The 72,089-nt window shown below is 26.5% G+C and overlaps 3 protein-coding genes across 5 annotated transcripts; 2 read left to right on the top strand and 1 right to left on the bottom strand.

Annotated features, from left to right (window-relative positions):
* The first annotated feature begins 19,156 nt into the window (after positions 1 to 19,156).
* LOC122539016 (calcium and integrin-binding protein 1-like) lies at positions 19,157 to 46,488 on the top strand. The gene is made up of 5 exons (XM_043673580.1): positions 19,157 to 19,316; positions 19,609 to 19,711; positions 20,625 to 20,772; positions 36,439 to 36,563; positions 46,161 to 46,488. The coding sequence occupies exons 1-5, from the start codon at positions 19,222 to 19,224 to the stop codon at positions 46,269 to 46,271; spliced, it is 582 nt and encodes a 193-aa protein (XP_043529515.1). The 5' UTR covers positions 19,157 to 19,221; the 3' UTR covers positions 46,272 to 46,488.
* Positions 20,983 to 23,092, top strand: LOC122539015 (piggyBac transposable element-derived protein 4-like). Of its 3 annotated transcripts, none has more exons than XM_043673576.1 (2): positions 20,983 to 21,123; positions 21,226 to 23,092. In XM_043673576.1, the coding sequence occupies exon 2, from the start codon at positions 21,266 to 21,268 to the stop codon at positions 23,000 to 23,002; it is 1,737 nt and encodes a 578-aa protein (XP_043529511.1). In that variant the 5' UTR covers positions 20,983 to 21,123; positions 21,226 to 21,265; the 3' UTR covers positions 23,003 to 23,092. The 3 variants fall into 3 exon arrangements, with proteins under 3 accessions (XP_043529511.1, XP_043529512.1, XP_043529513.1); XM_043673577.1 differs by having other exon boundaries at positions 21,190 to 23,092; XM_043673578.1 differs by having other exon boundaries at positions 20,983 to 22,826; positions 22,903 to 23,001.
* Positions 46,489 to 48,805: 2,317 nt separating the features above from the next.
* On the bottom strand, positions 48,806 to 63,135 carry LOC122539013. Its single transcript, XM_043673575.1, has 3 exons — positions 62,962 to 63,135; positions 56,211 to 56,375; positions 48,806 to 49,072 (listed from the first exon to the last, which is right to left on the bottom strand). Exons 1-3 carry the CDS (start codon positions 63,133 to 63,135, stop codon positions 48,806 to 48,808), a joined length of 606 nt encoding a protein of 201 aa, XP_043529510.1.
* Between the last annotated feature and the right edge of the window lie 8,954 nt (positions 63,136 to 72,089).

Below are 72,089 nucleotides of genomic sequence, written 5' to 3'. Positions count from 1 at the left end.
GGATTACCCACGTGAGGGTCTAGTCGCCGGGATGTATCTGCGCTAGACCCCCAGGTGTGTAATCCCGGGTTAAGGGTACGTTACTCAATACATTCAATACAAATCAGGCTATAGTCAGTCTTCCTGTCATATTTCGGCTGTCATATTTCTGCGTGAAATAGTCAGTTAGTCAGTCAATTGCATACGAAGTCCGAGCCACGCGAATCTATCACAAAATATACAATCCACTTATCGCGATCTTTGATCATCCATCGGAATCATATTAATTTCACAATATTTTACCACACGATCGCTATCCGCCAAATATAAGCGCACGAATCAAATTCATGTTGCTTGATCCATTGAGCCGAAACATATATATATATATAAGTTATCATTTTATAAAGGTTGCTAATTTAAGAAAACTAGAATATGTAAGTAATTGTAAATATTATTTACGCAATGTAAAATGAGGTATGAGTACTTGCAATCTACTCGAGTACCTCAATGTTATTGATGATAAAAAAAAATGCATCAGAGTAAACTTGTTTAGTGTCAATGGGTATATAATCTGTGTTATTAATAATTTTTTTTAGGTGAACACATACAGGACATATAAACATTGACTTCGCTCTTTTAAGTGAAATCATAATTTTTGAAGCATGAAATCATAATTTTAAAAATGTATCGTATGAGAAACAAGGATAAACGTAACTGATATTCTTGTATTTATGTTGTCCTTGTCTGTTATAAAATTTTTAATTAAACTTTATTTTAAAATTAAAATATCTAATTTTATGATTTTTCGACACAAATAAGGTAATATTTTTTTATAAATATTAAAAATAATGGACCTATTAAAAAACATGTAAAAAGTTACCTACAAATGTTCATTTATCAAAACATTATCATGCATGTCACAATACCAAGCAAATTTTGCGTGATGCATTTTTTCAAAACTATTGAGGTATTCAGATGGCCTACTTCGTTCTGTACATTCTTTACTTTATGTATATTTATGTATATTTTTAAATTTTCAAATTCATTTGTTTGCCGTTAAAAATAATTCAATATGACATTTTGAACTTATAATTTCAAAAATTATAATAAAATTTAATACAGAAGTTTAATATTAAACAGTTTAATTTTGTATTCATATTAATATTACATATAAATGTTTCGTTATATAGGATGAATCTAGTAATTGAGCTGAATTATAATTATTCCTATTGAAGATAGAAAAATTGTAGAAGTAAATTTTGTATTGTTTAACAAAATCTATAATCAAGATAGTACAGTATAATACTATAGTACAATTATAGTACAATTAATTATAATTTATAAAATTATAGTACAATTTTATAGAGTATAAATTTATAGTACTATAAAGTAGTATAATTGTTACTAAAAAGTTGAATTTTACTAATAAAATGTATTTTTTTATAAAAGGGGAACTTTTCATAATTTGATTCCTTTGACATTTGATTTTCGTGATACAATATAAGTGTTCGCATATTTTCGTGATACAATATTTCATATAAAATTAGTATAACTTACTCATTATGTAAAACGTTTCTGCGATTTTAAATTTCACCAATCCTTATGCAAAAATATATATACCTAAATAAATAAAATATCTATTAACTAAAATAGTTGCTTTCCTATATTAAAAACAATTAGACTATTACAGCAGTAATCTCTCGAATACTGTGATATCTAAATAAGAGTCAATAATTAATGAGTCAATTAAGATGTAACTTAATGATAGCTTAATTTAATTAATAAGATAATTGTAGTAATAAATTGTGCTTTTACGCTAGAACGATTGACGACTAAAGTATAAAATTTGTAGCAGAAAAATTAAAGTGTAAGAAACAGGAAAAATCTACAATATAATAAAAAACACGAGTTTCTATTTTTACTAAAAATATTTAAAGTCTTTAAAAATACTGTTATAAATATATAAAATTTCTATGGAAAATTGTAAATTGGTCATTTTGATCACTTTGGTAATTCTAGTATTAATTTGTTGATTATTATCATAAAATTGATACATATTGAAACAGATAGACAGAAAAAAAGGTTTTTCTACGAAATTCTTGATATGTTCTTAATATAAATATATTTATTTAGTTCATCCAAAGAAAGAAGCTTACATTATAGAAGTTAGTTAGTCAGTAATGTCTTTTTAAAGTTCTAGAAAACTGAAACTGTCACTTGTGTAGCAAAGTTTACGCACATTACTTTTTTAGTAGGGACGAATTGCAATGTTTCTATTTGGATTATTTTTTTCTCTCCAGCGTATACTAGCGAGAAGTTTCGTTCATCTTATAAAATGACGCGTCTTGTTTTGTTTTTCTTAAAACATTCTAACTATTAAATTTTTGTTACTCTTAAAACAACCCACACATTTTTTAAAAAATTTACATTCAAATTTATTTTTGTCCAATTATTAAAAAAAGTGTGTTACTTTTAATAATTTTTTGATGTACATAGATATCTAATAGCTAATAATAATAACGTACAATAGTATTGAAATCAAATACTATTCTAAACGAAAAGCGCTTGAAAAATCAATAATATCAACAAGTAAATTAACTCATTTGATTGGTAGATTCTAATGAAATACCCTATGTACTGGGTTTTACAATTACAAATGATGTAAATCAGTGTAGCGAGTGGATAAGTAAAGAAACTTTTCTTCTCAAAAATGCTATAAATTCTTCAAAAATACTATAAAATTCTCGAAAATACTATAAATGCTTCATTCTTCAAATTCAATGAAAATTTAGTCATAAAAAATTTTTCAATGTTTTTGTATATTATGAGAGTTTACAGCATTTTGAAGAAGAATAATGTTTTTACTTTGTCATCTGTTACATAGTCTAAAAATATCTTAGAATAAATTGAGCAATGAGGTTATAAGCTTTAAAATAAGCCAAAGTTTATTATTATATGATTTCCTTTTATTTTCCTTTTAATTGGTGTTTTATAATCTAATTTTAGAAATGATCTATCTAACATCTATTTACATATGTATGTTGATTTGCGATTTGACAATGAGTAAGATTTTCGATGCAAGTTCTTCATTAAGTCTAACAATATATATTACATTATGTGTATATATAATACATTATAATAATTTTCCACATCAATTACTAAATCATATTACATTATAGCTATGTTTAGTTTGTTTATTATCTTATTTTTAGAAGGTAATTTGTAGAAAGTGATATTAAATAAGATATAAATGATTTTAGAAAATCATTCCATTTTTAAATGATTGCCTTTTCAAGATCCTTCTACCAATTATTCCTTACAGATAAATTCTAATGAACAAATAATTCACAACTGTTACATGCTTAAATGTTTTTACAATATATCTATAAATTAAATCAATATCATTTCGAATTGTAAAATCTAATTGTAAAATAATGATTTCAATTTGTAAAAGGTTATTATTAATAGCATTATTTGTAGAATAAAACATGCGACAATGTACATTTGAATAGATATATATGCAAGTAATAAATTTATTAAGACTACATGTCTTGAATTATGCGGGATTGTCTTAAATCTGAATTATTTACTCTGTCTCGAGTAAAATCGAAATTCTTTATTTTTATTACTGTATAATCAATGTAATTATTTATTTAATACTATAATTATTTTTCATACGGAAAGTATTACTTCCTACGTAGTTAATTTTTTATGTGAAGAAAAATTCTTAATTTTCTGAATTAGTGTCTTGAAATATATCTTTCCGCAATTTTTATATTTAATAAGCGCGTAGAGGATAGACTCAAGATATTTTAATATAACAATATTTTAAATAAAACATTTATATAATTTCAAAATAAAACATTTAATCACTTTAAATTTATAGATATGATCATTTTTAGATTAATACTTTGCATGAGAATTATTTCTATTAAACTTATAAAATCTATCGTATGCAAGAACTTTTATAGGTAAAGTAAATATTTGTAAATATTAGTTTCGAGGGAAAGAATAACTCTTGTTGTGGAATATAGTTTAGAAGTAGTAAATAATTACTAGGCGAATATAAGTGCTGTAATTGCACAGTTAGTAGTGTTACGAAATTATCTTTTAAGGGCTTGCACTATAGTATCAGTTTTAAAGTATTTAGAATTGAACTTTGGAACTCGAAGCTATATTCAATGCATTTAAATGAATATAAACATCTAAGCTCTACTAATAAATAGTGAAATTAATTGCACCCAATATATCTCATATGCTAGTGTCTAATTAAAACCAGAATAGATATTATACTTACTGAAATACGAAATTTTTGAATCGTTTTCTGTTAAATAATTTGTATTCTTATTATTTAGTTTCTTTTACAGCTTATAATTATTTTATTCTATAACTATTGCTATATGATGAATTATGCGTACTGAATGATGGAATTTACATTTTCGAAATGGAAGCTCAAAAAATAAATAAATTTATAAATAAAAAAATAAAATCTGTCTTTCAAAGTTCACTATTTTAACGTGAACGTATGGAAAGAATTTTTTTTTATAAATTTACATAAATGTTTAATTTTAATAAAGATTGAGTCTTTATATTTTGTAGCGATAGAGAAGTTTTATATGATACTAATAATAGAGGAAGAGAAGATTCACCAATATCGAGATATTAACAATTAATCAAAATCTTAAAATAGTTTCTAAAATATTTTACAAAGAAATTAGAGATATATTATGTAGCAAATAAAAGCCAATGAAACAAAATCTATCATCATTCATGCCACGACAAGAGAAAACTCCTAATGTCCAGTTAATGTAGGCAAAACACATAAAAATCAAAAAGAGAAAGATGGGTCTTAAATTATGTAAAATATACCGGATTATTGGCAAGAAACCTTAATTATCATTATATAACAAATTATCCTAAAACTAGTATGGATTTATGCAATACCGTTATGGGGAATTGCTAGTAATTCCTAGAAATTCTATAAAGATTCCAATCCAAAGCTTACTTATTAATGCTCTCTGGTACATTATGAATGTAGCCATTCACAGAGACCTGAAATTACCAATAATTAAAGAAGAAATCCGATACAGCATAAACCACAAACCATCCGTTCAACCACAAAAACAAACTCGAGATGTATTCTAATTAGTTAGTGTCGAACAAAAATTTAATGATTAGAAAACTGAACAGATTTAAACAATAGATGCTTAATTGTATATTATTTATAGCATATATTGTATACTAAACAAGCTTTCTAATCAACCGAGCTATAAACATATAAAAACTGGAGCATATCAGAAAAATCTTAACCAGAAAACAAATACAACATCAAACACATAACTCTAAAAACAATACTAATACATCAGCACTATATATATGTTAGCACTATTGTATATCAAATAACATTGGTAAAGTCATGAAGAAACACAAGATCAAAATCGTCATAACATATTTTATATAAAGTTTTAAGTTATAAGTATCTTTTATATACAGAAAAATTTATGAAAATTGATGAAATTGAATGGAGCAAGGAATATGACATCAAATTAATAATAGTAGGGCACTATATAACTATAGATCACAATTGAATAAAATTTGATATCTTAGTAAATATAATAACTTTTTCCAAAAATACATAGATCAACTAAAATTATAAAAAATCTAAAAAATATCAACAGAGACACAGGATATCAAGTTAACGCAATTTAAAATTCCTTCTTTTCATTTTTTAATTATTCAGTTAATCAATTGAAGTAGATAGTCAAGTAGATGATTTGGAACGAGTACCCAATTTTGAATACGTTTGGATAGTTATGCTGTCAAACAGTTGTTGGGAAGAATTTATTCCAAGAAGAACTTTAATCCAAAAACTTCGAACTGTTTAAAAAATCTGGTTTGTGAATGTCTTAAGACTCTTATTTGTATGTTGTGAAGCTGATTCTGAAGCTTAGAATTGAAAGTAATCGAAAATATTCTAGGATAATATTTTTTTAATTTTTTATTATGTTTTGATATGAAAAATATATAAGACTTGTAATTTATTTTGTTATTTAACACTAGATTTCTATTAAAGTTAAATAAATCATTTGTAATTTTTATAGTCTCTATATAATTATAAAAAAAGAAATTATAATATTATTGTATACTAAGGAATATCTGGAAATTAATAAAGGAATATTAATATCTAAATTAATTGTAAAAAACTTCCATTACATTTGCACAGAAAATTTACTCTTAATTATTTTATTTTCAACTGAAACCGAAAATGTAAGTTAGTGTGACTCAAAAAAATATTATTTATAAAGATATATTTTACTAATATTTTCGTTTTTTATTTAATTGGTTCTTTATATATCCATTACAAATACTAATCACATATTTTAAATTATTGACAAAAAATACAAACTTAAATTCCGTGCATTGAATCATCAGATTTTGATATAAAAATACTTTCTTAAATTGGCTCAGAAAGACAGATTCTCATTTGGACTTCATTAGACATTGAATTTCTGTCGGACATTGGCTCACAAGGGAACATATCGAACTCGTAACTAATCCAATGAAAGCTGCGGATAAAAGCAAGAACTATTAGTCCTCGGAGAAAATTATTTTCCTTTTTTCTAATTGATATTTGTCTGATAAATTAAAAATTTTCAAAATTTTCAAAATTGGGATTGTGAAACGAGCGACGAAAAAAAAAAATTAAAGATAATCCATAAATTAATGCTTCTAAATTGTCATGAAACATTAATAGATACTTATATAAAAAAAAATGAATGATTCAATTACTAGAAAAATACAAAGAACAAATAATTATCACGGTACAATTTGCTTGAATGAAGTCACATGCGAGTTTACAAAATAGAAGAAAAGAGAGTGAATTTGCAAGAAAGTGCACAAAGTTTTTAATTTTTGGAAACGTGTACTATTCACTAACGATCTTAAATTTAATATTTTTAATTCAGGTGAAATAATAATTACGTGAAATGGAATGAAATTTTTGACTGACAATCAAATCCTGGTCGACGATAAAATGAATAAAGCTTCAAGTTTTCTACCAACAATCTGAAATATAGTTCATACATAACTAGAAGGTGGTTGTTGTACAATTGTTTAAAAATTCTTCAAATATTTTCTCTATATTAATTAATTCTATTAATACAATACAATAATACGATATTAATACAATAAAACATGAATAAACATAAAGAGAAATAAGAGAAATAAGAGAATTATTATTATTTAATGATTTAACTAATTGTAATAACTAAACCTTAAAAAAATTTTTTCTCTGTATATTTACTTCTTTTAATATTTAAAGAAACATTAAAACGTATGTTTAAGTAGAGAAGACAATTGATTTTTTGAAATGTCATCCTAAGCTTGTACTAAAAGTAAGAACCTGTATCGATATTTTTAAATGAAGTAGTTTACAAATACTACGAGGAAAATTGAACATGGAAAAATAATCAATATAGTCTTGCACGAGGTCTCTTTCATCAAACGGTAAGGTATAAAACTATGTAATGTTCAAAATAGAACCAAGAGGAAGAAAGGAAAAGTGTAAAGAAATAATAGTAACCAAAGTGGAAGATAAAAAGTAACGGAAAAGGAGGAGTGTACATTAGACGTTAAAAATGAAATGAATCAAGAAAGATAATGTTAAGAAGATACGAAATTCGATTTAGAATTCATAAAGGGATCAAAGGTGAAATGAAATGGGATGCAAAGCTAGAATGCGAAATAGATAAATGGTGGAAGCATAATCGTGAGGTGAGAGAGAAGCGAGAGAAAAGGAAGGAGAGAGAAACAACGTAGGAAGGGAACAGGCGTTTACGTGCGCCAGACATCCGATGATGCATAGTTGCTGTTGACATGCTGGAACGTCAGGCTCACATGACCTCTCGAGCACAGCCATTATCCGCAAAGCGACCCCCAATTTAGGACAATAACCGCTTCGTAGAGTCGTGTAATAATTATTGGCCGGTTTTCGAGCTTATCCTTTTACCCCCTTCAATTATCATCGCTAGCATTTTGTTGCGTTTACTGTCTGATAATCGTTTGAAACAGCAGCGTGTATGGAAAATTAGCGCAATGAATAGTTCTGAGTTTTGCCGGTCATTCATGATATCAATTCTATAATACTTTGTACATATATGTATGTTCTACTTCCAACGAACAAACAAATCGAATATTCAGAAGAAAATTCAAAGTACTGATTCAAATAAAAAAGAGTCATTTAAAATTTTGTTGAAGTATATAATAGATTTTACAATATTAATTGTTAAATATGAATCTTATTTTTCGACACTTTAACAGATATTCATTACAATTAAAACGAAAGAACAAAAATATAGATGTATCATAAACTGATTGTTTTGATAAGTGAATGAGATTCTTTTGATTTCTGATTTGTTTTTGCAATTTTTCAACACAATACTTTTATATTTTGTGGTTTTATAGAGAAACACGATAAATTTTACACTTTCATTCGCTTTGTTTTCTCAAATAATCTTACAAAAATTGTGATTTCCTCAATTCTATTGTTATAGTATCTTTAATGTCACTGACGTGTTTCAATGATTTGTATTTATATTTTAAAAATTATGATGCAATTTGCTTTTTCATTCTATCCTGTATTCTGTCGACAGTAGTGATATTCTCGTCATGAGTATTTTGATAATCAGGTGATGATCACATGTCGATTATATGCTGCTTGTAATATGGCAATGAGATGCTTATTCACTGATAATTGATAATGTTCTTATCTTTCACGCAATAAATTAATTCCACAAATTATTAATGAGATTAGTTTATCAGTATCCATTTTTATATAGTGATAACAATAAAGCTGTCGTTGTTTGTCGTAAAATGACAAAGCTGTGTATAAAGTGTGAAATTCATACTTAATCGTTCTTTGTAAATTCTTCTTCAATGTTTTCCTTTCATCAGACAATATTTTATCATTATCTTTATTTTTAATATCCATTTCTTCAGTACTGAATACTTTATTTATATTATATTTTTATATTATATTATATTATATATTGTATTATTACATTTATTATTGTCAGAGTATCATTGATTTGGTACATACTGAAAGAAGATGAGTCTACATGTAGAAATGAGTTGAAAAGAAAAATTAAAATTTTTTTATTGAAGCTATAAATAAAATCGATTTTGGAAATTTCATGAAAAATATTGGTTTTTTCTGACTTATTTATATTATATTTATTAAATTTTATATTATTTTATTTATATTATATTTATTATATATTATATTTTTTCAATGCTAAATGTATATCTTGTTTTACAATATTACTGCTCTGCTATTCTCTTTTGTTTATATGCGCACTGATATGATGCTAATACAGTAGTGTCAATATGGTATGCTTACAAGTGTTGGGTTACAAACAACATTGCATAGATAATTGAGCTTTGTTAATCTTATAATCTGTTGTTAAATAGACGATAACCTTAAGCCGTTAATAACCGAAGAAATACGGTATAAATGGTATTGCTTTATGCAAACATCTATGACATTAACACAGATATAATCTTTGATAATTGAGTGATTTTCTTGAGTGCTTAAAATTATGAAATTTTTAAAGTTTCCTCCAAATTTTTTCCACAAAATTAAAAAGAGACTAGAAAAGTCAAATTAAATCACTTAAATGAATAAGATAGAAAAATTTACAAATTTAATCTTACTCAGTTGGATATTTTTTATTTTGTACTTATAATTTATGCTTGTTATTATCTAAAGTTTCAACAACAATAATTTTTACTCGTTGGTAGATAAAATTGTTATTCATAATGATTCATTGTTAGTCACACTAACATTATCAGTTTAACAGCAACTTAAAGCGAATATCATTATTATTAACTATTTTTATATTATATATTATATTATTTATATTATATATTAACTATATTTTAGTAGATGATTATTAACTATTTTTTAGTAGACGAAAATGTTCTCTATTCCACAACTAAACTCGTATACAAAATAACAGCATGATTCTTGCAACTGTAACAAATGTTTCAAAAATAGGAGATACAAAATAGTTGTAAGTAAAGTTGTAAAGGAGAAAATTTTTCTGCTTATGTTTTATTAAATGCAACGATGCAACCGGAAAATATAGATGTAACTTTTTTTAAGTAGAATCATACATTTTTTTATATATTAATTCATGAAGCTTGACATTTTCTATAAAAAAAGTGTTAACCTATGTATATATGTCAATAAATAATTATTTTAACTTCTACGAAAGATGAACAAACCGCAATGTTCTAATATTTACATTTGCCTTTCATGCATAAAATTAAAGTTAAACATTAAAGTATCTCATAAATTATTAATTTTTCAACATATATAAATCAATATCTTTTTACAAAAAATATCGAGATATATCGATTAATATACAAAAAAATACATGATTTCATTTAAATAGTTGTATCTGAATTTCCTAGATGCATTGTTGCGTTATAAAAGAATAAGTCCGAATATATAAAAAGAATAAGTCCGAAAGAAAGTAAATCTTATATCAATCAACTTTCTTCTCTAGAACTTTTTCGCATTTCTTATTGTTCTTGAGAATCATTGTGAAAATTATTCTGTAAATTTGTGCACATACAAATAATATTTGCAATGTTTTCATGAATAAACCTATGTATGATATAACAAATGTCATAAAATAGGGAATTAAATTATGAGATGAAATGGAATATTTACTGTAAAATAAAATTACTTAATTAAATTTGAAATTCGTAGGATTTAATTGAAAAGATAACACGAGAGCAATTAACAATAAAACGTAGGTTGTATGACGGAATGAAATATATGTGCATAAACTGTCTGAAAATTATATGAAACGCGAAACAACAGGATGACAGCCAACATGAACAGTGAAGTAGCAATATTATCTCATTTATTTTATTAAACAATGACATAAATAGAATACACAAAACAATATTAGAATAAACCAGAATGTACTTTGATAATATCGATGTTTTATAACTATTCCTTTTATGTCGGAGGATCGATTATTTTCTTATAGAGATGTAAAATTTTTAAGAAGAAAGTATGAAATATAAAATATCATTTTTACGTCTAAAAAAATAGTTTTTAAGAACAATCATAATGTATTATACATGAAACACGAAATATGAATTTAAAAAAATGTAAAAAACTGTAACAAAAATATCGTTTTGTAAATAATTGTATTAAAGTTGCTATTAAAATACATTAAAAAATCATTTTATTACTTGTGCAATAATCATTTCATCCCTTGTTCCTGATAATATTTTTTAAAAAATGTGATTTATCTATTGGAGTATGTGATTCTATTTCAAAAAAATCAAAAAGACCTATGAAAAGATTTATTTTTAAATACATAATGTTCATCGAGTAATTTTTTTAATTTTACAAATTATAAATACAAATTGTAATTACAAATTTATATAATTATATCAAAGAAATATTTGTTCCTTTTGCATTTTTTAAAAATAAGATTCAATTAATTATGTTTTATTGCAAATAAATTTTTATTTTCTCGATTATTTATCTTCTTTCTAAATTATTAGAATTCGATTGTTTAATTTTTTACATTTATACATTTTATTATGCATTACATGATTATACTTTGTTAATTACACCTATTGATTATATATTATTAATTATATGTTCATTATATTTATGAACAACAAAATTAAAAAAATTCTTATCTATTATAAAAATTCCCCAAACTGGCCAAAATGCTTTTAAATTAATACATTGCACCTAAAAATATTTTGAGTGATCATTATTAACAATATACATAAAGTATCAAATAGATTTAACTATGATTACTATGAGTAAATGCTCGGTAAGACAAACTACAATTTTGACTTTGATAAATTTAATAAGTAAGTACGTTTAGTAAATAAGTACAAACTCAATAAGTAGAAAATTAAATACAATATACAATATTTATACAGTATACAATATTTATACAGATAAATTCTTATGGGAGTATACAAATATACAATATAAATAATAATGACAGTATACAAATAATATTTCAACCAAAGTCTTATAGTTTAATTAACATGTTAAGTGCCGTGCATATTTTGTTTGCCTTTCCGTTTATACCATTCGATACAGTTTCGCGATAAACAAAACGCAAGATTACAGTACGATTATACTAGCTTCCTAAGTCAGAAAATTTAATAAAAATTGTTATGAAAAAAATATAATACTATCGACGCGGTCTAAATGGAAAGATTACTGTCACCAATGACCGACACGATATTTAACGTATTAAGATTCTCAACTTTCTAAGGGTCGTAATTACTTTCATAATATACTCCAGAAGATATATGTTTTGAGTATGAGTAAGAAATTGGGTAAAAATAAAAATGCTCGCTTTTTCTGATAAAAATAAACGTAATAAAACTTATTGATAAGTTCATCATTGCACTTTCAACATAAGGTTTATTAAAATGTTTATATAGGATCTTCCTTTGTTTATATAATAATTCGGTATTTGTACATCAAAAAACATTAATTTGAAATTATTATATTTCCCTTGTCCCTATCGATATACTTAACTAAAGTATCTTAAGAAATCTTTCTTTATATTCTTTTCTGTCACTAACATTCATTTTGATTCACGCCAAAGATGTGCGCAGTGCGAGTGCGATCGCCATAAATTATATTCAACCTGGCGTACTCCAGTGACGAAGATTTAAGGTTTAAAGAAGTAAGTTATGCATATTACTCCATAATAGTTGTACCGTTTTTCAATTTCAATCGTCCCTATTCAGCCGATAAGCTGATCTATATTGCCTTTGATTTTAACATTAAAAAAAAATGAAGTCACGAAATAACTTCATTTTTAATATTTCTCTTTGACGCGTGTCAAATTGAATTTGATTTATCGTATCGTATGTGTATGACATCTATTAGTATGCATTTAAAATACTATCGATACAAGAAAAAATATGAAAGAAAATTTTTATGCTTTATTTTTATTATACATATAAACGTCTGTATGTATCATGTAGTTTTAAGATTTAGTATTAACATTTTCTTTTTTCTGGCAATGTGAAATGCCATTCGAAATTTTAGAGTGTTTATAAAGACTTTATAAAAAGATTTTTTATACGGAATTTCGATAATTATGTAGAAAAGAGAACTCTTCGCCAATTTTATTGATGTAGAAATATGTTGTTAAATATGTTATTTCTCGGAAAATTTCCAAAAGAACGTGTCACTTCCGATTTGGCTGAAATTTTGGAGGTAACATCTAAAACTTTGCGAAAAGATTTGGAAATGGAAGTAAGTAATTATTCGAAACAGGCAGAGTGGGAACGATTTGAGATGCTGGCCGTCGTAAGGTTAAACTACTTTAATTCAAACACAACCCAATATGTGGTATTAGAAAAACAATATGTAGTGTTGAAAATAATCTCACATATACAATCCCGTTTATAAGTTTCCGAATACTTAAATTTTCGTTAAAAATTGCATATACTTGCTTTGTTATAGCTTTGTGAACAAAAAAATGACATCGTACAGCAATCGATCTGGGTTTATTTTAAAATACAAAGTCACTATTTTCAGAATATTTATTTGCTTTTCTTCAAAAGCATTTCTACATTAATAGGAAGTGAAAAGCGAAGATGTCTTCTTCTCAAAAATTTTTTCAAATTCAAAATAATTTTCCAAATTCAAATGCCTCTGCCGATACTAGAAAATTTTGTTCATAACTGAATCTGAAGAATGAACTTTCCTCTTTAAAACGATCCCTCAAAACCTGATGTACGAACTTCTTTCGTAGTTCTGTTGAACTTTAGATATACTAAAAACAGTAAATCCAAAATTTACTATGAGAAAGTTAGTAAAATTGATATTAATTGTAATATTTGTTATCATAGAAGATTTGTTATATATATAATAAATAAGATTCTTATTACTAAATATTATAAAATATTTAAATCTTGGATTTATCGATATATCCATTCCGTTTCGAAATTTAGATATTATAGATTTTATAATGTTTCATTACAGAAAGAATTTCGTTAATGAAGTATTCAATTGACGATTAAAATTGGAAGGAAATTAATTAATAATAACAATCTAATTGTTATATTTGTTAATAACAATTAACGATTAAAAGATATTTAATTGTTCATCACAATTAAAAATTAATTAAAATAATAATTTAATCATTACTTATGATTAACAATTAAAGTGAATATAATCATTAATTGTTATTAAAGATTATTAAAAAAATTTAATCGTTAATCGCTGATTAATTTTTTACCCAACTCCTGAGTTTCCGAAAATATTTAAATAAAACGCATCCCGTGCGGAATTCATGAATGGATGTCAACGATTTGGCGCTAGTTTGGGCCCCAAAAACATATGAAGTCGATGGAAAGGGAAACGAGGAAATCTTCTCCAATTTTCTATCGGCTCAGAAGTGGAGAAAAATCGTCTGACATCAGTAAAGGACAGTTCGCTTACCGGGAAGAAGTTGTTCGACCTCCGATCGATACAGATCGTCTCCTAAGCATTGTCCGACAGTCGGAGAATAACATTGCGTTGAAGTTGAAGGGACAGTCTCTTCATAATCAATGCGCATCACGCATCACGAAAAAATCATGTAAATACGAACTATATAAAAAAATACTATATAAAACGAGATCTTTTCTTTATTTTCGTGAATTTTACAGATTAGTAAATGTTAGTAAATATGAAATAGTTCCAAAAATTATAAATACCTAATTTTTATTTAACAAATTTCAATATTATTGAGATGATTTTGAATACATACGACAGATTTTTAAGAATTTGTTGATTTTGATAAATGTTCATGTTGGATGATTTAGATAACAGTAAATATCAATACACAAATACCCGTATTGATTCTAGTCAAGAAATTCAGAATCACCGAGTGTCTTTCCCTATTAAAAAAAACGATCACATCATTGAAGAATGCAATTGAAGAATTTATAAAAACTAAATAAGCTTGGATTCTCCAAAAAAGATTTTCTTGAATTCAATATCTTGTCATGGTAACATGAATGATTTTTGTATTTATAGTAGAAAAGAAAAATTTATTTATGACAAATGTGATTAAATGTTTGTATTAAATGTTCCGCACTTTTCCCTTCTCTTTTGATTTGACTATAATCATTTCATCAATTCTTTTTTTGTAAAGTACATTCACATCATATATTTTTTTACAGAATTTTATATTTCCTTACATAGTTTTATAAAATAATATAATTATAATATTGTGCTAACTAATCATAGAAAGTAAATGAATATTTTGGAAACTATGTGATGAAATGATATTTTCTTCAAATATGTATATCTTGTTCATTCACAGAGAGATATATCTCTGCTCATTTATATTCATTCATTGGTTATCCTATATCAGACTTTTAATGAAGGCTATAATTATTGAACGTTGCTAGAACCATATTCTGGGATATATGACCTTAGAAATGAAACAACTTATTTACAGTCAATGGATTAAATAACGATTCAGTCAATAGCAATCAAGGGATTAAATAACGATTTGTAAATATTAATTTTAACAGACATGTAACATAAGTGGTTATCCTATATTTTATTATAATTAAGCTATAGATTTTTATGCATTTATAGGAAATTTAAAAATATATACAAGAATATATAAAATATATACAAGAATATATAAAATATCCAAAAGTGCTTTTCATAATTTTTGGCATGTAAAATAATTTTCTACCCAGGTCCTATTTTTTTCAATTATATTTTCAGAAATACAAAATCCACTAAATTTCAATAGTTGCTTTTATAAAATCATGTAACTCTATTACTTATGAGATAGTTATTATAACAATTTATAATACATGTTTAAAAATATATACATATGTATATTTATCAATATATTTAAAAAATAGTCAATGTATAAAACTTTCATATTTAATTTGAAACTGATCATGCATTTATTTACTGCGATGCGTAAAGAGATAGCTTTGATGATTACTAACAATAAGATACACATGTAATTCAAAACTAGTTTCCTTAACACTTCTTTATTGTTAGAAGATAACTTCAACTTATCAACTTCATAAAGATAATATATTTCGTGTAACACCATCGTTAAATCGATAATCACAAAAAGGAATTAATAGCAATTTGATTGTACCTTACAAGTTTAACCGAATCGATAGCAGCCAATCCTCGAGCTGAAGTACATCATTCTCGACGAACGTACAAATCGCGCGATACGACCGTTTTCCAATCAGTAAGCTCACTCATTGACGGTCTAATTAAACCTCTTCCCATCTACCGAAATTCTCTGCATTCCAGGTGTAATCGGTTTAATCATTTACGTGCTGCAGTATACGCTGCTTAATTCTAAGCGAATCCTTGAAGCTCTATGTACCCGGTGTGTACGCTCGTTGAATATAAATCTTTTACCCTTATTTATTATTTCATGAATATGCATTCCTTTTAGGACAGGCTAATGGACTGCTACGATATAGAAAAGTATAAAACGGTAGATGAACAGACTGAACATTGATCAGGCATTTGAAAAATTGGCCACTCGACATCATCTATGAATTGCGATTTTCTAATTAAATGCCTGCTAAACATTGCAATGTTTTCGTTTGAAAATTCGAAATTTTAATTTCGAAACTTTAACGTGATTTCCTCAATTTATTTGTGCAGATTTACAGCATAAAGAACTATTAAAAAAAGAATATTAAATGTTTCTTCTTATATTTAATAACTGATAATGCAATAAAAATTACATCAGAAAGAGGATAGAAAAAAGAAGCTGTCGTTAAAAAGAGATCTAATACATAGTAGGGACAGTAGAAATATAAGAAAATTTATTTCAGCAGGAGATGTTTATTAATTATTATTAATATTATTAATAATTATTTTTATAGTTTAAATTTTCACAAAATATTCTTGTCTCTATAAAAATAGATATAAATCAAAACAATATTTTTATATTTTACAGAAAAAATACGCATCATTTTCATAAAAATCACATAATATCCACTAAAAATAATACTAATGTATGTTTTTTAATTTAGTAACTCAATTTATTAACATTCTGATTAAAGATCAGTTAACAGACAAAAAATATTAAATAAAAATTATAGTACATTGTAATACAAATATAGTAACTTAAATATAAATACAATGTAACTTAAATATGGTAACTTAAATATAAATGCAAAAGTAGTAAAAATTTATTTTGAGAATCAAAATTTTGCCTACGACGTTTCGAATCTAAAAATCATTGAAAATTGTTGGGGATATTAATTAAAGAGGTATATTCAAAAGAAAAATAATTTAATGCTATTGAGGAATTAAAAATAGAAAAGAAATGGAAATGTATAAAACAAAGAACAATAAAAAATTGGTATAAATCTTTATCTCTTTAAAAGAGTGTTAAAAGTTACAAAAAATAAAAGTAAAAGTATAATAATAATAATATAAACAAAATAAAAATAGAGTTATGTATTAATTTTTTAATAATGCGTAATAAAATATGATGCATATTAATTTTGTTGCGGTACATTTTTAAATACAATTGTTATTTCAGTAAGTATTAAAATTTAAACGATGACTGCGTAAGTAACTAATTCTATATATATGTGTAGATAGAAAAAGTTATTTCTCATAACACAGACTTACATAATTTTACACAATATTTTGTAGTTTTATTGTAAAGTGTATAAATACATAGATGACTATGATAAAGAAATCTGTACACTTGTGAAATAAAATTTTTTTTGATCTATTTTTTTAACATGATTATAACTTTTGAACAATATAAAACTTTTTGTAAACAAATTTGTTTTTTATATTTAAAATATTAAGAAATACATGTAGACTAAAGCTTAACTTCGAGATAATATACAAACATAACTGGACGGATCTATAATATCAAAGTAATAACATTAATCCCATGTACGCGCCTGTTCTAGATATGCATATTTTTAAAAAAATTAAGACTCAATGCATTTTTTAACTTTTACATAAAAATATGAAGATAGTTATGTACATTTATAATTGCTTCTTTAGTATAACAGACATTTTAACTTTGTCAACTAGTATGCGGGCTGTCAACTAGTATCCGATAAGAATTAAGGCTTGAATATCTCTGTTATATTTGGAGATATAAAAAAACTTTATTAACAATAGTTGTCCAGTATCCAAAGAAAATATTATAATATAGTAGTAATTTTTTGTAGCTAATGAGAATTCAAAATCACGTTCATTTTTTGAAATAAAATAAATTAATACAGCTCGATATTCTCTATAAAAAAAAAGTTATGCGTATATCGAAAAATTATTATTTTAAGAAATATTTTAACTTTTATTTTATAAAATCTATTGCATAAAAAACAAAAATAATACAAGAATACTGTTCCTGTATTTCCTCGTCTTTCAAATGATAAATTTTCAAATGATAAATTAAAATATATCTCCTGAATTAATAATTTTTTGACATTATATATTATATATATTTAGGAGGTATTGACTAATGAATTCAAAAATGAAGTGATTCCATTTAAAAAAGTGGCTTTGAAATTTTCGAAACTCTACTAGTTACAAAAAAAATTACTACTATCACATTATAGCTTTTTCTATACTGAAAAACTTTTGTGGCTAAAGTTTTTTTATATTTCCGAAAACAACGCAGATATTCAAGTGCTAATTTTTATCATTCTATATATAGTGTTAGTTAAACATAAATATAGGAATATTGCTTTGTATACATAAATATAGGAATATTCCTTCCTTATCTTCCATGTGCGAAACAATAAGCTACAAATTTGAAATGTCTTAATATCGGGTCACATTGAAATCATCGACACAGAATTCTCCAACACTTGTTTTCACCGACAATATTTCATCGACTCCAGATTTGCCCAACAGTGACTTTGCCCGACAACAGTTTTTATCGACAATGACATTAGACAATTGCACATCACCACAGACCTTGTCTCAATTTGCGTTCGGCTATGGTTTTTATTGCAACTAGTATAAAATATAGAATATTATATTGCATAAAGTTATCATTTTATTTGAAATTTTACTGATTGTGATACTTCCGAGAGAAGAGATAACATTTGAAAAAAGATAACACTTTATCGATGCATTGATAATAGATAGCAGTACAGTTACAGTTGACAGTATATTAACTCGCTCGAATTCGTTGATATTCGTATATTATTATGGGAAATTTTTCGTCAACTGACCATATTCTTGATGAAGAAACAGTAGTTGCTTACGCGGAATTAACATATTTAAGAAAAAGTGAAATACAGTAGTGAGTAATTTGTAAAAATATATAGGTTTTGTTATTACATAGTGCAGTAATTTAAAAGTTTTATTATTGTAAAAGACTTTTAATAATTTTTTATTTAAATGTTTTTGTCTCTTTAATGTCTATAATTGTGATTACATATAGAATTATATACTAAGAATCATACATTAAAGTTATATTAATGTTTCAATATCACAATTTACATTAGTAATATTATTTAAAAAAAGAGAATTTAAACAAACATTTGATATTTTCATTAAAGTTTGTGTCTAAAATTCCAAATTCACTTCTTCAGCATTATTAAGTTACTTAACAATGTAAATCCGGGGAAACTTCGTGAAAATATTCAACATCGTTTCACCACTGATGAAATTGACAGTTTATTACCACAGATACAAGTAAGTTAATTGTTACTTTCTATTTATTAATTTTCTATTAAATTATTTAAAAAAGAATTATATCGTTATATCTTCCTGATTCATTACTACATTTATGAATTTTGTTCTAACTCTTATTATGAACTTTCATTATTGATAAGATAAGAAATGCATTACTTTGAATTACGTCTCTTTAATTATCAAATTAATATCTAATTCTGTTCAAAACCAGTTTTTCGCCTGTTCTGAAAAATATACATTTTCGTCGTGTCACTTTTTTTGCAAGAGCGCGGTACGCATTAGGTCATCACAAATGAAATGAATTGTTCATAAAACTTTTAATTTTCAATCATTTTGCATTTTTCTTGATTGTAATATTAATCGAATTATGACATTCTTTATTAGCTTTAAATTGATTATTAATAAATATTATTCGACAGTGCTTTTAGTTATTAAATTCTGAATAATTAAGGATTTTAGTCACTAAACTTAATCATTAAATCGGACATTTTATATATAACAATTTAACGGAACATAAACTTTGCATAACAGTATAAAAAAATAAAAAAAAAAATGGAAAAAAGATTTGAAGGAAATATTTATCTTTTTAATAATGAAATATTTTATAAATAATAGATTTCTTTATTTGAAATATTTTGACATTATGTCGAAAAAAGTTGAAGTTACTATTTTATAATATACACGTGAGTGGAATTCTTAACCACGAGTAAATACTGCCTTAAATAATACAATCTTTTCTTTTTTATAATATTTTCTTTGTTATAATGAACATACATATACACTAATAATAGCAATAAATTAATATATATGATATGTAAACTAATAGTAGCAATAAATTAATATATATGATATGTAAACTAATAATAGCAATAAATTAATATATATGATATGTAAAAATATTAATTTATTCTAGTGCAGTCCATTTCGTGATTCAATATTTCGAGTATTTTCTTCACAAAAAGACAATCGTTTAAGTTTGGAAGACATATTGGACTTATGCTCTGCTTTCTCTAAACATTGTCCCCACAACGTTCGTGCTGCTTGGGCATTTTACATTTTTGGTAAGACACTATTTATAATTTAAAACTTACATTTAAATTTTTGGTAAAAGTTCAAATACAATAATTTTAAGATAACCGTCTACGCAAAATATTTAATATATTTTTAACATTAATTTTATATTATTTTATATACTTATATATAATAATTATATAATATAATATATATATATATATATATATATATATATATATAATTTTATATTATTATATACGTATTAACCCGAGATTACGCACGTGGAAATCTAGTGCAGGTACACTACTTTTCTAGTTTCGTCTAGCTTCATGATGAGTTGTTTGCATTCAGCGTTTCAGTTTTCCTCTTCGACCTTTTTCATAGGTTTACGCAGTACTGTAAGTTTATTCGTACATTTTATTTTGCTTTTATTTCAGTGATTCTTCATTTTTGCTTTATAGAAGTTGTAGAAAATGTACGTCTAATTCATGTTTAGACAGTGACAAGTTACGGAAATTGAATTTTGAGAAGCATACAAATATGCATAAACGTCAAGTACGTCAAGTTCTGCAAGATGTGTGCTCAGAAGATGAAATTATTGACGATGACAATTCGGATTCAGAATCTGATAACTGTGAAGATTCAGATCATAATACTGCATCTGCTATGTCTGATATGTCAGTATCAAGTGACGATGAGGATTATGTCAACTATTATATAGGAAGGGATAAAATAACTAAGTGGCGTATGGAGCCAAGAAAGGGGAGAGTAAGAATATGCAGATTAAACACGGTACCTGAATTATTAGGAGTAAACAAACATAAAGCAAAAAAGTGCAAAACGCCATTAGAATGTTTTTCAATATTCATCGATGATAATATAATTAGAATAATTACGGAATGCACAAATATAAAAATAGATTTATATTCGTCGAACAAGAAACATGCATATAGAACGGATGAAACGGAAATAAAAGCTCTAATAGGTCTTTTACTTTTAGCCGGTTCTATTCGATCAGGACATCAAAATATAAGAGATTTATGGGATACGAAAGCGTTGGGAGTTGACATATTTCGCACTACTATGAGTTACCACCGTTTTTCACTTTTACTGACTTGTCTTCGATTCGATGATGTAACAACAAGACATCATCGAAGGAAGTTAGACAAACTTGCAGCTATTAGAGATGTATTCGATATATTCCTTACTAATTGCCAAGAAAGTTATTTACTTTCAGAATATTGCACAATAGATGAGCAACTTGTGCCATTTCGTGGTAGATGTTCATTTAGACAATACATCCCGAATAAGCCTGCAAAATATGGAATCAAAATATTTACTCTAGCAGATGCAAATTCAAGGTACACATTTTCAATGGAGATATATGTAGGTATCCAGCCTGAAGGACGATACAAAGTTTCAAATAAAGTTTTGGATGTAGTGATGCGATTAGTGCAGCATATTGAAGGATCAGGAAGAAATGTAACTGGCGATAACTGGTTTTCAAGTATTCCTCTTGCAAAATGTCTACTAGACAAAAAACTGTCATATGTTGGTACAATACGGAAAAACAAAAAAGAGCTACCGAAAGAATTCGTTACAACAAAAAATCGAGAACCCAAATCATCCATTTTCGGTTTCCAGGACGAAGCAACAATAGTTTCATATATTCCAAAGAAAAATAGAAATGTATTACTTATTTCAACACTTCACGTAGAAGATAATTCAATTAGTATATCGAATGGAACAGAACAAAAACCACAAATCATATCATTCTACAATAACACAAAAGTGGGGGTTGATACTGTCGATGAACTTTGCGGAACATATTCAACATCAAGAAAAAGTAATCGTTGGCCTCTTGTAATATTTTTTAGAATATTAGATATTGCAGGTATCAATAGCCAAACTATTTACAATAATAATAAGCCTAGAGCAAATTTAAAAAGAAACAAATACTTGCAAAAGATAGGAATGGCACTAGTTTTAGAAAAATTGCGAAAACGATCATGTGATTTTCGCATCCCAAGAGAAATTCGAAGCAAAGCAGCTAAATATTCTGGAATTGATGATCCGGAGTCTTTTAAAACTTATGAAACTGGCCAGTCAGAAAAAAAATCAAGATGCACCATTTGTCCAAGAAGAAATGACATAAAAACGAAGTTCTATTGTTGCAGATGTTGCAAGAAAATGTGTCTAAAACACATGAAAAATATTTGTGAAACGTGCTTACAAAAGGATATGGAATATGAAACCGACGAATACTCAGATAATTAGGTTGTAAGTTTTTTCATCATCAACTACATTGTTCTATATTTTATATTGTGTATATTTATGTATATTCTATTACTATATTTGTTTGTGTTATTAGATTCAAATTATATTGGATTATATTTGTTTGTATTTATGTTTGCATATATATTCTATATTATACATATAATAAACAAAAATATACGTATTTATATATTTGTACTTATGCAACTTATGACTCACACAAGTAGAGAAAATTTCTTTTAAACACATATCGTTTCAATTTCAATAAAAAAATATGAAATATTCAAATTGTCGTATATTGTAACCAGTAAATATTACTTTTCACTGGAGGTTCATGAGCACCTCACGTGGGTACTTCAGATATTAGACCCCTACGTGTACCTGCACTAGACTCACGTGGATAATCCCAGGTTAAATAGCATTATTTATGTAAACAAAAAAATTTTATAATCGTATTAAGTAGTATTACAAGATATTTTAAATGTTTGTTTCAAAAATAACGTTCTTAATAAATAATGACATAATCAAAAGTAGTATTTTCAATTTGCTGTTTATTATGTAAACAAATACTGCTTATAAATTCCAAGAAAGAAAGAAAAATAATTCCCGTCACTTCTCTAAATGAAATTAGACATAAATATTCATATGTTAATTACAAAAAGATATTCATATATTTATTACAAATAAGACATAAATATTCATACATTTATTAAATAAGAGAATACTTGTGTATTTATTTATTTTCCAAAATTAAACAGTTATAAAATAAAGTGAATAAAAGGAGATGAAATAAAAAGTATCGATGTATAAAATAAAACAACGAGATGTAATAAAATAATTTTATATTTAAAATAATGAATAAATTAATTAAATCGCTACCAATAGAGAAAAGAATTTTTAATGTTATTATAGAAAAGAATTTATTTATATACTTATCTATATATGAATCTATTAAATATTTAAAATTAATTAATTAAGTTTAAATTAATTTAAAATAAAAGTAAATAAATAGAAAGAGCTAAAAGACGTTAATCTCTTACTACTTATTTACTATTGAATTTGATACATCTATCACATCTATCGCGAAATTACAATAATTTTTATCCAGGACTGCAATTTATGAAAAAGACCTATAGACCTATAGACCTATTAACTATAATCTCTGTAATCTCTCTACATATTTAAATTGATTATTGATTTTATAAATCAATTATTAAGCTCTTTTTCAACTGGTTATTATTATTACACTTTTTTATATATGCAATATATATGTGTTAAAAAAATTTTCAGAATTCCAGTTTGCGAAAATTAATCTTGATTTTACTTTTTATAATTAAATTCTAAAATTATAATAGAGATTCGGTCTAAAAATTTAATCATATTCTTTATTAAAATAACTAATAAAAAATAATTGTTTACATAATTTAATAAGAATGTTAAAAACTTAATATTGTTATTTTTTAAATAACGTTAAAACATGTTTTCAAGAATTATCAATATTGTGACTTTTTTTAATAACTTTTTTTAATTTCGATTTATGAACGTTTTCTGTTTTCAACATATGCAATAATTCAAGTACCGATTTAGATAATATCTCTAACAATTATTTATTAAAGCACTTAAAAATCTCTTTAATATTTATAACGCTACATGACTGAACAACTCTTTTTTGAATAGATGGCATAATAATTCCCATTCTGGAATCTGAGAAAAAAAATTACAGACCATTTCAATTATTTATTGTATGTATAAAATTTTATAGAAAATGATTAATAAAAGATTGAGATAATTCTTAATAATTAGAAAGTAGCAACATTCTTCATGTTCATCAAAATCACTCAACTGTGGATAATCTCCAATTTACACTGGAAACTAAGATGTTTTAATTTTTAATTACTGTCAGCTTGACATTGAAAAAGTATTTGATATAGCTATGGGAGAATAAAACTATCTGAATCTTAATAAAACTGGATGTCTGTGATAATATGCTTAATTCATAAAAAACTTCATTACAAAATTAATAATTTCTAATAAAACGTTAATACGAACGAACTCCTATAAAAATCATTATTGTCAAATTATTTCATTACAATTAATAGCTGTTGGCTACAGCATCAAAATTACAGTTCATACTGTAAGTGACTGTGAGTGAATGTTAATTAATATGTTTAATAACGTATATAATAACTATCACTTATGAATTCACTTTCTCTCCGATCAATATCACTTCTCATCTCAGACTAGCAATGAATATTCTACTGTTCGCTTCTGAACAAAAAACGCATCACGCAACACACTCGCAATTGTCCCACAATTGTCTCACTCACGCCTTCGCTCGACTTTCACGCATCTTCACACATACAACATAAAATCAAATCCACACTCTTCCCCCTTGGTTTTATTCATTATTCGATACATATAAAATTCTTTACAATATTCAGTAATGTGAGTCCATTCAACGCTTTCGTTAGACAATCAGCCAACATTTTTTCTTTTTGAAACATGCATCACTTTTATCGAATAATATTTTACATTCTCTTTAATGAAATGACATTTCCTATTCAACAACTTTGTTCTCGTTTTAAAATTACCGCCATTTGCTAATTTTACTGCATTTAAATTATCACATTTTAATTCTTTATATGTATCATCACACATACCTATTTCGGTCAATATCTCATTCATTCAAATCAATTCTTTCATCCCGTCTAACATCGAATCTAGCTCACTTTCGGTTGTTGACAAAGCAACTGTTTCCTGTTTTTTACATCTCCAATGTATCAGATCTCCGTTTCTGTATAAGAGTAGTTCGCTAAATGATTTTGTGTCTTTGGTACTGTCCCATCCGTCTCGCATTTTATTCCTTTATCGAACTCGTTTTTCCATATTGTATCCTATAATATTATATTAATTGTTCTTTTTAAATATCTTAAAATTCGTTTTAATGCACCCAAATGCATCATTTTTGAAGATTTGCTAAATTGCGACAAACAACTAAGTGCATATGCTATATCTGGTCTCGTAGCGACGCTCAAGTACATTAATCGTCCTAGCAGCTCCTGATAAATTTTTTTCATCACATATTTGGCCCTCTTCTTCTTCGTTAAATTTTTGATTAGTATCCATTGGAGCATTTACTTCATTACAGTCAGTCATTCCGTATAAACTTAATAGATCTTTTATATAACCTCCTTGACTGATGAATATTTTTCCACCCTTTTGTTCCAGTTCCATTCCAAGAACACGTTTAGCCTCGCCCAGTTATTTTAGTTCAATAAATTTCTTCAATTCTCTCATATATTTCTTTTCGAACGAGTCCGTGCTATTTATCACAACCATATCATCCACGTGTACTCCGCAATACAAAAAATGTTTCCCTTCATTAACATAAAACAAACATGGATCAACTGTGCAATCCAATTTTTAACCTTTTCACTGCGGCATACTTTCGGAGCGAACTATCAGTACGGACGGCGCGATATTCTATTGTTAAGCGTTGCGACTGATTGTCTACTACTAACCAAAACAGTGTCTGGAGATTTGATACTATTCTTAGAGGTTGAAAAAATACATAATTGCAAATAAGTTAAAAATATCCAGTATCTGATCTATTTTAAGTGGTTTTCTAAGCTATTTTTAATTTACTTAATTTGCACATTCCTTCAATAATAATTCGTGAAAAAAATGCAAAATTGATAGTGAAGAACAAATTTATTTTGACAATTTTAACACAATGAGAACAAAGATAATATAAACTAATAAAGATAGTAGAAACAATTTAATAATTAATTTATGTGTGATATATTCTGAAGCATGGATCAACGCATAAACCTTCGCATTCTTTGCATTGATATCTACTTTTCCGTCGGATTTTATGTTTAGTACATACCACACACTTTCGCGCTTGATTTTTTCTTTCCGCAACCGGATTAAAATATTTAATTGGAAATGCCTTTCAATAAGACGTAATAGATTATCAGTATTCCTTTTCCCTTGATATATATTTGAAGTTTGTAGATATTTTCCAAATATTTGTTGGATCAATTTTAAATGAAATTCCGTGAAAGGTAATTCTTTACTTGATACATATTTATACAAAACATATGAGTTCCAAATACTTACATCTAATAAATGAGAAAAAAATTTTTTGTACCACTTATAACTTTTTCTTATTGATTCAAGGGTACTAATGACCATATCAGTCTTATCGACAATTCCCATGAAACGATTATATTCTTGAACACATGTCGGTTTTTGTGTCGGCAATTTTGTTCGGTACCTTCTGTGTGTCTACCATATCAGTGTAATGCAAACTGGTCAATATCCAGATTTCTCTCTTATCCTGCCATTTTATGCATAGTAGAGATTCTGTGAAGACAATTCTGAACAACAATGAAGACTGCACAATGTGAAGACAATTGACTGAACAGTATTGAAACAAATGCCGGTAGACAGTTGCTATGTTACATAGGTCGATAAATACCATATTGAAGCAATTGGTAAAACAGTTTTACAGTAAGAAAACCGTAAAGGGCGTATATTTACAGCGTATATATTGATAGACGTGTGAGAGCGTATAGATACGCCTTTAGCAGTGAAAAGGTTTTAACAGAGTATCAGTTAAATACGCATTTCAGCAACAACTCGCTTGTTTTAATCCATAAATACTTCTTTATAATTTACACACTTGTCCAGAATTATTTCCAAAACCATCAGATACTTCCATGTAGATTTTTTCGTCCAACAGTCCGTGTAAGAAAGCCGTTTTTACATCATATACTTTTAGTTTCTGTTTATGCTCAGCACATAAACTGAATAATAACCTTACCGTCTCCATTCGATTCGCAGGCAAAAATGTCTCTTCATAATCGAAACCGGGCCTCTGAGCACATCCCAAAACCACCAGTCGTGCCTTGTATGTTTTTTTCAACCTAATAGGATCAATGTTTTAGAGAAAATCCATTTGCATCTTATTACCTTTTTTTCTCTTGAACGATTGACCAAATCTCAAACTTAATGATGCCATTTCGTTATTCATCGCCTTTTTCCAATGTGCCCATTCAAATGATCGTTTTGCATCCGTTACATTCCCAGGTATTTTTTCATCACTACATTTCATTGCTCTTTTTGCTTTAATTCTCGATGATCTTTTTACACCTCTTTCATTGTCCAGCCTTTCATCCTCTTGTTTTTGTATATTTTTTTACCTGTATTATTTCTTTTGTCATATTTTTGGTCTTCCTACTCGTGGTCGGTTCATCTACTTTTATGTTGTCTATGTTTCTTCTGTTCTATGTTGATTTCTTCTGTAACGTTTTCATCGCTTACTATTTTCATTACGCATCATCATAATTACTGTCTTCTCCTTCACTCATTCTTCCTTCTTCTCTCTCGCTTATTTCATTTCCTTCTCTGTCATTTATTTTTGTAACATTATATTCTTCATTTTCCTCTTCTTCCGGGTTTAATCCAATCACGATTAAATTATTTTGATTGGAATTTTCATTCTTTCCCTTTTTTTTACAATTTAATAGATCCGATCCATCTTTCTTCTCATTAAATCTCACATCAGTCATATACAATATTTTTTTGTTTCGGGTATATATATACGATATGTTTTATTTTCATTATATCCTACAAAAATGTCTCTTTTTGTTTTCGATTCAAATTTTTTCCTTGTTCCTCCTTTACTTAGTGCATATGCCATACATCCGAACCTTCTCATGTGTTGTCCGTTTGATACCAGACTTCATATGGAGTTTTTCTATATACCCGTGATTTTATTCTGTTTCGTGTATATACAGCAGTACTTACTACTCCACCCCAAAATCTCAAGTCTAATCTTGCATCTGTCAGCATTGTTCTCACAGTTTCGATAATTGTTCGATTGTATCTCTCGGCTACTCCGTTGCATTGTGGAGTCATTGGCGGACTCAATTCATGTACAATGTCTTTCTCTTCGACCCAGTTTTTTAATGTTTTTCCTAAAAATTCGCCACCATTATCAGATCTTATTCTTTTTAAATTTACTGCAGTTTGATTTTCCTTGATAGTGACCAATCTTTTAATTTCTTCCGCAGCTTCACTTTTTTCATTCAATAATCGTATAAATACCATTCTAGAAAAATCATTCATTACTGTTAAAATGTAATTTTTGTTACCATGTGTCGATGATTTAATCGGACCTATCAAATCGGTATGCTACAATTCCATAATTTATTTTGTTCTTATTCCTTTTAATCTTCGATGAGATTTTTTACATGCCTTCCCTTCTATGCATGATTCGCACTTATTTTTCCAATCGCCGGTTATCCCTAATACCAAGTTCTCTCTCTTCATTTGGTTGATTATTTCTTTATGTGCGTGACACATTCTCTTGTGTCATATGTATTCTTCTGTTGATGCTGCTGCAGCTCTCTCATTACCGTAGTCATTTTTATGTCGTCAGGCTCTTTATATACTAACGCTCCAAATTTATTAAAATTTACATCGTATCGATCTGTTATTTTTGCAACTGAAAGAAGATTTGAGTTTAAATCTGGTACACATAAAACATTTTTTAATCGTATATTACTTTTACTGGATTGTTTCACAATGACATCGCTAATACCTTTAGATATTAATATTTTACCATTTTTGTCCGCGAGACTGATTTACCTTTTCTCTTCAATCATATCATTACACATAAATTCATTCTGAGTCATATGACTAGTAGAGATCCAGAATCTAGTAGTCATAAATGATATCTCTCATTCTCACACTCACCCTTTCCTCTCTCATGATTCTTACTCGCATCATGCAGTCCCATTTTTGTTGAAATTTCGTTTACTTTCATTACTGCTTCATCACTGGTTCTCATTGAGATTTCAACATTTCTCTTCTTAAGTTTTGTCTCGTATATTTTCCTTGAATTTCCCGTTGAAAATTTCCTGCTCGTCCTCTTTTCGTTGTGGTATATTTTGTTCTGATTTCCGACAATTTGCAGCAATGTGGTTGTAACCTCGACAATTAAAACAGCGTTGGTTTCTACTGCATTCCACAGCCATGTGTTCTCTCATTCCGCACTTAAAACAGCAAATATCATTTTTAGACCTTTCCTTTACTTTTCGTATTAATTCGTGGTTTTTAAATGATCTTCCTTCTACTTTTCTCATTTTTCTTCTTTGTTCCTGTTTCACGGCAAATCTAATATCGTTTATCGATATGTTCTTTTGAATTTCCAAGACTCGAACACTTGAATCGTATTCTGGTCGAAGTCCTCTCAAAATATACATTTCAAATTGTTCGATATTTTTTCCTAGCTGTATACATTGATTTGCTAACGCTTCTGCTCTGTTTATGAACACGTCGACGGTTTCATTTTTCTCCATTTTTAAATTCGTTAGTTCGTTAAGCGATCTCGTCTTTTCTTCTTCGCTTTCAGCCGCCATATCTAATTTTATCCTTGTCCATAATTTACCGGCATTTTTTTCACTGCTGTATTTTAATATTTAAGCCCTACTCATAGTGTTAATCATTACCGATCTTGCTGTGTAATTATCGTCATCCCAATCATTCTATTCTTTCAGTTTTTTCTCGTATTTCGTATCTCTCTCTACTGATTTCTCTCTCGGTTTAACACTTATCACCTTTTTTCATAATTTCTTCGAACGTAAAATGCCTTCAACCTTCTCACTCCATAGGAAATAATTTTTGTCGTCGAGTGTTCGACGGTCGTAACGTTCCATGGATCAGACATGTTAAAAAAAATAATTCACTCGAAACTTCTCGAGATTTTTATTTTCTTTTTCTTTCCACAACCGCGCTCTGCTACCAATTGTAAGTGAATTAAATAAAAAACACATTGTTAACCTACACACACCTACTTTCTAAAATTGAATATGATTCAATTATATATGACAGTTCTCGACTGTTGAAAATATTGGAACCCATTCGTAATTTCGAAGCACGAATTGCAACAGAAGCTTTTCGTACTAGTCCCACAAATGCTATCCTTAATAAAGTCAGTTTAATCTCACTAATGGACTAAAGAAACAAATTAAGGTCCAAATATACCATACCTGTTTTAGTTTCCTCAAATAATCCTGTTCGACATAACATTTACTCTGATAGGTATATCGAAACCCTCAATTATATACATAGCTACCTAATATAAGATAATATATCTCTATATAAATATATTGCATTAACTGAGATTTCAAATATTCAAATAATTTAAACGTCGAAACTTCAGAAATGGAGTAAAACTTCCAAAATAAAGCAAAAATGAATAAATTTTTAATTTTTTCTTATTGTTAGTTTATCAATTCTCTGTATGCTTCCGAAGTTTTGACATTTAAATTTAGAATATCCTGTATATGATTAAACAAGAACAATACAATATCTCAATGGAAATTAAAAATATCCAGAGAATCTAGCGAACGACCACACGGATTTTAATAATCCTAAAATATATTATTAAAGTCAACATCCTAAACTTTTCCCTATATATATTACCGCCGCTTAGCTTCAGTTTTTGAAACATTCGCAAAAACATTTTACCAAATATAAGTATATTTTACTAAAAATATTTTAACCAAATATAGCAGAAATTGTCAGAAGTTTAATAAAGAAACTAAAGAAGAGAAATGAAGCGATAACATGAAAATTGTCTAACCACTCGTTGAAAATTGCTTTTCTTTTTGCCAATTCCGAGTTTTCTTATTTTTCATAGATCCATAAGAGATCCACATGATACACATATACACACACTCGTATGCATATTCGTTGCCACGTCCAATCATTACTAACCATAATTAATCATTACGGCGCGACGCGAGGTCTTTGATCGGTGCTTCGAAGGTTTTTCTACATATATTTGTTAAACATTTGTTAAAATAAACCGAAAAAAATCAATATGTATTTAATTACTGATAAACAGGCATATCACGCTTTATTTGTACAAGCAACATTTCATAGTGATTTATTGAGTGACTGGCTTACGCTATAGTGACAACTTCTTTACAAAATATTGATAAAGTAGATAAAGTTGATAAGATTTAGTTATTAATTGACGATTCTAATAATTTAAACATTTTATCGTGCATTTCAGATTTATATACATAGATCGAAACTGAAAGTATGTATTTTCTTGTAATGCCATTATTATATAGAAGACAGAAACAGTCGTTGTTTCATTTCCGTTTAAATCTTTTATTTTTATCCTCTTTTGTTCGTCTCGAATTAATTATTATTAAAGTAAAATGAATATAGATTCGTTTCAATAAATTTAAAATAATTTAAAAAGTTAATGTAGATACAATGTGAGGCCACTGTATATATTGTATCTACATTAATTCAAGTTAAGTGAGGCCATCTAAATATCTTTTCGAATTGTAATAATGCAAAAAATATTTTTTTCTTAACATGAATAGTATCGAAAAGCCAATAACTAACAAGAATATTTATTTTCAAGATTATTTTTCTCCATTTATATATTCGAACTATTTCTGTCACTAATTTGTCAGTGTTTATAAATGAATATTATATCGATCTTTTCTTGCATTGAATAAATTTTAATATGCTGATCAAGATTTCAAGCTACTAGGAGAGATTGATGATGTAATAAATAGTAAATATGTTTATTTACATTATTATAAGGTCCTCGATCTTGGCTAAACTCTTTGTGACTTCGATAGAGATAAATTTATATGTAAAATTATTATTAAATTATCAAGGTCATGTTCTTTACATATTTGAACGTACTTTTTACCACCTGCACGATAAAATAATACACATAGTTGTATGAAAAAAAATCAATGACCTTGAAAACTCAAAAAAAAAACTTAAAAAAAGACATTTTTACTAGTTATTGAGCTTTTAATACCATTCATGTTAGGCAAAAATATTTTTTGCATCATCACAATTCGAAAAGATATTTAGATGACCTTACTTAAATAGATCACCCTGTATATATGCCACATATGCTAAGTTTTTCAAAACTTATTTATTACACGAAAGTTTAAGACGCTTTCTTGAACAGTTTTTTTATTTTTATTATGTTGTAACATATTAACATGCAATATTACGAATCTATTCCAATATATATATATGTATGTATTTACATTGCATGCATGATATTTATATCGCATTTTTATTGTGAAGAGATGCATTTTGCATAGGAATCTGTGCTACTTTTCTATGATTAAATTTTAGTATATACATACTTATTAATGTACAAAACGGTGGATAGCGATTTTTCTTTTTTTTTTTTTCTTTTTAGCTATATACATAGTTTCCATACAGATGATACCAAGCAATCGCTATTTTTTGTTTTATGAAATTAATAAATTTATCATATAAAATTAAATCATAAAAAAATAGAATAGCCTCCTGTACAAAATGCATTTCTTTACAATTAACATACAATCAATTAACACATTTTCTTGTTTAAAAATCTTAGGACATTTTTTACTTTTAACCCTCCAAATTATGTCGTTAATGATATTTCACTCATGAATTCTTTGAAACAAATTTTTATTTTTGTTAACCTTTTAAAGATTTGATTTAAAAACTGATTCTATAATGTAGAAAGATTTTGTTAAATAATTTTTTTATATTATATTATTTTATATTTTTGAAGCTTAGAAAAGTATTTATTGTAAATGATAAAATTTTTCAATTGTGCGTATATTCATGGGAATAAAGGAAATTTGTATTCGTACTTGTTTCCAAACTAATAACATTCGAAAATAATATTAGTGTAAGATTCAGTATACAATATACTCCTGCTAAAAAAATCTTAGAACATTTCTTATTTTAAATATTCGGTATTTATTATAGATAATAAAATTTTTAACTGCACGTAATGCAGTTGTTAATATATTAACATTTGACTGATTCTTTTTTATATAAAGTATTATTTAATTTAATAGTTCGATATATAATTAGATAGATAACGTAATTTTTCAATTTTCAAATCTTCTAATTTTGAAAGTAGTGCCAATCTTAATATTTTTAGGTGTCAGAATAAACGTACAAATAGAGTCGAATATTTTTTTGCAATTATCTCTAAAACTAAAGGATACCACCTATTATATACATATATAGAAAAATATTGTTCGAAGTGATGTCCTTGACAACATTTAAATCCGTGAGTAATAACTTTTCCAAACATTTATCGAAATCATTATGCTACAAAAATCATGACAAACAAACTTTTTAGAAATTTTATTATTAATACATCATTAATATATCATTAAAATAATGGATATTATTAATAAATAGTAGAATTTATTTAGGAATAGTATACACAAACTTATAAGTTGTTGCTAAAAGCGTTGATTATTACGAATTGAGCTATGAAATATTTAACTTTTCGAAAAATTCAAGGATTAACACAAATTTAAGCAAACAAGAACAGTTTACAATTCTCTTTGATTGCAAACATTTATCCAATATTACAGGCGCATTAGAATTTCGCTCGATTTCGTTAATCGGGATTGTTTAATTTCACGGTACACACGCCGCGTCAATGATTGTGAAAATAGAGAAATAATGAAGGTAGGAGAGAGACAAGAGGGTGTATATGCACCTATGAGAGAGGAATACGAACACAGGCAAAAAAGAAACAAACTGATCAAATTAGAAAAGAAGATAAAAGAAAAAAACAAAGGAAGAAATAAATAAGAATTGATAGAAATAAAAAGATAATGATAATAAAAATTAATGGCAAAATACATTGTCTCAATTACAAATTTAACTCTGCAGCCCAGGATATAAAAATCGGAAAATTCAAGCCTAATAGTCTTTAATTTATTTTTTATCTTGTAACAAACACTTGATAATAATAATTATATTTGCAAGAGGATACTTGTAATATTATTGTATATTTCCTGCGATTTTTTATTAAAACTACTGACAAAATTCAATTTTACTATTGTACACATACGTATATGACAAAATACTACGTAGGGAAACTAAATAATTACAAGACATAGTGATGAATATGATTTGTTATTGTATATACAGTTTGAGAAATAAAATGATCATATAAATTAACACCAGTGCATATCGTTATGACTAATACTAAATATTAACGACAAGGATTTCCACTGATTGATACGTTGGTTTTAAATAGAATCAAGTGAGATCAGATCACGTGAAAAAAGATTTCGAAAACGTAGTTTCAAAATGAAACCTCTGGGTCGGAAAGAATTGAGAGCTGTGACTTATACAGGAATAAATATAAGAAAATAATAAAAAATAAATATAAAGGAAATAGAAAATAATTAATATAAAGAAAATAAAAAATTATAAATTATCAAAATATTTGAATTACAATCAAAAATAATAAAGAAAACATAAGGATAATAAAAATAAGAAAAAATGTACATTCTTATACTGAAAGAATATAATGGAAAGAAAGAAATATATAATAGCTGGCATGAATAATGTAATTATTATCAATGTAATAATTACTATAATGTAATTATTACTATTCAATAAAAAATTGCAACATTACTAGAAATAATTAATAAAGAATTAATTATGCAAATAATCACTTATTATATATTATATATAATATATTTATATGAATTGTTTATTACATATGTATTTATTAAATTATTAAATATAAAGGAATTAATAGAATTCTTGAAGCACTTGGGAACAAATCGAAATATAGTAAATAAGTTTTGATGCATATGTGATTGACGTTTATTTTAAAGTAATGTATAAATCTTCTAGAAATTTAAGTTAAAATTAAGAAAGTAAAAACAAAATCTTGGTAATCTTTGTTAAAATTATTATAACGATAAAATGAAGTAATATCTTATTATTTATATACATAAATTGATGTTGATGTGTACAATAAAATAATGTGGGACAATGATAAAAGCCTGTTAATTAACTACATTGTATTAAACTAAATATAAATACTAAATAAGCATTTATATTTAAATACTAAATAAAAATATAACGATAAAGTTAAAATTATTGTACAAAAATTAATTAAGCAAAACTAATTCAAATTGTTGTACGCTGGGTAAATTTTTTTATTTAAGTAATTATGAAGCAAAAAATTAACTAAAAAATAAAAAGATAGAACAAAAAATTAAAGGGAGTTAAAAAATTGTTTCACACACTAAAAATAGATAGAAAATTACTTTACATACCAAATATTTATATCAAAGCACTTTGAATACTTCACACATTTCTTCATATTATATGCATTCTGTAAAATTTTGTATCTCTAAATTTTTCAATATCTGCAGTTTAATTGTTACTCTGCATTATATAATGTACACAATGGTGACTCAATTTATGTAAATTTAAGGTACTTTCGCTTCATAGGTGTTTTGTATAGAGAAACGTATATTAGATTATTGAACTGCTTGAATGATACGCACAGTCAAATAACCTAATACGAATAACGACATCATTAATACCTTCATTTCCAGACTTCGACGGCGACAATCAAATCTCATTGGATGATTTGATCGAAGCTGTGCACAGACTGACATGGACCAAGCAGGATGAACATGAAAGCATTGATAAGGCGGAAGCGGAACGCATCGCACGAATGGTAAGTTTTGATAGTATTTAGTGCTACAAGTTAATTCTAAAGATGATGAACGTAACACAGAAAACGTTCCAATATCGTCGATTATTATTATCATTATACGTTATACGATATCAATATATCATTGCTTTCATTTCTATATAAATATTCTGAAACAAATCTGACAGCAATATAACGTTTTCAGAATTCTTTTTCTATATTTATGATTTATAATTGATCAAAATTTGAAATGGGTTTAAATTGTAATTAATTAATTGTTTTAAATCAGAAGTTATTTAAAAATATAAGAATTTTAGTTACTTTAAAACATTGTATGATACATCGGAGATATAATAATATATAAATTATTCTTCAATAAAGAATTATTTAATAATAAAATAATTAAGTAAAAGATTCTTCAATGCTACATATTTTTAGTTATAATTCTGAAATAACAGATGTTTGCATAATTTCAACAACTTCTAGTGTAAGATTATTTGACAATGAATAAAGAAGCCACGAAATAAAGTCTAATAACAACTGCACGAAATGATATCTTCATTTGCCTTAACTAAGATTACAATCATCGAATTTTTTTCTTCATTCTTATTGCTAGAATAGTAGAGTAGTAGTATTATTTTTGGATTGAATATATATTTTATAATTTTTTTCTTCGTACTACTTACAATTAGTGTTACCTTTATTTTAATCAATACACATATTTTGCAGAATTGCATGATTCTTTTTGCAACTTTGCCTCGTAAAATATTATCGAAAGAATACTTTGATCATAAAATTCAAAGTCAATGCCAATTGTATAATATAATTGTAAAATATAAAATCATGCGATAATTGTTTGTATAATCCGGAGATGTAATTTTAAATTTTCTTAATTCCCCTAATGCTAAAATTGTTAAATTCTTTTAAATAATGCAATTATGCGATACAATAATATTATAGTGTGATGAAAATTACATAATTTAAAAAGCGTAGGACGTTACAGACACATTTCTCGAACAATTATAAAAATTTTGTTCAGTTATTTTCAAATTTGAAATTAATTGAATTTCAAAATAATTCCAAATTTATTATTAAATTTAATAAAAATTTCGTTTAAAATTTAAAACATTCGTAAGTAACGTACGTGATATTTATTATACCAAGTTAAAATTAGAAAGTGTGTGTAATTTCGATTTATAATTTTCCAATATATGAAAATTAAAGAAAAAATAGGATTGAGATTTTCTGAGGTTTTGTGATTTCTGAAGAAGAAATGATAAGACGAAAATGTAATTAGTAGATTTCGTTTACGAAAGCACGCTTGACGAATGCTTACGATGAACGGTAAAAAAAACATAAAAAGCTAAATTTTGGTGCGAGACGTAATTGAGATATGCAATATACTTCACAGAGAGTTAAGACAAGAATTTTATGACGACCATCAAGTTTTAACGATTGCTGGAGGTTACCACAGAAAATTCTTTGTATATTAGATATTTCATGTCTATGATATCAGCAACTTTACTTGTCTGAGAAATTAGTATTAAGTATGTAAAATAAGAAATTAATATAAAAGTTTAAAGAGTCTCGTTTTAAAATGATGTATAAAAATATTTATTAGCTTACTGTTAAACAAATACTTACTACAAATACAAATATTTAATATTTTAATATAGAAACAATTTTAATATTATCTATAATTATACTTGTATTCATAAATTTTATAAAATTAAAGTTGAAACTAATAATTTTTCAAACATTTTACGTAAACTAATTTATCGAATACATTCTTCAACAAATTTTTCTGTTAGTAAATAATGAATTCTATTTTCTATTTCATTCTATTTTATTTTTAGGAAGATATTACAGATTATTCTCTTATTGTAGATTGAATTTTTATACCAAGTTCTCTTTCAAAAAAGAGTATTTTGTAGTAAAAAAAGAAGTTCTTTTATTCTCTCTGACGATAATCTGAAACATAGAGATTTTATTTGCGGATTTTATGTTCAGATATTTTCTTCGTTTCTTTAGAGGTGGTTCTACTGCTTCATTGAAAGTACCATTGATTGGCCTAGATCGAAAAGCATTTATTGTTACCTCAAATGCGTTATTATATATAATGCCGAACTTCGCAATTGGAATTGTTCTGTAGTTTAATTTTGATTTATCTATTCTTTTATATGCTAGTAATAATGTTCTAATTTGAAACCTAATCACGTATTGCTATTATTTTTTAAAATAGTTAGTTACAATCAATTTTTCTTAGCAGAGATTCTTTCCTTGGCGTATTACAATTAAATTATTGGCAAATGGTAATCTTTTGAGTGACAATGAGAAATAAGGATATACTTAAAAGAATTATAATAGACTGTTTTCAATGACTTACATGGAAGACAGAACATTAGCAGGTTTGATTTTGATAATTCTTCTGTATAAATAAAATACTAATGAAATTGAGAATGTTTCTTTTGAATTTATGGTATCTTACCAGATATATATCCATAGATTATATATTGAAAAATTCTATAACATTATTGAATTTATATTTTATTATGTTTTTATATATTTTAAATTTGTACATTTCATATTTCATAAATTTATATAGACTATAGCAAGAAGCCGAAATACCTTAATTTTTACCATATTACTTGTTCTTTGCACTTTTTTGAATCATTTCCTTTTCTCGAAAATATATATTATTAAAAATTATTAAAAATATTAAAAATTTTTTGTAACTAATGTGCATTTTAGGCAAAAAATATTATTTGTTTTCTATTTATTTCTTACATTTATCTATTTGTTAGCCGTTTCATTTTGTATTTCCATTCTTTCTTTCTATAATAGTTTTTAATTTAAATTCTTTTTAAATCTCTAATTTACGAGCAGTTGAATATCCTTCAATTTTTGTTAACTTAATATTTCAAGACAATCAATGTTTTGAAAACTTTTGTATATTTTCCAAATTGTTCAGATAATAAGAATTTTTTAAGAAAATATTAAATAAGAAATATTTTAACAAAATATTTTAATCTATTTAAAATTTACTTTAAATATTGAGATAACTTTATAATTTTTGATAATTTTGATAACTCTTTATAATTTTTAATAATATAATATAATAAAACAGGATATTTTTATTTGTTTCTTTATTAATGACTTGATAATGTTTATAAATAACAATTTTTAAAAATAACAGATTTTTTATTGATAAGTTTTTCTATCACATTCGTAAAATTTTCTGACATTGCTGTTATACAATTATCAAATTTAAAATATATTATACACAAATTAATATTAAGCATTTATATTTAATACAGCATCGTTCATTCTGTCATTCATTTCAAGAATTTTAATATAGGTTCATTTCTAAACTTACACGTATTGTTCGTCTATATACTTGCATTTTACTTTTTTTTTTGTCTAAAAAATATGGAAAATTTGATGTTAAATTTTAGCGTCTAAAAATGAATATGATGTATATACATAGTATAGTCGAAAAGAATTTTGTTTGCATGTGTCGACGAGTTTATTAAGAACTAACAATAAGTATAGGAAATAATAGAAAATAATGAGTATAGGAACTAATAGGAAATAATGTAAAAAGATATATTTCTTTAAAAATTAATCAGATTTATTATTAACAAAATATTATTATAAATTTATTATAAAATAAAAATTCTCAATAAAAATTTATATGCAATAAAAATTTATATAATGATTCATATAAAGAATTCAATAAGTAATAGTTTTTATAATATAATTATGTACGATTTTACATAGCAAATGATTTAGTTGATTGCTATTATGTTTCCTATTCTGTATCTGTTACAACTATCACCGTTATTTCTAATTAACCGTTAATCTATTATTTTATAATTATATATCAAGAATTTGCATTTATTATAAGTATTTAGACCACTTCATTGGAAAGAAAAAACACAAATATAATTCCATATGTAATCTATACTTCTTCTAGTACAATATTAATGTATATTTGAGATACTAATACTAATTCTTAGTATTTTTATTATATTAATTTTTAACTTATTTTAATGGTACATTTTTGCAGAAATCGGATATTACTAAAGCATCATTAACGGTTTTGTATGTGTGTATTACATGAAATCTTATACTTATAATCTTGTAATTTTGTTCCAATCGTTCTTATTATTTTTACTTGCAGTACCTACGTATTCTTATCTTTGACATTAAAATTAATACATTAAAATTTAGCGATTCTTGATAAGTATACTTCTTATTTCCTAGTTATTTACTGTCCTATAAGGATTAAACTAAAAGAAATAGGTACATTCTCTTGCATGCACGAACAAGAGAGAAATGAACAATGGACAAATCATTTTTTAATCATTGAATTCAAATAATATTTCTTCTAAAATATGTTTTTAATATTTAAAATATGCTCTTAAATATGTTTTGAAATATAATAGCATACCAAAAGGAATCAGTGAACTCAAATATGTAACTAATTATTATTTTAAAACGAAATATCTATTTATTTTTTACATGATTACCTCTATTTACAAATATTTCGTATAGTTATAGTTATGTTGTTAATATGATTACCTCTATTTACAAATGTTTCATATAGTTATTTATGGTGTTAATATGATTGTATTTCCACAATAATGTCGTTATGATGAAAATTTTAATTTCAAATATTTGCTATCGTACAACATTTTTGAATACAATATTCAATGCTAAAATATTCATAAGAGAATGTACATTTTAATAATTTTGAATCATTTATTTCTTTTAGTACTATAATTATTATTATGATCCTCGGAATGTATTATGTATAATTCTTAAATTGTATGTTTTTATATAAAGAATGAAAATGTGCTTAAAGTTCTTCAAAATTCATATAGTTAATATGATCCAAATGTACGTTACGATGTAACGTTATAATTATTTTTTTTATGAAGCGTATTTGCATAAATTATTTCTTTTCAAATAAAGATACAAGTTTATTAAAATTGTTTAAGGATATGAAATTGTGATTATATTATATGAAATGCAATTTGAAAAATCAAATGAAAAGTAAATTGGAAATGTGATTTGGATTGAATGAGAACAAAATTGCATTCATAACCATCATTTCACTATTTGAAATTGCTTTATTAATTATATTTAATTATATTATTTAATTACATTGTTCAACAATATTAAATCAGAATTTTGACAATTTATTGAATGAGATATTTCCATGAACTTCAATTAACAACATTTTCATTTTATTTCAAATCAACCGAAAATTGTAATCACTATAATTTAATAATATGTTCAACCCAACATTCAATATTGGAAATGGAATTCATATTTCTCTCTATTTTTAGTTAAATTTATAGCTATTTAATTTATGTGACAATTGCTAGTTCTTAACATTTTTATCGTTATACATAAATATTTAAAGATTTGAAAATATTAACAAGAATTTATAATAACGTATTTACAAAAATGTAATTTTAACTACTCAACGCAAATATTCGTTAACGTTTTTAAGTTCCCATAAATATAGCCTATATTACTGATCGAGATCCAACTTTCGAAGCAATAAAAGTGTTGGAGTCTTTTCACATAATACGGTTTTTGCTATTTGATTTTCATCGTTCGACTGAAAATGAATGTTCGTCGATTACCAACTGGTATAATATTCGTTTTCTCTGTCGCATAGCTGTGCTGATATTCTACTTTTCCTTTTTATTTTTTTTTTAACTTACTTTTTACTTAAATGCGCAAAGCGCATTTTGCAATTTCATTTCGAGTCAGAGAGAGAGAGAGAGAGAGAGAGAGAGAGAAAGAGCGCAATCAAACGTTGATCATATAGTCTGGCAAAAATTTGCAGTACCACGGAATTCTCTTTGAGCATTTTTGCATTGTCGAGCAGTTGAGAAAAAAGAAATATATATATATATTTTTATATAATATTCGTTTTTAATACCGCCGTACTGGTTACGTGTATAATCGAGTGTGTCCTGTTACATAGAATAGAATACATAAAAGTCTTCGATCGATTTATAACACGTTCGTTTCGAAATGACTGTTTTTCAGAAAGAATATTTTTGGTATTGCCGACAATATCTTTTATTACAATGAACTTAGGAATCTCGTTTCATTCCATTCTCAATGGCTGATTACGTCATAAACCAAATTTCCGAAGAGACGTGACAAGGTACGTAATGATATTTCACACGTGTACCATCTTTATAGCCTGCCCGGAGTTCGAAATATTATTACATTCCTATTTTAGAAACAGGAATTTTTGAAAAACGGGCGCATCGAGGACGACTATGCTGATTATAAAACAATTTTGTGCAAATTAGCGTACCTATTTATGGACAGAACTTGTCGATGCGAAGACAGACACCAGTTGTTCTTCGAGCAAGACACCAGTTATTCATCGATACATCCGTTAGTTCCATTTTCTATTCGCTAATTAAAATATAAAATATCAAACTAAGAAGACATTATAAAAAACTATAAATTATATCATACATTGGTTTGTGACAGATTTTTTTATGTTATTGAAGAGTTTAAAAGCGACATTATAAATTTTAAATTTACTATAATTATTATGCGTGTATATCTTTTGCTACGACAGACTAGTATAAACTGTAAATATAATACTAGTATGTATCTGTAAATTATAGAGTAGAATTTTTCTTACAGAAATGACACACCATATTATAAAGTCATCGCTCCATTTATTCCGATAACGCGAAAATGCTATTAATTGGTCAGCTGCCGCCGGTAATGCATACATAATCGATCACTAGGACCGGTTGATTTACGAAGAACTTTATGATACTCATTTATGTAGTTCTGTGAGTTATGAAGAAACTTAGGTACGTGATAATTACTAAAAAAAATCTACCATTTTTATCAATAATTTTAAAAATTAATATTAACACGTATTATTATTATTTGATTAATTACTTATTAGAGTTTTTTTTTTAACAGAAAATGTAACTAAATATATCAAATTCAATTTAATTTAGTTTGTATTTAAAATTTATAAATCTCTATATTTATAGCGCTAGAAAGTACGAGAAAATTTTAAAATCCAATATTATATAGGGAATGATGAAAATAAAATTTTTATAATATAATTAATTCAGTTTCTGTATACTATCCATTTCAGCTATCAAAACATTAAGAATTTGTTGATCATAATGTTCTAATTAATATTAACTAATCGGATTTAATTATGTGAATAATTGTCAAGAATATATCATACGTAATGTTATACATAATTTAATGGAATTTAAAAATATTTTATAATTAGATATTTTATAATCCTAATCATGTTGCATTGTGTTATATTTAAATAATTCTAGTAATATCATAAAATATATTTCTCTACTTTGGATATTTCTTGTATTTTTATATTTTATACGTATTTTATATTTTTTAGATTTTCGAAATTTTAAATTTCTCATAAATGAATAAACATCCGCATTTTAATGAATAGACTTATTCTTATGTAATATGAATTCTTATGGAATATGATTTATTTACATCAATACATCAAATTACATTATAAAATTTATTCCTTTTAGAAATAAAAATAAAAATAAAAATAAAAAAAAGAACAGCAGGTAAAAATGCTATTTAATTCTTCAAATAGAAATTATACTGTAAATCATAAAAAATATATCACAAAAGGTTTATTAATATCATTAGTATTAATATAGATTCTAAATATGTCACTTAATTATATATTATACATTATTTTGTATAATTATTTTAATCATAAAATATGAAGTCTTAATAACGTCACATGATAGTAATATTTAGATAATTTATGGAATTAATTTCATATCTCGTTTTTCAAATAAGCGCCGGTATCTCTTCAAAATACCACAGGTCTCTATTAATCTGTCAAGTTGATAAAGATTGATTTTAAACGTAGGTGGCATTGATTGAGAGGAAATCCACTAAATCGTCCCTTTTTTTTTAAATAAAATTTATCAATACACAATATTGCTAAGTCATAAATAAGAAAATTGCAGTGAACTGCAAATATTTAGTGATCGATAGTCTAATGCATTTCCAGAATATGTTATCCTATAATTAACAATTAAATCAAGCATTTATATTGCATCAAATATATTTCTTTTTTAATTTATATTGCGTTCAATATATTTTTTTAAATTTTCTCTTTGTGAAACATAGAAAACAGAAATAGAATGCTTTATAAATTATGTTTCTTCAAAAATGTAAATTTTTCCTTTTATATGCTGTTTATCTCTAAATGAATCAAATTATTTCTAACAATCAAATCTCCACTGACAAATTAATTATATCAATTAAATTAAATCAATTAAAAGTACATTATGATAATTCATTAAATTTTTATAATTAAAAATCACGCAATGAAATGAAACAATCTATGCAATAATTGCGCTAATTGAACTATCGTTAAACGAATTAATATTTTATAAAATCATTATTTATTGTTCAAAATGAGAACAAAATCATTTGGTAATTTGTTAATAATTCTACGTAATTAATAAATTTATCTGATAATATGTAGAGATAATATTCCTTTAGAAATAATGAATCTTCGAGCTGTTCTTATTTTCTGCAAAATTAGTAACTAAGCTTTAAATTTTACGTATTATACTTCATATTAGATATGCGGACATATTCTTCGCTATTATTGAATATTAAAAATTAAAGTATTAAGTTTACTAAAATTATTAGGAATATTAGATCTGTCCGCAATTATCAATAATAAATTCAATTTTATTCATTTCTTTTTGTGCTTCTCCACATAAAAAATAATTATTCACCCAGACATTCAATCAAGATAGTATTATTTTATCTATCAAAAAACATTTGAATAAAATATTACATCTAATATAACTAAACAACTTTTATTTTGAAAGCAAATTTATCACATGAATATATATAAGTTGAGTCTTATACCCGAATTGACTTTGTGCTCTGAAATTGTGCTTCTGAATTAGTACATCTATTCAATATTTTCACCACACAAAATTTGAAACATTATAATAGATTATTAAATAAGAATATAAAACTTTTATGTATTACTATAAAAAATCAAATGTTATCAATTAATAATTTAGATTTAGGAAATAAAAATTATAATGAAGTTAAACATAAAAAATTTGAAACAAAATTTATATAAAAAAATACAATAATGTTTATAACTTAGATTTATATCTACATAATATATCCATGAATTTTATATTAGTAATAAAAGTTTTATATCATGCTTATTAACACTAGAACTACCAACAACTAAAGTATAATATTTGTAGCGAAGAAATTGAAAGGCAATGTACAAGAAAAAGTTAATAATACAATAAAAAACACAAACTTCAATTAATATATTTTATTAAGAATCACTCGAGTACCTAAAAATACCGTTATAAATATATAAAATTTCCATAGAAAATTATAAATTATAAATTAATAATAATAATTATAAATTAGTCATTTTGATCACTTTGGTAGTTCTAATGTTAAATCTATTATCGATAATGTTATATCTATTATCGATTTTTCTACGCATTTTATTTATAAGCAATATAAATATATTATATTAATGTGTCTCTTTTTTTTCAATTCTATTAGGTATTTCAAGAGATGCTGTTCAATAAATTCGGAAGCATTTCCTTCGAAGAATTTACACGCTTCACATCGAGAATTCCAGAATTTTCGTCAACATTTCAATTCAATATTTAATTACGCTTATATTACGGTAATTATTTCCGCAATTTTGATGTGCATATTAAAGCAAACATATAACTTTGTGCTCAAAATTCATATGCATGCTTGTTATATAATTGAGTAAGAATTATGTTATAATTAATTTTCTCAAAAAGATATTTTAACAAAGTCCATTTAAATGGAATTATTGTCCATTTCAGAAGAAAAGAAGTATACATAAATATGCAATCACATAATGTATTACTAGTTACATTACGCTTTACCAATGAAAAATGTTATTATTCGTGGTAATACAAATTTATAGCACTTCCGGGTTACGCTTTTAAATATGTATAACTATCGATTTTATAATATTAACGATGTAATTAATATTATCATTATTAAAGAACATACATGGAAGATTTCAATACTGTAAACAAAAATTACACTATGTTTATAAGTCGGTATGTACATTTATTGTTATTTATTTGACAAGATAAGTCCTCCTCCTAGGAGCATAGATAGAATAAAACTAATATTAATTATAATTAGATTGATAAAAAATAAATGTCATAATTCAAGAATTATTATGTTAATTATTAATTTCACAATTGTTTACAACTCAAGATTATTCTATCATTTCTTTTTTAGAAAATATTATGTTCCTACATACTAAGAAGATCAATAGTTTTAATTAATTAAGTTTTCCACTTTTAAAAATCAGTGAACTACTATAAATTATAAAATAATAATTATCACATTTATATTTGAACTTAATATATGCAGTGATATGTTATGTAACTAACAGTTATGTTGTATTATTTTTCATACTTCAATTTTTCATAAAAAGAATGAAAAACAATAGACAATTAATATTATAATTGTGTGATAAATAATACCATGTTAAAAACAAGAATTTATTTTCTATCAATTTAATAATAATATGGCAGAAATGTATTATTATTAATAATATATAATATATAATATTAACAATATATAATGTATATTCTATTATGAAATTTTACGTAGTAGAAATGTCAAATACAAAATAAAACTTTTCTATTAATTATTCTTATTTTAAACTAATTGTTACGTTATTTTATAATTCTTTAATTTCATTAAATCAATTCATCGACTAATAATTATTTATTTATAGTTTTCCTATATACAGCATGGAAAGAAAAGTTTATACCAGGCTATCATAGATGAATTTTATACCTTCGATTTGATAGATACATATGTAGGAAATGTAGTGAAACATAACAAATTTCTGTGGGAAAAAAACGAATGGTTTATTTAATGAAATAATGTGTGATACAATGAGGTAGTCACGCAGCAAGGACTGGAGAAGAACTGAACTTTCTGCTCGGCATGGTTCCGTCCGTGACTAAGAAAAATAGTAGGAAGAAGACAGAAAACAGATGGCAACCGTTGCCCCTCACAAAGTCATTTGCAATGGGCTTACACTGCTGGATGATCAAGTCGTTGTATTTCAACAACATACGTACATATAAAGAATCTGCCGCAAAATTGACCTTTGAATTTCAAATTGACCTTTGGAAGATTAAAATATTTTTTAGTTGTATTGTATTCTACTCTCCGCGAAGGTGAAACTTTTCAGAGGAACCATAGATCACAACTTAATAATTCTCCTGAAAAAATTTTTTAATCATTTATAATTTTAATCATTGCGAACGCGTGCTTACTAACAGCGATTTTATGGTGCAGATTGTGTAATATTTATATTTCGAGTTAGTTTTATCATTTGATTATGGTTCGCTTTATGTCAAGTGCAGCAGATTCATTTATATTTTCACCTATTTCATTTACGTTTGAAATGTAATATTTCAGTTGATGAGAGTTGCTTTTCAAATAAATTACGGCTTCCATAATAAGTAGAATGATAGGATATGGATCAATAAATAACATATCATTAAATGACATATCGGCACACGGAATCAAAACTTCGAGTAGCTGTGAACCACCACACGTCCGAAACAATAAAATCGTTTATTGTTAGGCAACTCTCAACAAACATCTACAGTGTGAAATGATTAAAAAACTTTTTTGCCATTTTTCAAGAGAATCATGTTGCGACCTATGGTTTCTTGAAAATAGTTTTATCTTCGTGGTAAACGGAATATAATACAACAAAAAAAAATTTTGACCTTGAAATTCAAGGTCAATTTGCAGTAGGTTTTTTACATGTATCTTCATCAAATCGGAGATGTAGAATTCATCCATGATAACCTGGTACAAACTATTCTTTTCATCCTGTACATATGTAATGCGTCAACATAAAATTTATTTATTTAATAATATACATCCGTATTTATTTATGGTTGCATTTGATGGTAAAAAGTTTGTGAAAAATGTATCTTCTATGTGATGTAAAAACATTTTAGTCTAAAATGAGCGATACTTTTTGAAAATAAAGTTCTAAAATGAGTCCAAATCTATTATTGTACGATTGTTTTATTTTTGTTTACAAAATGATAATAGCTTCAAAATTTAGTATCTGAATATATTAATAGGAGTCATTGTATATAAATGTTAATGGACATGAGAAGTTATCGTTTATAAGCAATGCAGCTAGATTTATTATATATACCAGAAAGAGAAAAATCTGGAATGTATGGTGTTTGTTTCCTTCTTTCATACGTCAATGGCAAAACTATGGGAATTTTATGTTTAATATAACTTGTTGGATATTTCAAGACATATGATTCCGTCATTCCTGGTGCATTTTGATACATGTAAGAATCGGGCTTAAAAAAAGCTAAAGGATGAAAACTGCCAGTTCGATCTTTATATTGACTACGTTGAATTTGCACTGTCTGTAAAAGAATAATAATAATTATTAGATAAAATCTTTGACTGTCTAAAATTAAATTAATGTTTCACTTATGGGCCCATTAAAATATTTGAAAATCTTGATGTAAAAACCGCTTCCCAAAATTGTATTTATTGAGGTTTTATACATTCCTATAGACTGTCGAATGAATATTATAAAAATAGTAGACTGTCGAATGAATATTATAAAAATTGAACAAATTCAATGCGTTTACAATAAGTTTTGGACATTGTGATCTTTGTACCGTGACAATCGAATTTACTCTAAAATCTAGTGTTGTTTCACTATTACCTGCTCTAAAAAAACTTAGGTATATCCTTTACAAATAATAACTGAAAAATTAATAATTTAATCATCTATTGAAAAAGTACATATGTCGCAAATCATTATCTAATACTAGATATAAAATATAACTATTCAGAAAAGCAGAAATTATTGAAGAAACGAATACAAGAAAAAGAAATTATTGATAATGAAACTTACAAACTAGATTCTTCATTTCTGTAGTTATAGTTTTTAATAAAGATTTAATTTTGCAAGTCTAAATATCAAAAACATTCCTAACTACATTTTTCAAAAATGTAAGGAGTATTATTTTTTATCTATATCTTTTTATTTGTACTAACTCCAAATATGCGATTGTTTACATAAACTGTATATAATTTAGTTCTATTATTAAAGTTTCTAAATTTATTTTTTACTTATATTATTTATTTATTTTATTATTAACTTGTTAATTTATTTATTTTATTTAATATTTCATTTATTTTAAAGTTTAAAGTTTAAATCTATTATAAAGTTTCTAACTGATATTTCAATTATTAAACGTATGTAATATATTACTCGGAGAATAAACAATTTCTTTTCAAAGAAAAAAACTGACATGAAATCTCATGAATGAAAAGCATGTACAATAGATAGTAATAATCAATAGAAGTAACAAATGATAATATGAAGGAAGCTAATAAAAAAAAAATGTGAAGCTATTTGTATTTGATTATGTATATAAGTATATTGTGAATAAAAACAATTTAAGAAGTATTACAGAATTATTATTTGATATTATCAAATTATTATATGCTAATCATCAATCAGTTCATCAATTTTTGGACGAAATATTTATTATTATGGATAGGATGCAGACTAATGCAGACTCCTCTCACACGTTTCTCGTTCATGATTTGACGCCAGCGAATTTTTTTTTTTGAGAATAGTTCTAATGTATGTATGTATTTTAATGTATACGAAGTATATCTATTGAATAATTAAAAGTTAAATTGATAACATGGATAATTTTAATTGTGATAACATAATTCTTAATTTTTCATAACAATCTAACTTTAGTTTGACCAAAAATCAAGATGCGCTGTTTTACTCACTAAAGCACTTTTCTAATTCTATCACACTTTTCCTCTCAAACATTATTTTAAATCGTAATAAAATTTCTTAAACATTATCCAAAATTCAAAGAGCATAAATGACAGTGGATCAAAAAAGTATTAATATATCCTTTCTGTTTTTTTAAATAACATTAAAGTAATGTATCAATATAAAGTATCAATTTTATTCCTCAGTGTAGTCTTCTATCTCTAAAAATATGTATTCATTTAGAACATTCATTGATGATATAGTCTAAAGAAATCATAGAAGAATAATAAATACACATATGATTTAATTAAAAAATACGTTATTATTTTGTTATTCATTACATACAAATGAAATGTTTAATATTTTATAAGTATGTTTTTCAGCAATAATTATCGTTTGTAATCGATTTATATTATACGAAGAACAGTATTGTTTGCAATAATATTTTATATATATATATATATATAGTTTTTTTTTATTCACCATAATAGTTAATATTAGAAATTTTCAGTCATTGTAATTTATTTAAGCTCTTCATTATGATTCAAACTTATATTAATCTTTGTAATATAACTAACATTAATCATTATGACTTCTTGTTATATAGTTCTACAGTTTATGTCCTTTCGAATAATTCCTCTCCAAATCGTATACATAACATCAAACGCGTAATTATCTCGAAACCCGATCAACTCGTGATTATTTGCGCTGTCTGATCACGTTGGTATACTAATGTAGATACGGAGTATCAAGAAACGTTACGTATTACTATCATATTGATGTTACAATATTGATAACATTCATAAATGTTAATTCTGATAATTCAATATGGTTGTTTAGTATTTAACATTGATAATGTCTAATGATTAATGATTGTCATCATCATTAGCATTTCTTGCTAATACCTTAATATTCTAGGAAGGAAATGATATGATGTTCTATAAAAACGTTATAACGTATTATACTTGTATCATACATTCTTTCTCAAAATTGTAAGTTCACCCACATTGATACAGCAGCAGATAAAAATTTAAGATAATTACTTTCTTGATAGATTATTATATTATAAACAATTAAAGGAACAAGAAAAAGTTAACCCACAGTATTAACGTTCTGAGACATTAAAACTTTTATCAAAAATTGTGTTTTATTAGGAATTCTATAATTATGATTATTTCTCATCTTAACTTTGAACATAGAAATAATATATGTAGAAAAATGTTTGTTTCTCATTTCTTGTTTAAATATGAAGATGTAAATATAAACATTGGATTAAAAAATATTACAAATGTTATTCTCGTTACAAAATACTTTATTTAGAAGTATTTTATTTGATATAAATAATCTATTTTATTTATATCAAAGTATATAAAGAAATTCTGAAAATTCTATACAATGATTATAAATAACAAATACTCTTATTTTAATAGTCGATAGAAATTCATCTTAAATTTTGTTCATGTATAGCTTTTTTTTCATCATTATCTTCTGATCTACATTTGAGTTTCTTATGAAAATCACAGAATACAATGATTGCTATCGTTAAATAAAAATAATATAGCTTAGCTTTTTCTTGCATGGAAATTATAATGCATAAAAAAGATAAACATTTATATACATAGTTACAATATACACAAAATATTTTGCTCATTATAAAAAAACAAATAGACATCAAGAGATGTCAGAATTAATAAATATATTATTTTTCAATATTTTGTGATAGCTCTATCTAACACCGGACTTCTTAATTTAGTATTTATTTTACAATCACATACACGCTCATACTACATTATAACTAATATTACATTATGTATGTATTCAGTACATAGTAAATAATATATGGTAACTATTTTTACAAAATAAATTTCAGCTATCGCGATTAAGATTTATTTCCATTTTGATAATTGACAAAAGAATCCTTGAAAAAAATTTTATTCCGATTCTTTTCTAAAGCTTACTTATTTTCCCCATACATTAGTTTCTTGTTTTTTTTTCCTTACTTTTTACTTCCAAGGATTTCTTTTCGTTCTCACGCAGTCTTAGAAATACACATGCGTCATCTAGGTTCAACGAACAGATTTTGTTTCCTTTCAGATTTAACTTTCCTGGTACTTTCTTTGCCTCTATGTTTGTCTATATTTAGTTTCATCCTCTTTGCCTAAATCCTATTTAAACTTAACAATTCCTGGACTCAGTTTTTCCATTTTCGTTGGAGACTATATGTGGGATTGACAACACTATTGATCTTTTTATCATACAAAATAAATCGAAATACAAGTCAAAAGTCGTAGTGGAAGAGAGGATACGAATGATAAAGACAGAAATTTTACAACAAAGTTATAATTAGAAGGTTCAAAAGCCATTTAATGTAAGTTGGTTTTATTAGTTTAATTTATTATTAATTTGTTTATTATTATTCATTATTAGTTTAAAAACAACTCGTTGTATCAACATTTTTTTCTTACTGAAATCATCAATTAACAAGATAGTTTAATCATTAATCATTACAATATGATCGTTATAACATAATCATAACTGGATTGCGGATTTATTATTAGTTTGTTTATTATTATTTATTATTAATTTAAAAACAATTCGTTGTATCAACATTTTTTTCTTACTGAAATCATCAATTAAGAAGATAGTTTAATCATTACAATATGATCGTTATAACATAATATTATATCATAACTGGATTGCGGATTTTTATGTAGATTTATATTTTAAGAATATAATTTAAAAAAAAAGTTCGATGAAAAATTGTATATTATGAAAAGCACGATACTTCAGATATTTTAAGTATATACGGGAGGATAGAGCAATATAAATTTTGTTTCGCACATGAGTCTAAAAATCTAAAAAGAATTTTAGAAGGCACTTAACATTAAGGGAGTATTCTAGTGTGAACTTTTGAAAAAAATCGATTTTTTTTTTTTTGCATATTCTTAAAGGACATAGTTTCAAAAGTAACCTTACATGTGAAGTCTTAAAATTAACGAAATTATGGTTGTTTGAAGGACGCGACGAACAGCGTCATTGTTACTGCAATACTAAACTTTAAAGTATTTTTCTTGAAACTATGTTTTTCAGAACGGTGTCCATGATATCTCAAAATCTACTTGACTAATTGACTGAAAATTTTAAGTACGTATTTAATACGTGTGACTATAGCTCCTACTAAAATCAACCAAAAAAAATTATTTTTTATATTTTTTCCGAAGTTTAACAAAAATATGCAAAAATCGATAATCGAACTTCAAAGTGTCGGCACTTTTTTAATTACCGACTTTTTCCTTTTGTTTTGGTACATTTGCTATAGCCAAACTCATACTAATTAAGGAACATTCACGTTTTTCTATTTCCGACAAGCAGAACGGCCGGAATCATGGACACCGTGAGACGACCTTTTTTAAAAGCGACTATGTTTGAGAGTATGCAGTGTCACTAATTTTAACTTTTTTGTCCTAAAAAATTTTAAAACGTCGTTAAAATACGTGCAAATAAATGTCAATTTTACTGCAAAAGATATAATAGTTTCTTTACAAAAAAATTCCCTAACAAAGTTAAAGAAATACGCACTTCACACTAGAATACTCCTTTAATACGCGCGTACTGAAATTCATTGATGCCATTTATAGTTTTTACAAGTTACAACTGAACTCTCCGAAAACTTCACTAAAATATTGCAATTTTTAATATTTTCTTAGTTTTGGTAACATAATTACTTTACTGCTTGTAAATTGAAAGTTAAGAACTTTCTACTTGAGTTTGAGGGTATTAGCAGAACTTTTATTTAAACTTTTTTTTTTTATTTCTCTTTACGAGATAAGAATAAGAAAAATCATATTTCTCATTATTTCAAAAAAATTTTTCGAGGGTAATAAGAAACATTACTTTCTATTTCTTGCAAATTAATTTAAATACTTTATAATAATAGACGAAATTCTATTTCGAAAAAAAATAAATTTATGATACCTCGTAGCAAATATTGAATGAAGGACATTTGTTTTTGGAAAGAATTTTGCTTACTTTTCTTGTAGATATTACAATCACTAACTTTTCAATCATCCAGTCATCTGTAGATATACGTGAACAGCTATATGTAAAAACGCAAATTACACCGTCAATTTACAAACAGGATATTTTTCTCAGATCTATGAATAATTTTTCTTTTTTCAGAATAAGTTCTTTTTATCAATAAATATGTTTTTGATCTATTTGATTCTTATTATATTTTTAAAAATCATTTTTGTAAATGAACAATCAATTAGTTTCGAAGAAAGAAATTTGTGTTTAAAATTTTTTATATTGACTTTCACTAACTTCATTTTCATTACTCTCTAAAAAAGAGACTAACTAATAATAAAAATGTAATAAAAATTAGGATAAAAGTATACACTTCAATAATATTTCGTATAATTTCAAGAATTTTTACTAGTAACAAGGAAGAACTGGAAAGTTATCTATTTCCTCTGTGATTTAATTGAAACGATGTAATATCTTTTCCCCATAAACATTGTTTATCAAGAAAAAAAATTAGAATTTCAGACATCTGCTACTTTCTTTTTATGTTCTTTCATGTTCCTAATTACGTTATATTCCATGCAATTTTTAACCTTTAAATTTCGTACAAATAATTCATAAAAATTCGCAATCTAATTATGACTATTTTAACAAAAAAATATATTTGTAGAATCATTTTGTACTAATTGTAAGTTTCATCATCGAAATACATATGATACATCAATAAATAACTTCTAAGTTAAATAACTTCAAGTTTCTATGGTATGAACGATAATTCATAAGTAATGAAGAAAATCAATGTACTCCTATTATAGGGTGATTCTCGCAATTGTAACAAGTAATACCTCTAGAATGATAGGAAATATAAAAAAGAAGACAATTGATTAATATAAGACAATCTATTTTTATTTTTTCTTTTGTTTTTTAATGCATGTAATGATAGAAATGCATGTAACGATAGAAAAATACAGAAAATATAGATTGAACGTTTTTAAAAGTGTCTAAAAACTAGAAAAAAATACAGATATAACTTTTTTAAAAACGGAACCACACATTTTTTATTATTAATAAGTATTATTGGTAAAAGAGGATTTACTTTTTTTTAAGTTTATTATTTATTTTTTTTTTTTGTAAATGCAACGATGCATTTAAAAAATACAGATGAAATTTTTTCTTAAATAGGATTATTTTCTTTTTTATACATTAATTGGCGAAATTCAATAAAAAAAAGTAATTAATGTATAAAAAAAATAAATAAATTAATGTATAAAAAAATGTATGATTCCAATTTTAAAAAATGTTGCATTTACATTTTTTAGGTGCATTGCTGCATTCATAAAATAACTACGTATGCAAAAAAATAGATCCTCTTATAACAATTTTCTTTACATCTTTTTTGTATCTCTTACCATTTCTAAGATATAACCTATTGCAGTTGCGAGAATTATCCTGTGTGAAACTTAGATTATACACATAAATTATAAACATAAATTACCTATTTTCTATCATTTATTTTATTTCACTTTCATACAAATGAAACGATACCTTGCCTTATACGAATATATTAGTTTACCACAGTTTCAAATCACTGCATTTGAATAGAAAAGAAAAATACATTGAGCAAAATATTATAAAGGATATTAGAGAAAAATATTAGAAGAAAGTTCATTAAAATTGCAAAATTATTTCTTGAAGAAACTAAAATGCAAATAAATAGTAAAATTAATTACTTTAAATAGGCCATCAACTTCCTTCATGCGTATGGGATCAATTGTTGAAATATCATTTGAAAGTACGGTTAACTCACGATTAATTTTACGCTTCATTGTATCAGCGACGATGTCAGGTCTTGGACTATATGAAATTTTTTGTATTCCCCACTCATATGGTAGCATCTATAAACAATATACAGGATGTCCTACAACTAGTAATACAACCGAGCAAGAAATGATTCTACATGAAAAAATGAATTGAAGAGGAAGAATAAAATCTTTTTGTTAAAGCTGTTTTTGAAAAAAATCGAGTTTGAAATTGGATAATTTCGTGTTGAACAGACATGAATAATAAACATGGAAATATTTTATATAATGAAAAATATAGAATAAAATTTTTTTGTAGTGCTCTATTTTCGAAAAAATCGTGTTTGAAAAATAATTCAACCTAATTCATTTCACTGAATACCCAGATATAACTTTCAATTTTAACAAAATTATCTTCCCAAAGTTATATAATTTCGTAAAATTTTGTATTTTTATTTTTGATAAACACTTTTTGATATATTGAGAAAATTTTTTGATATTATATAAAAGTCTTTTTCGGTTCTAATATTATGTATATAAAAGTTGGTTTTCAAATTGTGAAGTGTACAACACAAGAATCCACATTCAATGAGCTCGAACATAACATGTATCTTGTTCATAAAAATTTTAGAATAAAGATAATTGTATTATTAAAATTGTTAGTGCTACAAAATGACATAATGTAACTAAACATTCGCAAATAGATCACAAGCTGTTAATAAATTACGTACACTAATCACAAATAAGAGTAATATGTTTACTGTGTTCACAAACATCTAGCGAATAAAATGTAAGCTATTATAAATCTTTTGAACATAAATAGGCTTTTTAATGAATCGCTTGCTGAGCAAACAGTGTTCGTTGATGATATTCTATATATAATAATTTATTGTATATAAAGAGTTATTAAGATCTATTATATTTTATGAAGAAAATATAATAGATCTTAAACATACGTTAAAATAGTTTCTATGAATTCATTCAAAAGTTACATTGATCTCAAGAACTAGTAACCAGATTTGATTAGTAAATATTTAGGTTTATGTTAAATAAAGGAGATTTATATAAAAATTTTTATCTAATGAATAATTCTCCAATGATTTTCAAACATTTATAATGATTTAGTGAAATTTCCTTCGTTCTTGACAAACGATATGATAGATTTTCTGCAGAAAATTTTACTTCATTTGAGATAGATTATTCTTTTCCTCTTTTACAGATATTAATACATATAATTTATATGAATTTGGCACAAATTTTTATTACATTTTCTTATTTACATTTGACATTTTCCTTATTTGCGTTTTTAATTTAACTACTTCTTTATATATTGAGATATGTATTTTTCATTTTATAATCTAGTATCAATCAATTGATAAAAATTAATCTATTAAATGCTGAAATTTTCCTACACGTAGCTAACTACAATTACATATTTTCTATTTCCATTTCCATCCATCTAATCCAAAAATATTAAATCAACAAAGAAAAACATTCATTTTGTATTTTTGTATCTCCTTTTGAAATAAATTCATTAATAAAATTTAATTTTGTTTTCTATTACCTTCATTTATGTATAAGACATCCCACTTATCTTTATTATTTAAAATATTTAAATTTTATTAAAATATTTAAATTTTATTAAAATATTTCTTGTAAAAATCGCATAGTTCTACAAAGACCAACCCGTGGCAATTACAAATATTTTTTATCACGAAAAATAAAATAAAAAGATCAATTCGTTTAAAATGAAATACTACATTTCGTTCTGTATGATAGTCAAAAGAAAAGGAATTCAGTAACCTACATTACTAACAAGAAATATTATCCAAATATAACATATCGATTTTGATAAAATTTTGATAAAATTTATACTGCATAACTAAAAATATTCCATGTTTTTTTTATCTATACCTTATTCAAAGAATCAAAACAGTGGAGGTTGGAAATCGTTAACATATTTTCTAAAATATATATGTATCTCGAATATAATTGCAAATGGAAGATTTGTTTTTCAATTGTATCAATTTAAATGGCAAATATAACTAATAAATAAATTTTTAGGAATTCCATTTGTAAAGAATATATTAAAAATTTATTGATTAATTTTTCTCTAAACATATTAAAATTTTCGTGTAATACTTTCTTAAATTTTACAGTTTAAAATGTTGCAGTTTTAAAATATCCTTCGGAATAAAAACATATTTTTCTTCCTATTGTCATAAGAATTATTTTTAAAAAATTATTATTTCAGATAAATATTTGTCGCTACTTCTACAACATTTATTAAACTAGAGATAGTAATTCAGAGACGTGTTAAATCTAACACTTATTGATCCATTAATGTAACTAACAATACCAATTCAATAATTCAAAAATTATATAACGTATTTCTTATTATCGTAGTATTTGAGGCGACCGCATCGATGTAATTATTTTTAATGACAACACTTTTCGAAAACGAATTTGACATAACTATAGAAACATAAATATATATAAGTTCATCTTTTTGATTAAAATATATCATAGTGATGCAATTTTTAGTAATAAGATCCTTCGTTTCTATTGATAATTATACTACCCTAAGCCAATAAAGATTTAAATTTAATTATTACATATTACATATATTAAAATATATATATATAATGAATTATCCATTTCAGTTTAGTAGTTTGGATTATCTTCATTTAACTTTTAACGACGTAATAAAATATACAACCAAAATTTATGTTTTTGAATTACATAATATTTTTTGTAATCTGAAAATATACAAATTCATGTAACTAAAGCTCCTAAATATCTTTTCGAATTGTTATGATGCAAAAAGTATTTATTACCTTACATAAATGGTATTGAAAGAACAATCACTGGTAAAAGTATTTTTTTCTAAGGTCATTCTTTTCAGAGTTTCCAAGGTCATTGATATATTTTTTCATACAACTATTTTTTTATTATATCGCATAGCTGGTGAAAAATATATTTAAACATGTAAAATTTTAAATTTTAAATTTACGTTTTACGTATAAATTTCTTTATTGTGATCACAGAGCTTGGCTAACAATAAGACGCGACAATCGAAAGCCTAATAATAAATAAACATATTTACTATTTATTACATCGTCAATGATAATCTTTTCTAGCAGTTTGAAATCCCGATCAGTGTATCGAAATTTGTCAGTAATTCATAATGGAATACTCAACGCAAGAATAGACATAATATTCATTTATGGTAAAAGTGACTAGTGTTACTATTACTTATTATTATATAAGATATAATATTCATTTATGGTAAAAGTGACTAGTGTTACTATTACTTATTATAACTAGTGTTACTATTACTTATTATTATATATTAATATATTTCCTAATCGTAATTATCCATCACGAAATACATAGGTAGTCAAACATTCAACAAACGGTAGTGTCATAAAAAATATCTAAGGAACAAAGAAAATGAAGGATACATTGTAGCTAAAGTTAATAAAAGTCCACGTGTGAAAATCTAAGAGAATTTGAGTGAGAGAATTTCTGAAACTAGCGTAATACGGATAGTAAAAAAACATGATGTCAACCGTATCATTTGTCTCTACGTCAAGATCTTCACAGAATAAATTTTATAAATCGTATGCATCTTTCTCAATGGAATTTGTAGCAATACAAATAATCAATCATTCCTTAAACGAAAAACTTAAATTTTTGAACATCAATGTCATTTCACTATTCTTTCTTTAGTTCTTTCGTTTGGTTCTTTACATATCTGAATGTATTTTTTTTTTATCAGCTACATGATATAATTAAAAAATTACATATAATTATATGAAAAAAAACATCGGTAATCTTGAAAACTCCAAAAAAGTGGCCCTGAAAGAAATATTCTCATGAGTTAATGACCTTTCGATACCATTCATGTTAGATAAGAAATATTTTTTACATCATCAAAATTCAAAAAGAAATTTAGATGGCCTCACTTAAATGGACTATCTAAATATGCAATTAACCACCCTGTATATGAAATTAATAGTTTCATTCATATCACTATTTCCAGAATGATTTCTAAATTTATAATTTCTTATGTTCTTCAATTCAAAAATTTTCAAAATAATTGATGGATGATTGAATATGATTTAGATTATGCAATTTTTCTTGTAGTTCATTTTGTTCTCTTTCATTGTAATTGAGGTCATTGAATTATTTATCATTTTAAGCTTTTTTTATTGGACATTATTTGTAGCGTGCCGATTTGATCGGTAGCTTGCTGCCTTCAACGTTAATGGCAGCTGTTCAAAGTTAAAGGTTTGATTAATTGAGTTTGATTAGATTTTAGTTCACTATTCAAGAGTGAAGGTTGAACGAAATTAAGTTAGATTAAATTTTAATTCATTCCATAAGAATAAGGTTTGAGTTGAATGATTTGAATGATCTAACGAACGTGAACTAAGTAAGTAAGTAGATGAACGTGAAAATACGTTGTTGAACTGAGCACTGAGAGTTGTTCTATACTGTTTCGACCTTATATAAGTCCAACTTTATTATGTCCTCTCCGATCACATGATTGGGGAGGCATTTGTTTTAGGTTAAGAATCAGCGTCAGACAAAGTCTGTCCCATAAAGTAATATTCACAATTACATTATGGGCCTAACGGTACTGCTTAGAGATGCGTCCCTCACATTATGTTTCATATGTTTATTGGTCTTAAAAAAGCTATGTCTGTAGAGCCAAGGCCGGAGAGACATGTTCCCTACGTCCACCCTTGGCTTGAATTTTATTCTTATTTTGGGGATTGTTGCGACAAAAACACTAACCGAACCTTGGAATTGGTAGTCAGGTATGACTACAATAATAATTATAGAAAGAATATGAAAATACGTCATGGGAAATCCCTGCTGTAGAGAAAATGATAAATTTGAAAGTTATTATCCCTGGCTCGATGAATTTATTTTTCGCACCACAGTTTATGGCCCCTATTTCGGTAAGAAAAATTATTTATAGACCGAACATTATTTTTACAAATTTATTTATTTTCAAACTTGAATTTTTGATTTTATGTAAATTGAAACTAACAACGGTATATCAATCTGTGGAACCGGCGCGCAATTGAAGATTGGAAGCCGTTTAATAACTCTGTAATAATAACTATGGAAAAGATTGATTCGAATGAATGCTACATGGTTTGAAGGAAGCCACACAGTACAAGCACAGTATTTGTTTCTCCTATAAAACGTATTTCTTAACATTTCATAATAGAAATTGAAAATAATATTAAAACAAATTCAATGTACTAAAATCATCGTTAAATGACTTCTAAAATTAAAATTAGTAATATTATTATTATAATTAAATTTAATGTAAAATACTTTAAATTTTAAATTATTTTTCATGAACAAATATTAAATAATATTTTTCTTAAACAACAATCTACTTACGAGTAGATACTTAGATACTTACTTAGATCGCAGATAGAAAATTGAAAAAATAATTGGCATAATATGTAAAGCACTTAATACAGTGAACAGATTGTTGTTGAATAAAAAGTTTGAATAAAATATTTCTTGACATTATTGTATAGTTCTATCATAAATAAAGTCATACTTAAAATCTAAATCAAAAAGAAAGTGAAAGTGGACTAAACTATGTGATATAAATCTTATAACTATAGAAATTTAATTAAGAAATTAGGAAATTTAATTAAGAAATATTCGATTTTCATTTTCTGCCAGAAATTTACAAATCTAAGAGTTTATTAAATGGAAAATATACAACTTACTAAATGGCGCATAACACTGTTTATTTTCATCTGATATATATATATATATATATATATATATATAAGATTGTATTTATATTTATATATAGAAAACTAAATTTAATAAAACAATTAATTTAATTAATCTAAAAATATAATATACATTTGAATATTAATTATTAATTACAATTATAAATAAAATATGATATTGCTAACTAGATCTCATGTTAAAAACTGAATATTGCATTTTCACTTTAAGTATTTACAATTTATTTTCTTATACTTATTTATAACTTCATTTATCTTATGTTTACTTGCTTTACATATTTTGAACATTCGAATATGTTTTTGAAAATTTAAAATAGTTATACATGTAATACTTTTCAAGAAATGAATTTAGAATAATTGAAAATTTATATGTGTTTATATAAGATTAGTAGTATTATAATATTATTATTATTATATTAGAACTATCAAAGTTCATAATTTTTCAGAGAAATTTTACAGATTTACACATATAAAATATATAAATATAAGCTCATGTTCTTTATTGCATTATAAACTTTTTCTTATTTCTGGCATTCTTCTAATTTCTCTGATATAAATTTTATACTTTGAGCGTCGGTAATTCTAGTGTTAAAATTCTACTTTCAAAAATTTTATTACATATATTATATATTAATATTTTCGAATATTTTTCTTCTAACATTACCATTATCATTATTTATATTCATTCAACATATAAAAAAGACATTCATTAAACATATAAAAAAATTGTAATAAAAAATTAAAAATTTATTCATATTATCAGATATGTAGTTAATAATCTAGAGAGAATAAAAGATCATACACGAAGAAAAAATTTTGTACTTTACAAATTAATTAATGAAAAATTTCTCCATATCATAGGTTTTAATTAATTGTATTGAAGAGCTTACCGAGAATTTTGATAGCGTTTCGTTCCTGTAATTCTGAAAATAACCAATACTTCCACTATCGTACAAGGAGAGATCCAATTTTGTTGGAGGATAACAATCCATAAAGGGTGGCATTAACGTAGGTGGATAAAACGTAGCCTGAATTTCCGACATTTTCATGTTACCTACTGCCATCATGAAACGTTTACCGTTTACTGTAATTGAAGGAAAATCTTATACTTTACACTTTATCACATGTTTTTTAAAAAGGTTATTGGTCGAATTAAGTTTGTCATAAACAAATGAATGAATATTTCGATTTTATCTTATATTCATGTACATTACAAAACTAATCACAAAATATAATTAATCATTGATTAAATATGTATAAATAATTAATTTATGAATCATATAAATATATTTGGTCAAGCTATTTTTTTGTTAACAAATGTAATATACGTATATAAGTGACTCTATAGAATTACTTCAGTTCAACACATAATAAAATTGAAATTTCATATTCAATTATGAAAATTATTTAAATTTTAATAAATATGTTTGATCATTGACTAATAGAATAGACCAGATAGCAAATGCTTTTTCGTGTCCCACGTTTTGAAGATCATCTGACCCTCTTACCATTTCTTTGTTACATAGTCAAATATTGCCGGCAGAGACCAGGTCACAAACGAAGTATGAATAGACATTGCATTTTACGAACTTTCATGGCCCGTAATCTGAAATATCGACATACTAAAAAATCATGACACTGGTTTTAGCGCACTCTACTTTTAAACAATGGTGAATTGGGGAACTAGTGAATCCGCCAACAACATGATTTTTAGACCCATTACGGTGTTGTCAAACATTCAATACCGAAATGTGAAGTTATTAACTAATCGAAATCATACTATTGTATATCAGAAAAAGCTCTATCCACGTTTTACGGATCAACTTTTTTCAATATATAGTAAATTAAAATTTTAAAATTATTAATACATGATTTTATAAATGAATTATATTGTATTAAACATGCTTAAAAATAATTTTTAACTAACTGAATTTTCAACTATTTCAAATTATTATTAATATTAAAATATTAAAATTATTATATATCTTCATTTACATATTCCTTACATTACATATTCAAATTTGCATTAAATTTTTAACAATATTATATAAATATAAATATAAATTTATTATAATTATGCAATGCATATATGAAAAATAACATAAATTCATTAATAACATAAATTCATATATGACAAATAACAATTTATTAATTAAAAATTTATTAATTAAAAACTGCATTTATTATATATCCTTATGTACTTTAAATTTTTAACAATTTTATTATAACTATGCAATGCAATGATTATGACAAATAACATAAATTCATTAATTAAAAATTACTACTTTATTTGTCAATATTGTGATAATAACAAAACTTTGTTATTTATTTAATATAAATCTTTAATAATTCATGAAGATTTAATGAAAAATACAAACATCTAAGGAATATATCCTTATATATCTCACAAAATCGACCAATGTTGGATATGTTTACAAATTTAGGGATTATTATTGATGTAAATTATATGTATTTCTGCAAATCAAAGGATAGAAGGAAAACTTACATTTCACAATTTCACAGAACTTTATTAGAACAAAATAGATTTTTCAAGCGGTAGCTTCTTTATTTAAAAATACACATATCTTTCTCTAATTTGTACTTTGGTCCTTGATCGAATCTGAAGACGGCATGACGAATTCTTAACAAAATATTTAAAGGGACATAGGTTTCAGATTTCCTATTCAAAGCATACTTGCTGAAGTGCATTCTAAGAGGATTTTATGCTATTCTATTCATCAGGAAACGAAAATATAAAAAACATATATAACGTCAGGAAACGAAAATATAAAAAACATATATAATATATAATATTTTAAATTTAAAATCAGGAAAAGGATTTTTAATAAACAATTAATTTCTTTTATTATTGTTACAATTTATTCTTTTATTGTTTCCAATTTCTTTTATTATTATTTTTAACAAAATTTCTTGTTACTTGAAATATATATTTATTCATTTTTTATAAAACAGTATAACAAATAAATAAATAATACAAATTTTCTTATTTTTAAAATGTTTTCTTTTTTTTTTAATTTATGATTAACGACGGCTAGGTACTGTTTCCTTCTTTTCTAGATGATTATATCTTATGGTAGATGTTAATTTCCTTTAGATAGTTCAGGACATTTCCTATGTGTTTCTGTGACGTCAGGGCTGCTGGTGATGTTATTTTGTATTTTTGCCTTTGATATTTTGGTACTTGCTGCATTCAAATAGCAGATGATGGGTTGATATTATTCAGTTGCATTGGTTACACATTGGGAGTTCTGTTTTTTTTTTTTTTTTAATAGGTACTTATGTGTGAGTTTGCAATGTCCTGTTNCTTGGCATGATTATTCTGTCTTTTCTTTTCATGTTGTTAGGCATTGTTTGATAGAAATCTTGAGTTATTTCATGTGTTTTTGTTTTTTTTTGAAGGTGTTCCATATTTTGTTCCATGATTGTTTTTCAGCATGGTGTAATATTACAAGGTCCTGATAAGGAATTCGGATGACATCCGACGAGGGTGTAACGCAGACCACTTGAGTCCGGCTGGCGCCTGGAGGTATGGGGCTCACGAAGTGTCACCCGACATCGTTCTGGGAAATCCCCTTCTACCACACTTTACCGAAAAACTGTATGGAAAACGTAATAAAGTTTTCAGTTTAGTTTTGTCCTTCATTTGGTTCACATCTTTTTATTTACGTCCTACACTCGTTCCTTTTCTACGGATAGGAATAAGGGTTGAAGTGACATCCGGATAAAATAATTCGAGGTGTCTTTTTCTTTGTTTTTTGGAAATTTAATGCAAGTTTAAACGGTGTTCTCTTCAGTGCGGTTCCTGCTCCACGGACGGGAATCATTTTATCGCTGTTTTTTCTTTCCTCCCATTTCGACACTGTCACACCGTGACAAGGGCGATGTTGCTTCTTTGGCTGCTATGTCGGCTAACTCCTTACCTTTGATTCCCTGGTGGGATGGGACCCAAGTATGGGAATAAAAATATGCTGAGAATGGTTTCATGTTTTGTTTTACTATTTATGTTTTCTTCTTCCTTTTGATTGTTTATCAAATATTTGAAAACAATTCAATTTTTATTAATTAAAAAATAACTCACTTTCCGCTGTAATCATTGATAAAGCAAAATTTTCATGAATAATGTCTAATTTTTTTAAAACAATATCATAAAACTTGAACGAATTTTAACAAAATAGAAATGATACTATGTTATATTTATACGCAGTATGCTTTTCTTCATCTTACTTATTGTTAATTCTCCTATTATGTATTTCACTTCAACGCAGCGATAATGAAAGAATAGAAATAGAAGCACTTACGATAATGAATGAAATAGAATAGCACGTCCATGCCATCAATAATACATCCCATTGACTTTAATATTTATTATTGTACTTTTGTAACTGTTTTTAAATGCAATATTTATATTTCTCTCATGAAGATTTTTCAAAAAAAGAGTTGACATATTACATTTATGAAATATGACGATATTATAAAGAGTTGACATATTACATTTATGAAATATGACGATATTATATGACTTTACCATTTGGTTTTTTCATATTCAACATAACGGATATGAGAATTGAAAAAAATTATTTTTGTTTTATCTAATTCATAAAATATGAAATAAATATGAAATAAGCACTTTCTTGAAAATCAAAAATATGGATTAAGTTATTTTTGATATCATTTGAATAATTTTACTTAATTCTATTTAAATTTTATTTAGATAAAAATTATACTTTTAATTATTGTTTATTACTTATTTAAATAAAAATTTGCCTAAAAGATTTGAATGCGGGTAGTTGATACGAGTCGAATCGGATAATTTTCGTTGAGCTCGGGCGGATTCGGAAACGAAAAATCCTTTAATTGACATATTTCACTAATTTAACCATTTCATCGAATTGACGAACAGAACAGCAACAGAAATATGGCAACATGTGAGACAACTACTTTAGTTTAGGTTTCGGCAACTACGGTTTCGTCAGGAAAACCGAAACTTGCTTGTGTCCCTTTAATTCGCTTTCTTTTGTCATTATGCACCATGCGAAGATAATTGGGTGAAAGTGTAGACTTCCTCACCGATTTCGGTGATTTTTAAATGTATTGTGACGGTATTTTGAACATATGGTGGAAGGTATATTTTATCCTGTAACGCGTATGTTGGATTTTGTTTGTTAGAGGAAAGAGTATCGATTTCGTTCGGGGTATCGATTTCTAAATGATATTTAGAGATCGTCGAAAGTAGTGAAAGAGTGGGTAATCTACAAATTCACCGGCAATCAGAATGGAAGAAAATACGAATGAGGAATGTTTTAAACTCATATAAATATATATGTTAATACTAACATATATATCATTAAACCACTCATATTTTATACCATCTTTAAATGATTTCGGCCGTCGAAAATGCAACTCAGTGAGTTCGTCTTAACAAATAACATTGTACTATAAAACAAATATGTATAGTATTGTTCAAAAAAATAAATTTGACTTCAAAATTTCGAAACAGATGTATTTTACAAGAAATAATTTACAATACATAATGTGCTTTTTTATTGTGTAGCGGCTATAGTACCTCATATAAACATTAGGGGTGTGCGGGTACTCGACATTTCGAGTTCGGGTCGGGTCAGGTAATTTTTTCGGGTTCAAATCGGGTCCCGAAAGTTTGTGATACTCGGGTACCCGAAAAATCTATAATATTCGGTACCCCAATATTATATCACTGGTCAAAGTGATAAATTTTTCAATCGGATTTTACATTTATTCTTTCAAATTTGTGAGCGAATGTTAGCCACGCCGCCCGTAGGCGTGGGAAGACTTCCTTGTCTACTCGGTAGAAGTAGCCAAGGTAGAAGAGGCCACTCAAGGTTAAGGACCTGGTGACGGTCCCAAAGTTTATGACGGATGGCCGTAAACCAGAACTAGGGTACCCGGACGAAGGTCAGAACGAAGGATATATATGCCCGAAGGAGGGCACGGAAGGACAGGAGTTCACACATTCATTCAGTGCAAACGGAAGTGAACAGTTTATTCGCAATCGCAATCGCAAACGGAAGTGAAAGTGAACAATATATCAAAACAGTCACATCTTAAAACAAAATACATCGTGTCACAAACAATAGAACCTCAACCCACGCATAAGGAAATCATAAAATCAGGAAACACGGATAGTTGAAACGCTAACCTCAAAGTGGAGCCCCCCACGTGGGCCAAGGTGCCCAAACGAAAAAATTCCAGAGAGGAAACGACGCAGATAATCACGGCAAGAAGAAGGACCGCATCACTCTCAGACTCGCTACCAGTAGCGAAAATCAACAAACTAGAAGGTATGTTGTCAACAAAACCCAATATCCCGACTCAAAATCGATTCAGCGTCTTCGCAAGCTGCATCGAAAAAGACGCAGAAAACAAAACACCCTCAAATCAAAATTCCCACCAAGAAAAGGAATCACCAAAAAACCAACTAACCAACACATCAAGACCATCAAACCCGAAACCTCCTCCAATATACATACACGAAAAAGTGAACCACAACAGACTCCTGGACGCCCTAAAAGAAAACTATAAAAATTCGTACCAAGTAAAATTCACTAACCACAATCTAAAGATACTATTCTCTAATCTAACAGACTACTCAGACTTTAAAAATATATGCAACAAAGAAGACATAGAATATCATACATACACGATAACCACTGAAAAAACAATCACGGTACTCCTCAAAGGCTTAGTAAAATTGCCAGTAGACAAAATCACAAAAAACATCAAGGAGCAGGGACTGATTCCCACACACTGTGTAGAGATCCCCTCCCATACCAAGTTTCCAATATATAAAATAACTTTCGCACCCGGTACCACAATGACCCAGATAAACCATATAAGATTCATAAAAAACGTAAAAATATATTGGGAAAAATACGAATCCAAGAAACCGGTGGTACAGTGCTACCGCTGCCAAGCTCACGGACACACATCAACAAACTACAACAAAATAGCAGTATGCGTAAAATGCGCTGGCCCACACGACACAAGAACCTGCACTAAAACAGTAGACACTCCCCCTACCTGCGCTAACTGCAAGGGAAGCACCCAGCCAACTATTCCCAGTGCCCAGCCCTGCTTGCATACCTGGCCAAGAAAAACACATACTCCACCAAACCTCCGATTCAGCTGAAACAAACACAAAACCAAATATTTCCCCAACAATTCCCCTCCATCCCCCCAAGAAATCCAAATTATAACGCACCTCAAAACCAGCAAAATCCTGGACAAAAAACTGGACCAACCTATGCTCAAGTAGCAGCTCCAAAAATACAGCAAAACAATCCGACAATGCAACACACAAACACAAATCTCACTGATCAAATAGACCAAATAAAAACCACAGACCTGGACTTCATTCGCATAATCTCCCTAATACAAAAACACTACGTTAACTGTCAAAACAACCTAGATAGAGTCAAAGCCACTGTATTGATAATCAAGGAACTAGAAAATGAATAGTCACAAAAAAATTAAAATAACTTTATGGAACGCAAACAGCGTCAGGAACAAAGTCATGGAACTTCAAAAATTTTTACTAGAACACAACGTCGACATAGCCATTATCACAAAGACATGGTTACAACCCAAAGACCCGCTAAAACTCTCCCACTATGACATCCGCAGACTTGATCAACCACAATCAAACCTTAAAAAACCAAGTGGAGGGGTAGCAATAGCCATCAGAACCGGACTTTCAATAGAAGACACGCCTCAACCGAACCCTAACGGAATAGAGATCCTACTGGTAAAATTAAAAACCACCCCTAAAATCACCATCGGTGCCGCATATTCACCATCTACCAACAAAATAAACCAAGAAGATCTCGACAAAATCATTCCATCACACGGTAACGGACTTTTTCTTATTGGTGGGGATTTCAATGTCAAGCACAGCATATGGAATAACATCAAAAGAAACAAAAATGGATCCACAATCAAGAACCACGCAGAATTACACAACTACCAAATTATTCACAGCCCCACTTTTACTCACAGAAAACCAAACTGCTCCCCCTCAAACATAGACATCTTCCTATCAAACATCCCCTACTTACATGACTGCCAAACAATAGACGATCTCCCTTCCAATCACCTACCCATACTACTAGAAATTCATATGCACAGCACTACAAGGAAGCAGAGCACGCAAGAAACAACTGACTGGAAAACTTATAAAGAACAGTGCAACAAAATAACAATAAACCCAAACATATCAAATAGTTTGGAAATAGACAATGAGATTAAGACCCTCACAAATACAATAACACGGGCCTATCGTGTCTCAACAAAAACAAAAAAAACTCAAAATTACAACCTTTTTGTAAACCAGGAACTCACGGACATCATCAAAAACAGAAACTACTACAGAAGGAAATATCAAAGAACAGCAAACCCCTACTACAAATTACTCAGAAACACCCTAACCAATCGGATACAACAAAAAATCAAAACACTCAAAAACGAGACATGGCAACAAAAACTCTCTGGTATAAAAAACACTGATCCAACCCTATGGCAAACATACAAAATCACCGGAGGAAAGAAAAACAACATACCAGTAATACAAACCAACAAACAAACAAAATATCTATACACTGATGAAGAAAAAGCAGAAAGTTTGGCCGAAAACTTCGAAAACATCCACACAACCGCCCACAACACATACTCACCCGTAGAACAACAAATCCAACAAAAAATAACTACAATCAGGAACAATAAACTAAACACAGACACTAGGCCAATAAGCTGCTCCCCCAAATTAATCAGACAACTCATCAATCATCTACCTAACAATAAGGCACCAGGACCTGACAAAATTACCTCTACAAAACTCAAAAATTTGTCAACAAAACCAATAGTACAGATATATTACATTTTCAAAGCCTGCCTTAAACTCTCATACTTCCCCACAGACTGGAAAACAGCCAAAGTCATCCCAATACATAAATCAGGAAAACCGGCGTGCCAACTTACCAGCTATCGTCCCATCAGCCTACTAAACATGCTTGGAAAACTGCTGGAAAAAATCATTTACAATCATCTCATCACTCATCTCCACGAAAATAACCTAATTGCTCCACACCAATTCGGCTTTAGACAAAATCACTCTTCAATTCACCAACTACAAAGAGTCACGGAACACATCATAATAGAAAGAAACAAAAACAGAACCACCCAACTCCTACTTCTAGACATCCAAAAAGCCTTCGATTCAGTATGGCATGACGCACTCATAACCAAACTATTTGATAATAATACCCCAAATGCACTCATAGACATTATTTCTAACTACCTTAAGGACAGAAAATTCTACGTGTCCTTAAACGGAACCAAATCTTCTATCAAAAAAGTAACAGCCGGGGTCCCCCAAGGTTCCATACTTGGTCCACTCCTCTTCCTCGTATACATAAATGACATTCCAACCTCAAAAAACACCCACACGGCGATTTATGCTGATGACACAGCAATATACACCTCATCATGGAGACAAGAACAAGCCACCAAATACCTACAAAATCACACAGACAGAATCATGGAATACTTTAGAAACTGGAAACTAAAAGTAAACCCAGACAAAAACACAAGCAATCGCCTTCCACAACAAAAACAAGATCTTAACTCAGCACATAAAAATTGAAGGAAAAAGCATACCTTGGACTAACACAGTTAAATACCTAGGCCTTATCCTCGACTCAGGAATCACTTGGGCACCAGCCACCCAAAAACGTGCAAACTTAGCATACCCAGCACTCCGCAGATAATATCCTCTGATCTCAAGAAACAACAAACTAAAAACCGAAATTAAACTAAACCTGTACAAAATCTGTGTCAGACCGATCATAACATATGGACTTCAAGTATGGGCGGCAGCTGCCAAAACCCACATAAACAAAATACAAAAAATCCAAAACAAATTTTTAAGAATCATCCTGAACAAACCCTACGACACATCAATAAAGAC

Source organism: Frieseomelitta varia, unplaced genomic scaffold (assembly GCF_011392965.1).
Source record: "Frieseomelitta varia isolate USP_RPSP 00005682 unplaced genomic scaffold, Fvar_1.2 scaffold_187, whole genome shotgun sequence".
NCBI classification, from domain to species: domain Eukaryota; kingdom Metazoa; phylum Arthropoda; class Insecta; order Hymenoptera; family Apidae; genus Frieseomelitta; species Frieseomelitta varia.
This window is presented reverse-complemented; position numbering and strand designations above follow the sequence as displayed.

Coding starts and splice junctions, on each gene's coding strand:
- LOC122539016 (XM_043673580.1), top strand. CDS start 19,222: ATGGGAAATTTTTCGTCAACTGACCATATTCTTGATGAAGAAACAGTA. Junction 20,773..36,438: donor TTGGGCATTTTACATTTTTG/GTAAGACACTAT, acceptor CTTCATTTCCAG/ACTTCGACGGCGACAATCAA. Junction 36,564..46,160: donor CGGAACGCATCGCACGAATG/GTAAGTTTTGAT, acceptor CAATTCTATTAG/GTATTTCAAGAGATGCTGTT.
- LOC122539015 (XM_043673576.1), top strand. CDS start 21,266: ATGCATAAACGTCAAGTACGTCAAGTTCTGCAAGATGTGTGCTCAGAA.
- LOC122539013 (XM_043673575.1), bottom strand. CDS start 63,135: ATGGCAGTAGGTAACATGAAAATGTCGGAAATTCAGGCTACGTTTTAT. Junction 56,376..62,961: donor AAACGCTATCAAAATTCTCG/GTAAGCTCTTCA, acceptor TATTGTTTATAG/ATGCTACCATATGAGTGGGG. Junction 49,073..56,210: donor AAGTTGATGGCCTATTTAAA/GTAATTAATTTT, acceptor ATTCTTTTACAG/ACAGTGCAAATTCAACGTAG.